The sequence below is a fragment of the Carettochelys insculpta genome, chromosome 24, assembly GCF_033958435.1.
Source record: "Carettochelys insculpta isolate YL-2023 chromosome 24, ASM3395843v1, whole genome shotgun sequence".
Taxonomy (NCBI): Eukaryota; Metazoa; Chordata; order Testudines; family Carettochelyidae; genus Carettochelys; species Carettochelys insculpta.
The window spans coordinates 1,548,810-1,620,181 of NC_134160.1; the positions used below are offsets into that span (position 1 = coordinate 1,548,810).

General features: G+C 49.4%; 1 protein-coding gene across 1 annotated transcript; it reads right to left on the reverse strand.

Annotated features, from left to right (window-relative positions):
* Positions 1-7,460: 7,460 nt before the first annotated feature.
* ZC3H12A (zinc finger CCCH-type containing 12A) lies at positions 7,461-24,109 on the reverse strand. Its single transcript, XM_074976510.1, has 6 exons — positions 23,856-24,109; positions 22,808-23,371; positions 12,904-13,043; positions 11,467-11,701; positions 10,606-10,712; positions 7,461-10,522 (listed from the first exon to the last, which is right to left on the reverse strand). The coding sequence occupies exons 2-6, from the start codon at positions 23,251-23,253 to the stop codon at positions 9,483-9,485; spliced, it is 1,968 nt and encodes a 655-aa protein (XP_074832611.1). The 5' UTR covers positions 23,254-23,371; positions 23,856-24,109; the 3' UTR covers positions 7,461-9,482.
* Positions 24,110-71,372: the final 47,263 nt, after the last annotated feature.

The following is a 71,372-nucleotide window of genomic DNA, read 5'->3' on the forward strand; positions in this document are numbered from 1 at the left end:
TGGGACATCAGAGAAACAGCACAGAGTCCTGTCTGCACTGCAGTTCAGCTGGGTAACACAACCACAGTCATGTTCGATGCAGCCTCCAGTGCGGCGCTGCACACAGCTCACCGACTTGACTGTAGATCTCTGTTAAACGGCAGGACGGAGGCAAGCAGTACTGAACTGTGCACCAACAGCCTCCCGTCCCCATCCTGCAACCTGCTCACCAGTTCGCTCTGCATTGGGCAAGAGTTGCTTGGCTGAGCATGTAAACCTTCCCCCAGGCCAAGGGCCAGGGAGAAAACAACATGCAAATTCACCTGCCATGTTGCTCAACCAGATGTGTTTGTGCAATGCAGGCCTTGGAGGGGCCCTCCACCCAGTGGGAGAACCTGCCCCTGAACCAGCTGTGGCTTCATTCTGCAGGTTTGATACTGACCTGGCCTCTGTCCCTTTGATCCCCGCCTGCCCGCCAGGGCTGTGGTGGAGGGCACAGGGAATGCTGCCCACTGTCCAAGATGGCAAGGTACGCCTCGGCCACCTTGGCGCAACTGCCCGTCCGAGGCAGGGGGCCTGGCGGGGGGCCAGGCTGCAGTGCCCAAGCCTGTCTACTAGCAGGGCTCCTGAGGGGGACAAAGGGGCAGCTGTGGGGAGCCCAGCTGTGGTATCCAGCTCTGGCTTCTGGCTGGGCTGTTTCAGGGGAGGAGGGGGTCAGCCCCAGCCATACCCTATGAGGGGCAGCCAAGGCTGAACAGGCCAAGCCCAGCGGTGCTCCTCAGGGAGGGTGGGAGGCCCAGGGCGCAGGAGGCTGTCAGGGCCTCCCCTATCCAATGCTGCAGCCATGAAGAAGGGGGTTTGGAGCAGGGATCCATTTACCTAGGCCACTGGGAGGCAACATGCAGAGCCCTGGCCCCAGCTTGCCATTGTCTTCCTCATGCAGCTGCTTCTCTGTGATCAGACTGCAGTACAACTGTCCCTCCTGTCAGCCCCTCCCTTTCTGTGGTGTAGAAAACAATCCCCGTCCAAGCACAGCCCCTTTTCCTGGCACAACCTGGCCTTGCTTTAGGTATATAAAGAAGCTGTGTACCTCATTCGGTGGTCCTAGCTCTTAGGAGTTCTTGAACAAAAACTCACAGCCAGATAGATGGACTAACAGACTGACCCACAACCACTCTAAAATATAGACAGGAGATAAAAGATAGTTAAGCTCTGGAACAGGCTTCCCAGGGAGGTTGTGGAATTGCTTTCATTGGCAGTGTTTAAGAGCAGGTTGGACAAATAACTGTTGGGAATGGTCTGGGTCTTCTTGGCCATGCCCCAGGGAAGGATTTGATAACTTCTTGATTTCCCTTCCAGCCCTAAAATTCTATAAAGCCTACAGACAGCTGGAGGGGCGGCATGGGGCCAGGCAGAGTTCCCCTAGATAGGTAGATCTTTGTTCTGGCCCTCACACACACTCCCCACCCCCTCCTCCTTTGTGTGGGTTTCTGCCCTTTGGCTGTACTCCTGCCTTTGTCCTAGTGCTAGGGTAACCATCTGTACTGGGCAGGATGGTCCTGTATTTGGGACACCAAAAAGGCATCCTGACTTACTTTTTAAAAGGAACTCAGTGTCCCGTATTGGGGCTGTCCCTCCCACCTTCACTTCCCTGAGCTTTGGGGAAGCAAGGGGAATGTAGGCAGCTGCTGCTTTCCTGGGGATGCTGGTGGCTGTCTCCTCCCCCACATATCTTCCTGTCCCAGATATGGGACAGGGAGATACGGTTGCCCTACCTCCTGCAATATTTACTTGGGTATGTTTTGCTTTTACAAGTCCTTCCTCCTGCACTTCACTGGGTGCCTTCACTCCCATCAAGCTACAGCAGTGGGGTTAGGGAGGAGAGGGCTGGGGCCTGGCAGTCTCTCCCAGCTCCCAGTCATGCCTTTGGCTTTGAAGCAGGGGCCCCCACTCCCTTAAGACAGAACTGCTCCCTCAGTGCATAATGTTGGTTAAGGTGCTTAAACCCTCAGGCTCCAGGCTCAGAGACCCCTACACAAAGGAGCTGGGGGAGGGGGAAACAACCACAGCTCAAAGAGCCCCAGCAGGCAAGCAGAAGCTCTATCCAGCACCCTGCTGACTCCTTACTAGCAAGTCCCACCCTGGCTGCCCTCCTTGTAGTAGAGAGTTGGGGAAGCTAGTTCTAAACTGGCCAATTCCTGGCTGCTGGGAAAGCCCCTAGGGGAACATGCTGGAGGCCCAGGAACCTTCACCACCATAGAAAAAGCATTGAGAACCTCAGCTCATAAAGCACAGTAATTAGTCCCACTCAACACCAGTTTATGGAAAATAGCAGGCTAGTTTGGCAGGATCTTTTTTGAGGAGATGACAAGTGTGGCTGACAAGGTAATGGCACTGATGTAATGTGCTCATGCTGCTGGAAGGTGGTGAACTTCACTGCACACTGCTGATGAAAACACTCAGAAAAGTCAAAATTAACTTGGCAGTCGCTAAATGAGCTGAAAGCAGCTAGCCAGGGCACCCGTAACCATAAAACCATCCCAGAGAGGGTATATCCTGCACGGTTCAGGGCTGGGCTCTACGTTTTTTAATTTGTCAATGACCTTGAAGAAAACATGAAAGCATCACTGCAAAAAGTTGCATATGACACAGAAATTAGGGCAGGGACAAAGAAAAAGGGCAGGTCACAGATTCAGACCAGCATGGAGCACTTGGTGTAAACAGGACCAAAGCAAATGCTGCCTTAAGGTGGCTGAAGGTACATGTACCCATCAAGGACCACAGGATGTCAGCTGTATTTACAGGATGGGGGACGTGGCCCAGGGAAAGACTGCAGGGTTGTGGTGGACAGACAGCTAAACATGAGCTCAACCCAAGGCCATCCTGGAACATGTAAACAGGGAAAAGGCCTATTATACCACTGTATTAGCACTGCTGCTGGAATCCTGTGGCCAGTTCTGGAGCTAAGGCATAAATGTTTAACAGCAAGAATAATTAAGCTCTGGAACAACTCCCTCAGTGGCAATTTTTCTAACTGCTCAGAATTACTAGTGGGAAGGTTCAGTCTCAAACCCTGCAGAGATCAGCCAAAGAATGACCACAAGTGGCCCTCTGGCCTTAGCATGTCTGCAGAGGGAAAGCAGACAAGGCCCTTAAGGACTAGTAAGTGCTGCTAGGGACCAGATGCAGGACTAGTGCAGCCACCTGCCAGGGACTTCCCTGCTTCTGAGAAACAGCAGGCTCATGGTTTACCCAGTCCTGTTAAACTGAAAGAGGCATGTTGTTGAGTCCCCTAATGCCCTGCCTTCCCCCCACCCCCGGATCATTGCAGCCCAAGAACCAAAAACTGACACCATTCCTGGAACCCTTCTGGGCTGTGCCGATCCTGTCTCTGCTTGGCACAGGCCTTGCCCCCCTCTTTCTGCTATCAAGATACTTTAAAATACGAGACTGGCTGAAGTGGGAACTCCTCTCTCCCTCCCCTCCCAGCTGATGTTCAACAAGAACTGATCAGTAAAGGGGTAGAGGCTGATGCTCAGGGTTAAGTGGAAGTAACCTCTTCCTACTGATCAGGCAGTAGCATGACTGAGCCAACCCAGCAGTAGCCTGGGACCTGGGCTTGTTCCTGGCTCTGCAGCTGGCCTCCTAGATGATGTTGGACAGATCACCCCACCTCTCTGATGCCTCAGTTTCCCTACCTGTGAAATGGAACTATGACACTGGCCTCCCTTCGTGAAGCACTTTGCAATTTACTGTACCCGAGCTGGGGATCAGCAGGGCAGAACACACAGCACACAGGGCCTGCCAGCCCGGTCAGAGGTTTAAGATTCCTTCTCCAAGGTAGGTGTAAGAAACCCGGCTCAAAGCATTGCACTTGCCTGCAAGCAGTTTTCTTCCTGACCCCCAGAGGGATTGGTTTCTGCCCCAGACCAGGGAGGCATCTGTGTCTTCCAGCTAGAGTTTGTGCTATCCAGGAACAACTCTATTCCTGTTGGGAATCTTGCAGCACCCCAGGGACAGGGAGTTCTGCAACCCAACCTTGGATCCCATGATAAAGTATTGCCTTCTTCCCTGTTACATTAATCGCCTTGCTCCTGGATGGCTGCCCAAGCCCTCATCATAGAGGGAGATTAGCAGAGGGCCTGCAGTGCCTAGAGCTAGCAGCATGGGATTCCAGTGGTCATGCACATCTCTCAGTATTCATTATAAAATTTATTCTACCCACAGCTGAAAAAGTTAGAGGGAACATTGCCATCCATTATGCTGTGTACCTTTCCCAGAGGGCTGATCTATGGTGGACAGTCTCAGTGCTTTCTGTCTCGCTCCACAGGGGAGCTTGCCAAGGTCACTGATTGTCATCAGTCAGCTGTAACCCCCTCCATTTCTGCCCTGGCTTTCCCGAGACGTGCAGAAGCGTGCACAGCCCTCAGTGATTCACTGATTCTGTCCCCTCAGCAGCGGGACAGAGCGGGGAGCTTGCAGGCTAGGTCAGACTCCTTGTGCAGGGCTTACACTGCTTTGATCAGCTCTCTCTAGCCCCTGCTTCCAGGTAGAAAGTTACCTGGGGATGTCAAAGGAGCACCCCTGCTCTTGCACTGTACCTTGCTCACCTGGAGTCTCCCACCCTATGCACCTATGTGACTGAGCCTGCAACATTACAAGACTTCCCTTCCACTTCTTGCTCTATGGCCCCTACATCCCTCACATTTTCCCATGCACTATCATATTGGGCTGGACTGTCACTGAAGCCTGGGCTTGGGGGAGGGGTGCTGTATTTGAGGGGCTGAATCTCTGTTCACTTCCCTAGACAGGCCTCAGCCAGCCACATACCCAACAGAGGCACAACATGACTTTTATGAGCACATCTGGCTGACTGCTAACCGCCCCCTCTTTTTCAAAAAAAAAAAAAAAAAAAAAAAAAAAAGGCCACCACACCATAGAGCTGCACATTGCAAAAGAAGCTATAACCTACTTTGAGAGAAGAAACAAGCTGCAGCTGTACAGCAATCACAAGGGTCACACTGTGCTCCATCTACCCTGGAGTACCCCAGAGGAAGTGGTGAGCTACAGGACAGTTCTCAAAAATTCCAACAGTAGAACATGCTCAAGGCAGCACAGCAGGGGAAGAGGAGAAAATGGGACAGCTGGCTTCGAGTGGAGGCCTGAACACATGAACCAGGACAGGTGGCAATTAGGAGGGAAGAGTTCAGACCCAGCCAAGGTTTATACTTACAAGATCTGCTATGAAGCAGAGGTAAGACCAAGCTCAGTCAAGCAGAACACCTCCAGCTCCCTTTTCTGTCAAGTTATGGTCACGGATATACTGTGGTTGTGTCTACCACCGTGTCTGTAACATGGGTCAGATTTTGGCTTGATTCTAGTGTATAAATGGGAGTGACCTAGAAGGGGAAAGCTTTTATCTAGAGAAAAGAAGCATTTCATTTAAGCTTTTTAAGAATTCTCTCGAGAATGTAGTTCTGATGCCATAACTTTCAAGCAACACTGCACATGAATTTCAAGATTACCACTTGAGATTCTTTTTCCTCATTCAGACCATCACATAACAGAGGTAGACAAGAGGAACGTTTAATTTAGCCCCTAATCTTAACTGCAATTTTACATGTTTTGGGACTGCTCCATCTCACCTTTGAAACCCATACTGCTGTATTCACTATACCCAGGAGGAGCAGGGGGATTACTTCCAAAGGCAATCTCCCCTTGAAAGAGCTTCCCTGACCCAACCCCTAAAAGTCCTTTCATGCTGTATAGCTCAGAGGAAAACTGCCAATTGTCACTGTTTGCACTAATGTTTTCCCACCATATGCAGAATACATTGTTTGTGTGGCTCCCAGGCCCATGTCAATGTGTGCCACCCCTAGAAACAAAATCCAGCTGTGGGAACGCCACTAATTGTCTGGGCAGCGTTTCAATCTCTCCTGAGTGGCCACACAAGCGGACAGTTTCCAGGTAACACTGGCCACCATGTCCTACATGTGGGACTAGTACAATTCTTCCCAATCTGGCTGGCCCCAGTGGATGGTTTCGATTGAGGAAGAGTTTCTCTCTGCCTAGGTGCACTGCCTGACACTACTCCACAGCCAACCTACCAGAAAAGGGACAATGTCAGGTGACCTTAGACAAGGTCATTCAGCAGGTCAAGTTAAAGCTAGGACATGGAGGATGGATGGGCAGGAGATGGATGGCAGGAGATAAATCACTTGATCATTGTCTTCTGTTCTCCTTCTCTGGGGCACCTGGCATTGGCCACCGTCGGCAGATGGGATGCTGGGCTTGATGGACCTTTGGTCTGACCCAGTATGGCCATTCTTATGTTCTTATGACATAACCCAGACCTTCTTAGTCCCAGTCCTATCCCTGCCCTGATACTCCTCTTAGCTGCATTAGAGCACAGATGCACCTACACTGTCACTGCTTTTCCCTCCATTAAGGGATGGGCTGTATACCATGTGAGCAGGAAAGAGCTACCTGACCGTACTAAACCAATGAGCACTTTTTGAATAAATGAGCATGAAGTAATTTACCAAGTCACAGAAGAATATCCTGTTCTGCATTGTGGAGGGCGGGGTTCCGAGAGGAAGGAGTCCCCTGGAGAAATCTGAATGCTAAATTCTTATTAGACTTCCTCCTAAGCTCAGAAACCAAGGCCCATGTCAGAAGAGCCTTGCGTATAGAAACACGTTATGATATACCCTCATTGGTATGAATGATACTGTGCTAGACAGCACTTAATGTATGCCAGAGCTTACCCCCTGCAGGTTTGGTAGGTTACAGCCCAGCACCTCATGGCTTGCTGCTATGTTTATGAATGCTTTTTTTTTTTTTTAAATTGAGGGGCTGAGGCTCAAGCATTACAAATGAAGTCCTGGTATTAGAGGATATCGGCTCTCTGAGCAGCTGTTTACTGTCATCTCTTAGTGCAGATCACAAAGTAGCCAAGAGCCAGTGTGTGCATCTTTGCTTTCAATTACAAAGCAGACCAGCAAACAGGTTCTGGTTTTTAAATTCTGTCCAACACTTGAGGGGAGCAGATCAGCAGCCCTCAGGAGTCCACCAAACAATAAAAGCACGGCACAGCACTTTATCACTTTGCACATTTGCCACACACACACTGGCAGACTTCCCCACACAGCCTGGTTACAACCCCACAAGCCAACACAGTATCCCTTCCCCGGAACAGCACACTTGTTACCATGGTGTCACCACACACTTCCTCGGCCCCCAGCCTTACAACCACAAACAAGCATGCACACCCAGTCACGGAAGTCACATGCCCATTTCACAGGCATTAAAGTGATATTCCTTGAATATCCAAGAAGTCTGAGCCAGAGTTGGGAACTGAATCCAGAAATCCCACAACTCAGCCCATTGTCTTAACAGCACAACCACCTTGCCAGAAGTACTTTGTTTTACAGGTTGGCTGTGATTTTTTAGGATCACATGGCAGTCTTCCCAAAAGCCACAGAGACCTAAACAACCTAGCCATTTAGTCTAGCCATTTTTATTTGGATAATGTAAGCTCCCGCCTTGATAAAACATACAGACCCATACGGCTAGCTGATGGTTCAGAATCTAAGTGACACAGCAAGTTTCAATAAATGGCAACTTTAAATATAAAAAAAGTGTCTAAAGTATATATTGCTACTAACTCTTCCAGAAACCACCACATAACACATGGCTGAGTTAAGTACAGTACTAAGTAAAATACCATCGTCAAGTCAGTTTCTGGATAATACCATTAAAAACCATCTTTCCTGTAATTTACAAATATGCAAAGTTATCAGGTTACATAAGATTAAGAAGCATTTTGCTTACTAACATGAAACATTACAGGTTTGTAATGTATCATAATTAACCAGGTATACAGGGGTTCTGCGTCCCTGTGGTTTCCATGACACATGGTGCCAATTTGGCTAGGCCATCCATTGGAAAAATCTGAGTGTAAGAACCAGGAACAGAGTAGCCTCTACACCACCCCTTAGGAGTGGGGTACTTGGTCACTTCTGTGCTCTGTTCTCCCTCATGGTTTGCCTCTTAGAAAGACCTTTGTTTAAACCACAAGATGGACATAAAATTTTAAAAAATCACCACAGAGATACAATGTGTATCAACAAATCAACTGCTTCTGGCCAGCAAGGGCAAGAGTTTACTCTGCACCCTACAGAAATGCTGGAACCAGAATCAATTGCTACAGTATTTGTTTCTATATATCTTAAAATTTTAGTTACAGTATCTACAAGTCATAGGAGATACCCTTTTGATAAAGGGTAGAGGAGGGTCCACTTGTTATCATCATAAACCAAACCACAGTTCTGGTTATTTTGGAAATCTGAAGGGGTTGGGGAGAGAACAAGATAAGGAGCTATTAAGGAAAGGAGAGGGAAGAGAAAATACTGAACACTGCTAAGAATCTGGAGAAGCCTTCAGAACTGAAGCAGCAATGGGGCACAGACAACTGGCAAGCCCAAATGGGACCTTAGTCGTTTCCAGTGATCCCCACGGCAACAGGGTGGGGATGACAGAGCAGAAGGTATGTCACAGGTATCTCAGGTCTCCTGCACATATGATGCCATGACAGGGCTACAAGGGAGACTAATGTTTTAGAAGAGCAGCACAAGCCTGCTGCTCTTCTCTGAATTTTGGTACAGAATGTCCAATTTACAAGATTAGAGGCTGCAGAATCCAGAATGCAAAAGTCACACCGCTGTCTGGTGTGGCGCCAGGCCCTACCATGCAACAAAACGCCTCACTGGATAGTGGGAGCCCTCCAGCAGGTGAAACAGCCACCCTAGTCACAGGAGAGCGGCCAGCTTGTGAGGGACTGGCAGGGGACAGCCCTGAAAATGGCTGGGGTCAACACCTGGCTTTTTGCACACCGCAATAGAACCTGATGCTTCCTCACAAGGGCAGAATGAGGTAGACCAATGGGAGTTCCACGCAAGCTGCTCAGTTAGGAGCTAAGGAGCAGACCAGACAATGAGCACAGGCTGTAGCCTTTCCCAGATGCAGTAACAGACTTACCACAAAAGGCAGCATCTCTGTGTAACCCCACTGACCCCAATCATTCAAGTGTAACCGTTAGACCTTTCTCCTAAAGCCCCAGGCACCTGGCCACATGCTGTGCTGCCTCTGAATGCTGCAGGCTAATGGGAAGAACAAGGGTCTGACGTACCCAGCTGGCAAGTGCAGGAGCTCAATAGGCAGGACACACCCACCTGTGCCAACAGGGGAGTCCCTGCTCTGTACTCCAAGAAAGGCAAATCCACCCCCTGCCCCAGGTTCCTGGGGCTAGGCCCTGAGGGAGTATGGGCCAGCCTGCTCACACACAGTTTTATGATGGCACATTAGGACTGGCCGTGCCAGATTAGGCCATGGAGTCTGGCACCCTCATCACCTTGGGCCTGAGGCTTCAGAGGAAGGTGAAAACCCTCACTGAGTTCCCAGGAGAGACCCCCATGGCCTCCAGGACAGGATTGTGGTCAGTCTCACACCCCTGGGTTCTGAGACTTGTAAGTCAGTATTTCAGCAGCTAGTCTTTGGGGGTCCAGCAGGTGAGGGAAACGGCTCATAACAGCATCTACTAAATGGGGATGGAAGATCCCACACAGCTTCACGTGCACATTAGCCCGCTCCTCTGCAAAGCGGTCTGGCAGGGCCCACTGGCAGGGTTTGCTGTACACTGGACCAGCGGCTCTTGGCATTGGGGTAGGGTCTCTAACGTTGCTAGGCTGTGCAGGTGGGGGAGGCATTTGGTACGGCTCAGACCAGTATTCGCGAAGAGGAGATGCTGGAGTGTTGTACTCGCTGGGGACGCTGTAATGCCCAGCTCCTCCTGGATGAGCAGGCACGCCATAGCCTGGGAACGAGTGCGAGGACCGCGTATGAGAGATCTCTGGACTATATGACAAGAAACTACTACCAGAGGGTGATTTGCGAGAGCCAGGCTTATAGAGACCAAGGGTGTCCTGCTCTACAGTATGAGCGTGTTGGTAGACAGGTCTCTGCCTGCCACAGCTACACGCTGCCATCTGGTCAGGGTGGGAATGCTCACAGTGACTGGTTGATCTGCAAGGCCACATCTCAGACATTTGGTTCTCAAGGGATCCAATGCCTGAGTCAAGATGTTCCTGAGAGATGTAAGAGAGAGAATCCAAATGGGGAGAGGGGGGAGGGTGCTGGTACCGCTCAGAAGATCGATAGCTACCATTGATAGAGGGGACACTGCCCAAGGCACAACCCTGGATTAGGAGGGGACTGTCACTGGGTTTTGCTTTTTGAGCTGAACTTTTCCTCTCTGTGGGGACCTTTTGCACAGCGCCTTTGTCACCGTCTGCAGATGCAGAGCAGAGGAGCTCTGCCTGTGAAGGTCTCCGGCTCTTCTTCTCCTCTTTGGCCGTGCTGGTGGGGCTCCTGGTTGGGGACAGCCTTGCATTGGCCCGTAGCTCATCAGCTACAGAGCGCTGTGGCTGGTTGATCCTTTCGGGGTGATAGAATTTACACTTAATCCCATAAGTGCATTTCTTCCCTGAAAAGAAAAGGCAGAACATAGGGTGACCTGCTGCAACCCACTGGGCACCATGGCCCTCCAGCACACGAAGCTCGTCCTACCATAAGGGCACTGCTGTTTTTTGTGTTCTGGCACCACAGGTTTCTTTCTCAGGAAGTTTTCCAGGCTGGGGCCGTGCCGTCCCAACGGGTCATCTGGAGGCATAAACCTAAAGGAACAGAAGTCTCAGTCAGGAGCAGCCACCTTCTCGACCTGGGCTTCAGTCTCTCACAGTTACTCATACCTATGTACCCTCCTGCATTACACAATAAACAAGCCCTGGCGCAGCCAAAGGAGTCACTGATTCCAGAATTTCCCCTACTGGGAAGAGACATTTCCCTTTTAAAATCCTCTTTCAGCCCCCCATGGCCAGATGGCCAGTTCATCAGCCACACAGAGAAGGGCTGTGGCCCACCAAGACTGCTCCCCAGTAAACCAGAGAAGGATTTGTCCAAGATTGTTGCAAGAGGCTTCTTGCGCCAGGAGCAGAGCCGGCTGTCTCCAGAGTCAGTCTATGCTCCTCTGTCGACACGCTGGTCCAGCCGATCATTTCCCCATTTGAAACACAGAGGAAGCAAGCCCTTTGTGCCACTGACAGGCCCGGTTAAGAACATCAGCAGGGAGTTGCTCCTGGCTCCAAGCAAACCAAGTGCCATCAGAGCCACTCTTGGCCTTGTCCTTGCGCCCTCCCTGTGACTTGCCACGCACTGGGAGGAGACATTCCACACACGAAGCACTGAGTCACTTCCTCTCAGTTATCACCTGAAGTCATCAGCTTTACCCTGTCTGACACTCCCCTTTCTAGCCCCTGCACGTCAACTCCTCCTCACTAACACTGATCAGCAGAACGCCAAAGGTGCATGATATTATGGTCACTGAAAACAGATGTAGTGTTTTAAGTGACTGGGGAAACAGGCACATACTTGTCGTTAACGAAAGAGTACATAAGCAAGCGCTCCTCAATGAACTTCTTCCACTCTGGGCGCTCGTTCTGCAGGTCCCGGTAAGTGTCGTTGGACACCACGATGCCATCCGACTCATATGCCAGTTTCACAATGAAGCGGTCATCGTAACAGACAACGCGTTTGCCACCAACCCTCCTCGAAGGAGTGAAGACCAGAATTTTCTTCTTTTCAAGGTCACGGAGAATGTGCTGGTCTGGAAGAATACATAATGAAAACACAGCATGAACACACAGGCCCATACAGACGGGCCCCATTCCTGGGCAACAGATGCCAAGAAGACGAAAGTGTAAGGGTCGTGGGGGGAGGGAAACCTAGCTATGAACGTGAGGAGCCTTTTAAAGTTTGGAACCAACTAGTCTCTTCTAAGGGACTTCGTGTCAGGATCAAGGCCTGCACTGACTTTTCATTTACTCTGCGCCCTGCGCAGACTGCTACTGTTAACCCTTGTGAGTCACAGAAGTCCTTCAGTTTCTCCACTTAGCTCTCCTCTCCTAGTTTAAAGCAGGCACTGAAGCCAACAAAGTTTAACACCAACCGAGACCTACAATAGCCCGTCTTCTAGCTAAGAAACTGGCCTGGGACTCTGAAAACCTGGGCTCAACCCGTGGCAGAGGCAGGAAGACCCGCTATGATTCTGGGCAAGTAACCCTCTCTCTGTGCCTTCAGCCTTCTCTGTAAAATGGAGACAAATGACTTTTCCTTTTCTTGCACACTTTAGCTGTGCTGTCTGTGCACTTTGTAAGCTTTCTGAAACTTGGTGCTTGTATAGCACCTAGCTCTGCTGATTTCTGTTGGGACCTATAGATGCTGCTGTTGAGTTTTACTGTACAAGTCCCCATGTTTTCCTGCAACTATGACAAGTGGACCAATAAAGCATGGCCTTCAATTGAAGTGATTAGGCTGACTTTTTATAGGGCTCTGGATCATGCAGAGATTTCTTTTCAGAGCTGAAACGCTGACTTAGGGACCCCAAACTCCAGCTGTTTGGCCATTTGGGACAGCACTTAACAACCACCTAGATCCATCTGAGCAGATCCCCACCCCTACTATATTTTGCCAAGCTGCTTCTCCATTACCATTTCATGCAGGTGTGCTGTTTGGTCAGTTACAAGAGGGGACGATGAATTCTAGAGAACTTACATCACAAGTAAGCCTCAGGAATAAGGAAGTATTCTGCAATAAAGAATTATGTTCCTTGAACTCTGCTACCTTCCTGGAGCCAACGCTTGCTCAGACAAGAGGTTAGAAATGTGAAATACACCCCCAGACAGAAGCTTGGTTAAGTTCCCAGGGCTCTTACCTCGAAGCTGACTGGCCAAAGGCCCATTAGCAGACTTATTAAAATGCTACAGTTGGAGGCTTTAGAGACTTAGTTTTGGCTTTAGAGATCCACACCTGTGATGGGCATATCTGGTCGTGGCTGCTCCTTCCTCCAGGATGGCACAAAGACAGTGATATCTGGGTGTCCCCGGTCCCAAAACCAGTGCACTGCCAGCAGGATACCTCGGCAGGAGAACACTTCCTTACCTCCATGGCTGCATTGAAGAGGATTAAAGAAGACCTTGTTTTCAGCATTAAGATACAACATACTTACGCATATTCAAACAGCATACAACCCAATTCTAAGCAGAGGGCCAGTGACTTAGACATACTTTTCAAGATGGCACTTTGGCAGAAGCAGTATTCAGTTACCCTACAATAGCAATGAATGTACAAGTTCAGCAATACAAAGAGGCTGAGGGCACCAATAGTTTGGTCTTAAACTATTCTACAGCAGCGAACACCACAAAGCATCTAGAACTTTTAGTGACTTTGTGTCACCTCTGACACCAGACCCCTTTTATTTGCAACTTGGTACTCAAACCCCTATTTTGAACTCCCAGATTTAGAGATGGTTTTTCTTTACACCTATCTACACCAATGTGTTGCTGGCATAGCTATGTTAGAGCAGCAAAGTGGAAGTAGGAGGGTATTACACCCATAGTCAGAGCTCAGGGGGCAAACCCTGCTAGCATAAATGCAGTTAGGCTAGGAAAAGCAGCCATTTGCAGCATAGCTTTGTTTTGTTTGGAGAGCCAGGGTAGAGAGAACAAAAGAAAAACCTCTTGCCACCACACCTGCATTCAGACAAGGGGAGTGCACCAGTATAGCTGTACCAGTGAACAGCTGTAGCGTAGACCTGCCTCTTTTGTCTTTGCTTTACTCCATGCCAAAAAAGCATCATTCATCTTTGCAGATGATCTCTGGTGAAGGATAGAGCCTCTCCTCAAACAGAGCCCACTATGCGGGGAGACTGCTCGGATTGTGAAATGGTACAAGTTCCCAATAAGTCCTTGATATCCAGTTGGCCTGCTTGGGACAATACAGAGAAGGAAAAATTCTACCAGAAGAAAATGGCTGTCACAAGTATCAGAGGTTAGTTACTAGTACAACACAGTCCTGCCTACTCAATAGTCAATTAATCAGATCAACCAGTCTCTAGAGTTTTTATGTAGCAAATGGCTGGAGATAATTTCTTTGCAGGTTCCAGTACTCACAATAAGTACTCACCTGCATCTGACGAAGTGGGTCTTTGCCCACGAAAGCTTATGCTCATTACATTTCTGTTAGTCTATAAGGTGCCACAGGACCCCTCGTTGCTTTTGCAGATCCAGACTAACATGGCTACCCCTCTGATACTTGAGTACTCAAAATGTTATCAGTTCCTGCGCTGCACAATAACATCAACTGTTTCCAGACTACTAGATTCACAGTAGTGACAAATCAGGGGTATACATGGTATTTACTGAACAGTGACTTTCAGACAGCAGGCATGTTACACTGAAGAGCATGAATGGGGAGTCACTCTTCATGAGAATACATTTGCTGTCACTATCCACTTGCACAAAATATCAACAGCCACACTGCAAAATTAGATTATGGCCCATGCAAACTCAAGAATCCTTCAAGACTTCAAGGAACCTGTTATGTTTAAACAACCCTCTCTTCAGCAGAGGAAGGACACTCTGGAAGGCTATGGTCAGAGTCAAACGTTTCTGAAACATACGCTAACATTAAAGTACATTACCAGAGTAACAAAGAAAAGCAGTGCTAGATCACAGTACAAAAAAAACCTTATCTCCTGGATGGTGGATCACTGAGTGCACTTGAACCTAGTGCTTGGTGTTATAGGCTCTGTATGCTAATTGACCAGCTTTGACCAGGCGATCTTGTGATTGCAATCAAATAGATTCAGTGATCTGGGCCTCACATTCCCAAACACATGAAAGGCAACTTCTCACATTGGTATTTGCTCCGAAGAGCAATGATGTGACATCACTGTTCACAAGTACCAGGGCTGTAATTCTTGTATCCTTGCCAAATTCTAAATTAGGTAATTACATGGTGCCTACTCTAATTCCCCTCACAGTTTCAGAAGAAGGTTGTTTCCTGCCCTAAACTGCAATGTAACATTCATATGTGCCAATACAGAAACATCACCTTCCATGCCAAAGGCAGCTGCATTTCACTAATGAATATACTCCTGTTTCAAAACTGCTCGGGGAGGTTTCATAACAAAAAGGTGCTTTATAAATGCAAGAGAACACGAATATTAGTATTGTCTGTGAGTATCACCCGCAAAGTCTTATCACAATTTTCAAATTGTGATGTGTAACATCAATAGGAACCTATTCAGGATAAGTCACCTTATAGCCACCAGCAGAGGTTCAGAACAGCTTCTGACAATACAAGAGGTGCATAGCTCACAAGCTCCAGATCACGTTCACTGATTGTGCAGTCTGACTGAAACTGAGCTGGCAAACTCATGGCCAACCAAAGGAAGGAGTACAGAGTAAATCCCATTGCCTCCTCACAGCAAGCAGCATTTTCGTGTTGAGGCATAAAGCAAACTGTGCAGCGAGCCCCCTGATATACTGGGCTTTGGAAACAAGAGAGGCTGTCTGCCAGTCCCCACCCCCAATAAATGCCAGAGACTCACCAGTGCCATGGCTGGGGCTTGGAAGAGCTGCCAGACCAACTGGGGTCAGAGGAGCTGGGGGAGGTGGGGAGAGGGGGCTGCATCAGAGTGCAGGAGCTCTCCTTCCCCAGCCCCAGGTGCATGGAGCATGTTGGCGCGCAGCCACCGCTGCCTGCAATGGCGCTGAGCAGCAGCCATGCCATCAGAGGCTGCTGCCCACTGACAGGCCGGGTGCGGCCATGCTCTACCTTCACACGAGCAGCTCAGAGCTGGAGGCGGCGGAAGGAGCCAGGCTGGCATTCAGCTCCTCTCCTGGTAATTGGGAGAGGAAGATGGAGATGTGAGGGGAAGAATGGGGCAGGAGGGGGAACGGAAGAGATGGGGGCAGAGGACAGGAGCGAGTGATGGGGTCGGGAAGGTCAGTGCATCATCATACAGTACAACCATTTGGATACAAACAGACTTTTGGTATTAAGGGACACCCCTTCCTCCCATTAGTCCGTTAAACTGAAGGGTTACTGTATAGGTGAATGTAGTCAGAGGGCAGGTATACGCTACAGCTACAGGTCAAATTAAGGCATGCAATTTCAGCTACATCAATTACCTCGCTGGACCTTAAGTCAGGCTTCCACGCCATCTCCACTAAGTGATGTCAACAGGAGTTTGTGCTCCCGTCGACTTCCCTTACACCTAACGCGGGGCAGGGGAGGTAGGAGTACTGCAGTCGATGAGGTGCCCTGTAAGTTCGATTTAGCACGTCCCCACTAGGCATGCCAAAAAAAAAAAAAACACCAATCTTCCAGAGTTTGACCACATCAGAGTCTATCAGAGCTAACCAGAAAAGGCTGACGCACAGACATGAGAGGTCATCTTTTCTGGTGCAGGTGCACATAAAAAACATCCCCCACAAAAGAAGATGCTCTGTGGAAAAAGCTCTGGGAGCATCTGTTGGAGTAGCCAGTGCAGACTTGAGCTCTTTGGGTAACCATGTCAGACACGCCTACATTCAAAGAGACGGTGTCTGGAAAACAATTAAAGGCTAGAAACCTTCACACCAACATCAGCGAATCATAGGGAGAAAAACACAGCAAGTGGATGTTGGCCTCTGAATCCTCTGGGAGGTTCTTAAGGAGTGAGAGCAGAAGGCTTGTTATCCCAATTCTTACCTTTTTGTAAGCCAAGTGAGACAAGACACCTGTGCGTTTCCGCCCCTCCCCCCCCCCAAGAGCAGATGTTTAAAAATGGCAAGCAGCCCCTTAGAGCTCCTGTTACTGCTGAACTTGCCGCCAGGAGAGGGAATTACAAACCTGAAAACATGGCATCCTGCAGCTTTTGCCAGTTTCGTTGCTTTGATGCAATCTGACAGTGATTTTTTTAAAAACATCCCTATGAATTTGTGTGGGGGAAAAACCACCCCACCCACCCACTTTCACAATGAAACAACATCAGGCATATTATCTTCCCAGCTGCTACCACAGCAACAAAATCAGCTTCCACTTTGCCTGCTACAATACAGCAGAACAGGCTGGGGAACCAGCGGCCCATAGGCTGCATCCAGCCCGTGAGGCCCAGAGCTCCCTTCCCTCCCGCAGCAGCTTGAGCTGGCACTGGTGCTCCAGCCATGTGGGGCGTAACATTGCTGGAGCGCCAGCACAGGCAGGCTTGCGCCACAGCAGGTAGGGGAGTGGAGGAGCCCTGAGCCTTGTGGGCCAGATCCAGGCAAGCTGGTGACTGATCCAGCCTGTGGGCTCCGCCTGGCACAGAGCGAGTGGCTTTGAGAAGGACAAGGAAGCGTGCTATGAAGGCACCACCTCCTGTCACAGCCATTGCATAAATCAAAGCCACTGGGGGAAGCGGGGAGAGGTGCTGGCTGCTGACTTCCCTGCAGCATTTGGAGCTGTGCTGAGCATGTCCTCCACCCCTGAGCTGCACCAGGCAGGCACTTGCCCCCACCCCTGCCACGTCCTTTTCAGATGCCTCCACCCACTCCTGTACCCTCGCCTTCCCACCCAGACCCCACCCTCTGCCCACACCCCTTATCTCCAGGTCACTTCTATGCCCTGCACCTCTCGTCCACACCCCATAATCCTTTCCAGACCACTCCCCAGAAGCCCCCTCCCATGCACTGAACATCTGTTTTTGACACCACTCCAGAGCCCTGCCTCTCCCTGGCCACATCTGTAAGAGTGAGGTTTTGTTGGTTTTGCATCTCCCTTGCATGTGGCCCCTGACCGATTTTCCTGTGGGTCAGTGGGCCCCCCCCCACCTCAAAAGATGTTCCACTCCACTGCAATAGCTGGTCACTTTGTAGCCATGAGTTCTATCTGCATGCTTCATCTGGAAGTGGATGCACATAAGCAGGCCACAGAAGAGAGAATGAAAGGCAAACAGAGCACTGTGTTAAACATCAGCTTCTGAAAGAACAGCCATAAAGTTTTGTTCAGAGTTATGAACAACCTCTACTTGTCAGGTGTTTGTAGCCGAGCTTCTACTGCAGAAAATTTTAAAGAAATTCAACACCATCCAAAGCTCACTTCCTCACTGAGCCAAACCCAAGCCTAGAAATAATTTTTAAAGCTCCTGAAACAGACACTCTCAGCACACTACAATGATGGGAGTCATGGGAGTATCTGACTAAGCACAGCTTTCACTGCTGCAGGACCAAGAATTCCTGCTTTCCTGGAGCTGGAAGCCGAAATATATTTCGCAGATTATAGAACCCAAATCTGTTCTACAGGGACATAGCTAAAGTGGTATTTCCCTACTGTTATATGGAATTCTCTAGGTTAATTAAAATAGATCCTTCATTCTGCAGGACACAGACAAGATGGGGGGAGCAACTTCACTTTGAGAGACATGTAACTTTTGAGTTCCACACAGCTCTCCTTTCAGTCTGGGAAAGAGACCCAGAGCATCCCTGTTATAAAGAATTTGTACCTCCTTGTATGTAAGGAGCTAACTTGTTTTAAGAGACAATTCAAGGTGAAGTGAACAGTTAACTGTGGTAGGACAGGAAGAATCAGTGGGTTCAGAGTCACAAAAACAAGCAGTCCTATGGCACCTTAGAGAGACCGACAAATGTATTAGGCCATGAACTTTTGTGGGCAAAACCCACTTCTCCAAAAGTTCATAGTCTAATAAAACTGTCAGTCTCTAAGGTACCACAGGACTGCTTGTTATTATTGGAGCTACAGATTAAAATAACTACCCCCCTGGGTTTAGATTGTCATGATGAGTCATAAATCCAGAATCTTCACCGCGTCCATGATTTTTAGCATCTAGCAGTTACACCTTAAGCTCCAAGACTCACCTTTTGAAGGGGTTGTGCAGTTTTCCTTCAAGGATGAGGACTGAGAAGTCAGATATGGTGTCATTTTGTGACGAGTGCTCATCCAGGGGTGATTGTCTTATTTTTGTGTGTAGGCTCATTTGAGAGCCCAGTGATTGTCTGGTTTCACCCATTAAGTTTTATTTTGGGCACATGGTGCACTGCATGAGGTATGTCACATAGCTACTTATGGACCCTTGAAAGCTGTTTTGGGGGAAGGTCCTATGACTGCAGAAGTGTGAAGTGACCACTTGAATGGGCTCTTAACAATATTAATATCTTAAGCTAAGCACTCTGTTCCCCCTTGTATTTAGCTACAATTCTCTGGGTATGAGCACACAGCAAAATAAATCCAGGCTTGAGCTGAATTCTGCTTTGGTACACATACAAATCCTGGGACTCAGCCCTAGATTAACAGGATACCAAGGAATTGGAGAGTGTAAGCCCGAGTCAAGCCAGAACCCAGGTTCAAGCCCTATTGCAGATGCGGCTCTGCTGAAGTCATGCTCAGAGACTACCAGGAATACTTCTAGCAATCCCACAGGCCAACTTTATTTGCCCTCTGTAGAGTTAAGTATTCTCACATTGCAACATGAGCAAGTGCGAGAGCAGCTACATTTTGGGAGCATGGAGGAGAAAGGTGGTTGGACTCTGACCCATGCAATGCAGTGTATATGCCAGAGGCTAGGACCTAGGCAGGTTCAATAATTTGAGTCGGTGTAACTAATGACAACTGTACATTAGCCAACCCAGAGTCTGCTAACTCCAGTTTTATTAATCCTAGTCTTATGTCGCAGTGTCGACCTTTCCTTTGAGTACCCTTCCCAGACCAGAAGAACTGTATATAAGTTCTAAACCTTGTCTTGTTCACCAACAGAAGTTGATCCAATGAAAGATATTACCTCATCCATTTTTTCCTCTCTAATATCCCTCGGGCAAACATGACTACAACTACACTGCAAACCAAATTGAAAAGTTAGTTTTACTCCATGTATCAGGTTAAAGTGACCAACCAATCTGAGACTACTGTGAGGCCTATTTGGATACAGAGAAAACAGGAGGAATTGAACACCTACTTTCCTTTGTTTCCCTCCCATTGTTCAAAACAAAAGCAGACATTGACTGTGCTTCCAGGCAGCAGTGCTGTCCCTGTGGTAGTCTTTAAAACTTCACTGAGAAAGTTTTAAAATATTAAGCTTGCATAATTCAATTAGCTTACATCAGCAGCCACAAGAAACATACCCAAAAAGGGTTTTATAAAATCAACTGAGCTGAAAAATATCCAGACATTTACCACCATAGTCCCTACAGATTAAATGAAAGTCAGGCATTCAGGTTTCTGAAGTCCCACCTAACAAGTCAGAGTCTGTAATGAAAGTGGCCAAATGGGCTGATCTGATCTGGCAATTACTGAGAAATTCCCTTAGAAGGAAGTAGAAGCTGATTTCCACTGAGATTTGCATATTGCATTGAGCCTTGTACAGGGAGGCCTGCTGCACATTGTGTAACTGAATCAGCAGGGATCATCATACACCATTAACACAGGAAGTTTCAGAATGGAATTCCCCTACTGTTAAACTGATTACCACCACCACACACACACACACACACACACTCTCTCTCGATTGTTTTGCAAGCATTAAACTTTGTTCCAGCTACAATATTACTGCCTCTTCCTAGCAACTCAGGAGAATCATTCTTCCTTTAAATGGCAGTGGAAAGATCAAGGCTACAGGCACACAAAAGCAAAACCAAGACACATTTCTAGATGGCAGAGTCTGTCCTGCCAAGTTCTCCCAAATACATCACAACACAATATTCAGAAGAGCAGAATCAAGCAGTACTTGCTTTGGAATAGTTTACAGGGAAGTTTAATCATAACAAGTTGCACATTTCTAATGGGGGAGGAAAGCATTCCTTAACACAGAAAGGCAGGCACAAAACTGGGACATGTAAATTCTTCAGAAACTACAAGCACAATACTGAAAAAAAGAAAAACCAACCACCATATCATATTTTGCTTGCTGCCTCTGCCCAGCCCACCGTTGGACATGCTCCAATTCCTTCCCCAAACACAGCTCCCTAGCACAAATGGCCAAATCCCTCTGGTGATCTAGAAATCCCACCAGCTATGAAATAGAGAAGTGGGCCAATTCTTTTCTGCAGTTATTTCACATAATGCAAGTGCTAAGCAGATAGCCTTTCTCCCTAGTCACAAATCAAGGAGACCAGTCACTTCACACCTGGTCTGCTCATGACCACGCTGTTGCCTGAAGCAGCTTGATGGAACAGTATTCAGGGGTAAGAGACCGCTACAGCCTAATAAATGTATGCATCCAGACAGACAAAATGAAGAGTTAAATGGTTCTGAGGTAAGGATCAAACACTATCCTCTAGCGTCTCTCTTAAAATAAGGTCTTTTATCACAGGAGCACACTAGGTCTGGGAAAAGCACTTGTGTTGGAGAAACAATCATTCGTGGAAAGGGGTTAGTCTCCTGCATACCCACACTTCCAGGTTAAGCCCCCTCGCAAAGCTGGGTAAGTCAGAGTCCCTGTCAACGCAAACACAGTATTTTATCAAAACAAAAGAAGCAGTCACATAGTACTTGAAAGTACTACATGACTGCTTTGCTTGGATAGAACACGGACTAACACGACTCTCTTGCTGTGTCAGTAGTATGTTCCTAGTGGCTAAATTGAGCTTTGCCACTCACCGTCAGACAGCAGCATGTGGGCCTTCCTTCCTTCCTTCCGGCAAGTCTTACTCAGCCATATGGCCAGTTCTGACTGGGGGGGTGGGGGAGGGGAAGGGAACCACCCTAAGACAACCTCCAGAAAGGACTTTCTTCTGCCCTGGCTAAAACTTCTACAGTGGCTCTGTGCACACCATCTTCATTACACGAGATTAAGACCATCAAATAGAAACTAAAAGAAACATATCTGAACTATCTGTTCTGGTATGGCTATGGTCTGAAGAAGTGGGTTCGTCCCATGAAATCTCACCACCTAATAAGTTATCTTGTTAGTCTAAGTGCTAATGGACTGCTTTTTTGGTTTGATAGAATATAGACGAACATGGCTCTCTGTTACTATATCTGAACTAAAAGTAGTATACTTGACTTTAAACCTGATTACATGATCCTCTGGCTAACAGCTCCACCGGACTTTTTGTTTTTCAACCTAGAGGGAAGTACTCTGTCTGGGCAAGAAGAGTTTGCTACAGGGGAGCCTTCCTCATATTCCCCCCCCCCCACTTCTCTCTAAATAATCCTCTCCACCGTTCTTATGGGGCAAACAAGGCTGAGTACTTTTAAACCAGTCTGGGTCAGTGCTAAATTTGTCCAGTACGCTTAGTATGGAAAGAGGACTGGCTACCTCAACAGAAGGTAGGAGAGATTTGCAGGTGACTCATCTTACCTCCTGTTCTCAGCTGTCCATACTAGTGCACCAGTGTCATTCTAAATAGGAAACCTGTCCCTCTTTCCCTCCATCCAGTTCGCAGATTTGCCATGCGATTTAGTTATGGAAACCAAACTTAAGGTGTAACACTGAGTAAAGAGGGATCTTGTCTAGTTAACTCTGTGGAAAAAAAGTTACTTATTGAGCAACTTCCTGCTTTTGGTATTTACGTAACATAATTGGGTAACAGGACTACACATCACAGATTTCACTTCTGCCCACTAGTTTGAACAGAAGAACTTTAGCATTTCGTAGAAGATAAGTCTGAAACATCATTTGCAGACCTGTGGGAAATCAGCACATACACCAACAACTGAGCAGGCCACAAAAACAGATTTAACCTCACATTTGTAGATGTTCCCCTTCAGGGGAGGAAGCAGATATTAGCGAGGCCACTCTTACCAAAAGCAGGGAGAATCTAGTACCTTTCATAAGCACGATGCCCAAGAAACAAAAAAAGGCCTTAAGAAATGTAAAGAAACCCCTTCATCATGGAATCTGACGCCAACCATCCTAAAATAAAGTTGTCTCCGCTTAGGGATTGAAACTTACCTCATTGCCACATTGCTTCCATCAATAACGATGGGTTTTAAATTACCGCCCTCCTTCTCCTCCAGGGGTGGCATAGACGCAGGGGTTTTGTTGGCAGCTACTCCACGAGGCACCAAGGGGGCTTCTGTGGCCTCCTGCGGGGAATCCGCCGGCTCTCTGTCCGCGGCTGCGGCGCCGTGCTTCACAAGCTCCCCGAGGATGGCGTTGGTGTCAGCGTTCAGGCCCAGTTTTTGGAGCACGGCGGAGATCTCTTCCGACGAGTAGCCCAGTTTGCGGAAAAAGTCCACTTTCATTTGCATCTCAGCACCGCTCACGAGGTCCTGCCCGGGCACCCCGAGCCTCTCCCGGGCGCTGCGAGGCTCGCTCCCCGCGGGGCTCTGGCCTGGGGCGGGCAGCGCGCAGGGCGGGCGGAGGCGATGGGTTCCAGGCGGATCTCCGGCGCTCATGCTGCCCTCCCGCGGAGCCGCTCAGCGCCCGCCGCCGGGGAAGGCCGGGCAGGGCGGGAGGGCGGCGGGGCTCATGGCGCTCCTGGCGCCGGCTCCTCGTTCCATCCGCTCGCAGCAGCTGGGCAACAACAGGGAGCGTCACCCGCGGCGCGCCGCAGGGACAGGCAGGAACCGCGTTGCCGCGCGCGCTGCTTAAGCCCCCCCCGGGCCCGGGAAAGCCCTTCCCCGGCCAGGCCGCCCGCCCCGGGACCCGGGACCCGGGACCCCCCCGAGCGCGGCGCCGCAACGGGACAGAGCGGCTGGGCCCGGGGACGGGCCTCGGGCGGGCAGCGCCCGTCACTCACCTGGGCCGGGCCGGGCCGGGCCGGGCCGGGCCGCGGCAGAACGAGGAGCGAGCACCGCGGGCGGGGCCGGGCCGGGGGACCCACGTTTCCGGGCCTGGGCCTGGGCCTGGGCCGCGCCGCCCCGCGGCCTCCAGCTGTGGGAGTGGGAGTGGGACAGCCCCAGCCCCAGCCCCAGCGCCAGCGCCGCCGGGCCCCACCGCTCCCCTAGCGCCTGGGCCGGGCACCCGCCGGAGGGGAACCCCCGCCCGCCCCACTCACCGGCCTGCGCTGGTCCGGGCCTGCGCCGGGAGCGGGGCCGGGGCCGAGGCCGCCGCTTTATACCTGGGCCGGGCCTGGCAGGTGTCAACGCGGAAGCGGTGCGGGGAGGAGCCGCGGCCGCTTCCTCATCCGCCGGGCAGGGCCCGCCCCGAGAGCTGGGCCAGGCCGCGTGGTGCAGGCCGCGGGGGGCAGCGCCCGGCTCCCACTGCGGCGGGGGGCACGGCCCCGCCTTGTCCAGTAGCGGGGAGCACGGGGGTCCCCCCCCCGCACTGGGGTCGGAGCACGGGGGTCCCCATCTGCCCCCCCTCCACAGGGGTCAGAGTAAAGGGGTCCCTGTCCGCTCCCCCCCGGGGTCAGAGTAAAGGGGTCCCTATCTGCCACCCCCTACTGGGGTCAGAGCACGAGCCCCCTGTCTGCCCCCCCACCGGGGTCAGAGTGCAGGGGTCCCCAGCTGCCCCACCAGGATCAGAGTGCAGGGGCCCCCAGCTGCCCCCCCAAGTCAGAGTGCAGGGGTCCCCATCTGTCCCCCCAACATGGAGGTCAGAGTACAGGGGTCTCCACTCCCCCTACCACTGGGGTCAGAGTACAGGAGCCCCTGCTGTCCCTCCCCATGTACAAAGGGTCCTCTCCTCCCCTCATGCAGCAGGTTAGGGCTGGGCTGTGAGAATTGCTGGAGGGTGGGACTGACAGCCAGGTGCTGTGTGTCACCAAAGCCAGCGTTCCAGGGCAATGAGGCCACAAGTGCTGCAGCACCCCTGGCTTGAAGTAGTTTTCATGGTTCGGTTCAGTGGCTCTCAGCAGTGCTGCCAAGAGGTGCCCTAGGCCCCAGGGCAAGTGGGGGAGACTGCTCCAGAAGGGCATCTGCAACCACCTGTGCTGCCATGGCAATTTAAAGGGGTTGGGGGACAATTGCCCCCTACCCCAGCAGTGGGCCTGGCTCTCAGCACCCTACTGTACAAACTGTTCCAGCACTCCCATGAAGTGGGATGGCCTTGGCCCAGTCACTCACAAGCCCTGTTTTCCCCCCAATCAGGTCATGCGTTACTCCTTGTTGTGAGGGTTGCCCTAGTTTATATCTCCCACTATTTGGGCTGTATCTTAAAACCCCCTGCCTTTGGGAGATGTGAACTGCTGCAAGCTGCATTTATATGGGGGGGTGGGGGATGGTTGACTTCAAAGGACAGCATGGAAATGTGACCCATGTGCACTTCAAAAGCTCTGACAGCAGCAGGCCAAGTCATACCAATCCCTAGCATTAGTACTTTGGAAAGTTACTGGAGTTTAATAGTCTCAGGCTGGGTCTACACTTATTTTTAGTATCGCTGGCTGCTACGCAATTTTAGGGACACTAATTGCAAACCAAAAGTCGATTTTGCAGCCATTGATCTTTGTCCCGGTCCTCACTGCAGAATGCCGCTGGGAGCACTCCTCCCGTTGGCATTTCTTAATCCTTGTGGCTCCCAAGGAGTTTCGGGGTCGACATTGACCTAAGCATTTGATCTGCCTTAGCGAGTGAAGACCCAGCCTCAGAGGGGTAGCCATGTGAGTCTGTAGTGTCACAAAAAACAAGCATTCCTGTAGCACTTTGAAATCTAACAAATTGATTTATTAGGTAATGAGCTTTCATGGGTAAGACCCACTTCAGATTGGAGTCAATAATAAGAATCCAGGGTTTATATAGCAAGGGGGCAGGGGTGAAGGAAGGAGTACAAAAGGGGGTGGGAGGGTTACCTGTCATAAGGACCAGTGGAAGAAGTAAATTAAGTGGGATGTGTGCCAATCCTGCGAATATCAAGTGAGTCTTGTAATTTTTGAGTACTTTGTTTTGGTAACACAGGAAATCCCAGGAACTAAAGTGAGCAAGGGCTGCGGGACTCCAGGCCTTAAAAGGAGCTGACTAGGTCAGGTACCTCACTTTAGGCTACCATGTTTATGGAAAAGAGGCAGCAACATTTTCCAATCAGAGACAGCTTTCTGGTGAGGTGTGATCCTCCAGGGTTCTTTTTCCAGCAAGCTGGGTAGATTGAAATCCTGAAGTGACACTGATACATCCGTTGTGTTGGGATTTATCCTGCTATGTCCACATTAGACTTTCTTGGGCGCCATCATGTATTCCTCATTCTTCATCTGCACTTCAGCCATCATTACTTCAGGGTATTTGAGCATTCCCGCTAACATGGCTTTGTTGTGTTCATATTTGAGATAGCTCAAGTACATTTACATTTCTGTGCTGCCTCTCCTTTCCAGACCCTTTTCCCCTTTAGTCTGCATATTTATGTAGTTGTTATGCTGTTCCCACATGCGAGTCCACAACCAATGAGCCCGTGCAAACTCAAGACGTCATCGTCGGACATGACAGACTACCTACTACTACTATGCTGTTAGTCTCAGACTCTTGAGTCTCTTCCAAGTTTTCACATTTATGTAATATGGCACAGGTTCTGGAAGCCACTGACTTGAATATAGCCTGCTGAGCTGATGCTGTTACTTTTAGAGTACCATACAGCCACCTGTTGAAAACCGCAATCATGACGGAAGACATCCCAGAGTAGATGCTTTAGTTCCACACGTTCATTTAGAAATGAGAGCAAAAGAAGAAAGGAGGCCATTTCATGGTCTATCGCCATCATGATAGCTCATAAAATTCCATTTTAGCAACAATAAAAAGCCAATGCATTGCAAAACAAGTGCACTGTACTCTGTAGATTCGTTACATTTTAAAACTTGTATTAGGAATTAGTTGATTTTGTGTATTTGATGTGTAGCTGTACATATATCAGAGAGGGAGCTGCATTAGTCTGTATCTTAGAGAACAACAAGAAGTCCTGTGGCACCTTATAGACTAACAGATATTTTGGAGCATAAGCTTTCATGGGCAAAGACCTGCTTCATCAGATGCATCTGATGAAGTGGGTCTTTGCCCACAAAAGTTTATGCTCCAAAATATCTGTTAGTTTATAAGGTGTCACAGGACTTCTTGTTGTTCTGTATATAAGTGTGATTTTTGGAGGGTGGAAAGAAGGGAGGAAGTGTGAATTTTGTTTAAGAAAGAGTCAATATATTTACTTGATATTTTCCTTTTTTACAGCTTTGTTCTTTTTTCATAATCTTGCTAAGGTGCTTATTTGCTGAATAAGCACAGTGGAGTTTTTTTCTGAGAGCACCTGGTTTTTATGCAAATCAATTTACAATAAGGAAGATTTGCCTCAACAAGTTATTTGTTAGCCAGAGTAACTTCTTCCTGGTGTCCCGTAAGGACAGCCTTTGCTCTGGATTTTGCTATCTGGATGCCCTTACTATTTTTTTCTGGCTGCTTTTGTGTTAGGTGTGGCTAGAAATAGCAAAAGCCATTGCTGACAATATAGTAGGGGAATTTGGTAGGGCTGTGTAGCCAATGATTTTAGTACTCACAATAGTTTAATCCATATTACAAAATTCACTTTAAATAAAGGGCTACAGTTGAGAAAGCCCTTTTCTCTGGTAATTCTCAGACACGTGGCCAGTTGATAACATTCTGAGTTTAAACGACTTAGGGAAGTAAATTTTTAGAAGGGCTACAAGCCTTCCAGTTTGCAAATTAGAGCACATTATTACTCTTTGATACACAAAAGTTTGCCAGGCACTTCTCAAAATAGAAAGGGCATACTTTTTCAGACCTTCTTTATGTATATAAAAAGAGCAAAATAACATTAAAAAGTCCACTTCCTCTCCTCCTGGTATAGTAAACTCTTTCATATCCAGCAGCCCTGGGACAGGGAGGTTGCCAGATATTTAAATATGCCAAATAAAGTTAAGCTGTCCCTGCCCCAAGCGCTGGCTTATGCTGAACCACTGCTCCATTACCTTGTTGGCGGGGAGCCGCTTGGAGGGCTTGGGCGTGGCTGTGCCACTTGAGAGCTGCTTTGCGCAGCAGGCACTGGGCAGGAGAGCAGAGGAGCCACAGAGTAAGAAGGGGATGGCTGGGGCAGGATGGAATGCCAGTTAATTGAGAATTACCGTTGTTTGACTACAGGATGCAATAGTTTACTGTAGTAGGTAAACTAATGCTTATTGCATAGATCTGGTGCTGGGTCAGACTATCTTAAGGAAGCTGATCAGATAGCACCCCCTGCTGGCAAACAGAAAAGGAGAACAAGCCCAGAGAGTATCATTTTTTTTGTGGTCATTGTTTCTTGCAAGTATTTGTTTTTCAGACACTTCCCAGAGTTAGATGATAAACTGAGGGAGAGAGAAAAGAGGGCAAAGCTTTTTCTTTTGTGAAATTTGGAACAAGATGGACAGGTCATGAATCATGAGGAGGCCACAAGCCTCCTCCACAGGGCATGAGCTGCAAGAAAGAAAGCTCTTGATCCACAATGCTGAGATTGTGCAGAGGACACTAAGAGGGGAGAAGGATAAGAGTCCATGAGCTTCTTGGCTGGTTGGGCTTGGACGGTTTTAAGACTGAAGCCAATCGTGAAATGAATAGGAAGTCATTGAAAAAAAGGTCAGTATTTCAGCAGGAGCATGTGAACTAGCACAACTTCATTCAGCTGTGTGTAATCAGAGAGCTCAGGACACAGTGGGGATCTGAATGACCTGACTGGAGGCCTATGAGTGGCCTCCCAAGCACAGGGATAAGGAACCGCAGACAGGACATCCAGCTCTAAGTACCTTTCATCTAAAATGTCCTGAACCTGAAAAAAAGCAGGAGCCCCTAATGTCACCAGGGGAGGCAAGGTTGGAACTCAGGTTAGACTGTAAGGAAATGGATGAAATCTGGATTGCATAACAGTATTTGTCCCTGATGCAGAATTCACGTTTGTGTTTTTGCTCCCATACAGAAGCTTCTCACGTTAAGATGTATGGTGTTAGGAAGTGAGATTCCTAGAGGACAGCCATTGTTAGTAGTTTCATTCAGCAGAGCTGAAGCTCATGACTCAGGCAGAACCGTGGGGGCTGCATGTATGCACACCTGTGTGTTGGTTGAGGAACAAGCTAAAAGAGTTCTCAACTTCCTGTCCCTGTCCTGGACTGTTTGCAGTCAGTCCTTGCATGTTGGTGAGGCAGAATGCACATTGCCTCTGTGCCACAGCAGGGCACTCTCCCATCTTCTTTCAGGCTGTGTGCACACCTCTAGCCTCTTGTCTTTGAGTAAATTGCATCCAGGACAGTTGCATGTTAATCAGGCCTGGCTTCTAGTTCCCATCTTTGCATATTTACATACACAAGAAAGGATGTAGGGAAATCCCCACTGCCGACATCACATGTACAGGCCTTTCCTGATCAGCAGCTTCCTGTGAGAGATGGGAGGGGAAGGGAACTAAGTAGCAAGACACCAAACCACAGTTTATTAAGACGACTCTACTCTGAAAGGCTGCAGTAGCTAGCCACACGTTTCTTCCCTAGTTCACCTCTGGCAATAACACGATAGATTATGCTCTCCACAAGCACTGAGTAACACCTTTCCCAGGAAGGCCTCATCTAGTACTCTTACGAAGTGGTGGTTTTATTTCAGCATGAAGTCACTATTATTCATATCGGAAGCTAGGGCAGACTAGCTCTAATGGAAGAGCTTATTCTACTGTAGCAACACCAGTTATTTTTGCTGGTTATGCAAAACCTTAGATGCACAACACAGCATAGCAGACTTGGGGCCTGTGAATGACCAGTGCAAAAGTGCTGATTTACTGCCTCAGATCCACAGTGCTTTCAGTTATACTCGCTGTTTCAACTGCACTTGCTTGGCAGAATCAAGCCATCACCTCATAGGTCTTTTTAATCCTTAGAATTGCAGGCTGTTGTTGAAGGCTAACAGGGATGCAGAATATAAACCCTAGGATCAGTCAGACCCTGTTGTTTAGAGCAGCAGTTTTGAGCATGTGAACAAATAGTAGATTGTTTAAACAAGATCTTCTAATAAATCACACAATATTTTGAGCCACTCAGTGTAACTGGAGGAAGTGGAAACTGAGTTTTGGGAAAAAGAATATGCAGCACACCTGAAATAATTGACGAAAGGAGATAATCATGGATGAGTGTTGCTGCCTCTGTCAATATAGGCCCTCAGAGGACTTTTGCCCCAAGATGATTGGATTTTCTTTATGGGCCTGTCAACCAGCAGGCCCTAGGAGAAAGCTCTCGCGTTGTGGAGACAAGTCACCTGCCCTGTCACTCACTGGGGAGGTAGGAGGCCGCTCTGCTCAGAGGGGCAGATAGTGGGCAAAGTGTTCTGCAGAGCTCCTGAGCCGCACATACACCCTGCCTGGAATAGGACGGTTTGCATGAGTAAGTGCTGCAGGGACGGAGAAGGAGACACTGCTCCAGGTGTGTACACTGAGTGCAGAGGGAGTGGAAAAAAGAGCATTGTCTCTCACCGAGTTACTCACTGGCAGACATGTTTCTGGGGTGTCTAGAAACATGCGCCAAGTACCTGAAGTGTATGTAGAATTTTGTCTAAGCAAACAAACACTCAGCCCTATGCTGCTTGCCTTGTGGTTTGCTTGGTTAGGTTTCCAGCCCGGAGAGCAGGAACTCTGGTGGGTGAGTCACCAAGACATGCTTTCTCTGGTAATTTGTGACAGATTCTTTCCCCTCTTCCTGGGCCCTGTCACCTAATGCTTGATTCATGAGTGACAGCATAACGAGGGAAGCAGTAAATGTGCAACCGAGCTGGGAAATGCAAAGACACCTATACCTTAGAATGTCCTGTGTGGGGCAGGTTTTCTTCATGGCTTAGACCTCATCCCTGTTCTCATACCAGGGCTGGGTAATATCACTTAAGAGGGACAATCATCTCACGGGTAGCTGGGTTAGTCTATAGCATCACAAAAAAGGCAGTCCTGTAGCACCCTGAAGACGAACAATTTTATTTATTAGGTCATGAGCTTTTGTGGGTCTTACCCATGAAAGCTCATTACCTAATAGTTAGTCTTTAAGGTGCTACAAGACAGCTTGTTTTGTTTTAAACAGAATGGACGAGTAAATTCCTCCATTGCAGGAGTCATGATCTGTGCTATGCTGGAGCTCAGACTGGTCCTGGGAGGCCATAAAGGCTGTCACTCGCTTGTGCACATTGCTAAAAACAAATGCAGTGAAGGTAACACCCAACACAGTCATTTGGACAGAAGTGCACTGGTTGGAACATTCAAACGGGGCAGTATCAGCAGACTGGGTGGCTAATAGCAGCAGGGAGGCTCTCTCACGCCTAAGGGCTGTTGTGGCAGCAAAGAGAAGCAGAAGAGTAGCAGGAGTTCAGTGGGAGCGAGTTACTAGAGGCAGGACAGGCACACCACCAAGCACCAATCAGTGGAGCCGTCACGTCCTGCGATGCACATGGAAAAAGATGTGTCTGCTTGCTGTCCCACTTGGTGTCAGCTGGCACCAGGAGGAAAAACATCTTCCAAATTCCATCAGAAGCTGAGGGGCAGCCAGTTCCTGGCCAACACTGATGTACATGGGACAGCTAGCTAGAGAATGTGAATCCCCCCAAACATCCCTGCAGTGCTGAAGTCTCCTACTGAAACTCCACTTATGGAGGGAATGCCTCCCTGTCAACCCCAAACGCCTTCCCCTGGCGCAGAGCTGTGCTGGAGGTTCAAAAAGTCTCGATTCCTTCTCAGCACAACGCTTGTCGGCATCAGCGGCCACTGAGCTAAGCAGACAACTGCAGGTGGAATGTTGCGTTACGGCTGCCCCCTGAGCCCAGAGCCTCCCAAAAACCAGATGTGCATCTCCGGGGAAGAGAAGTGAAATACGGTAACCAGGTCCTCCCTGCCACATCCTGTTGTCAGAGGCAGACCTAGGTGGGGCAGGCAGCATTATCTGACCTGACTCAGTCTGTGTCAGCACACCAGTGCCCAGCGCTGGCATGCAGTCACCACACACCCACCGCCTGTCTTCTCATGCTGCAGGCAGAGTAGATGCTAATCAGACCCAATTCTGTGTGGCTTTGCTAATTCCTAGGGTTTGTCAGGCGGCAACATCTTTATCGTCACCCATGGCCCCAGTGGTAGACAGCAGAGACACTGAGTGGGATCACACAGCACCCTTCCACAGAGCTGGGCTCCCCCTCTGCCGGGCCAGATTCTTTCTTCCCTTCTCCATCTCTAGACAGATTTCTGGTGGGGGAGTCCCATGTGGTGGGGGAATCCGCAGCTGGCACAGAGGTGCAGTATCCACTGTGCTTCAGCTGTTCTCAGCTGGTGCCTGGCCAGGGGGCCTTTACTAGCAGGCACATTCAGCAGCCCCTAAACTAGAACCAGATATGTCATCACAGAGCTGCTGTTGGATTCTTTGTGCCACATCTGCAACATGCTTGCACCCAGTGGCTACTGAGCAGAGCATCAGGCCTGCCCACCCCAAGTGCTCTGAACAGACTCCTAGTTTCCAGCAATGTCAGAAGACAACAGGACCCCAAGAGCATTTCCCTGCTGTACAGTGAGTCGATGAAAGCCTGGCTGTTGTCAGATGTCACTTGCAAAGTGTCAGGGTGCCCCAAAGGCCTGAGAACTTAAACACTGGGTGATAATAAATGAATCCAGTGCTGATCAAACTTTGAGATAATCTGAACCGAAAGAGCTCCCCACTGTGCTTGTAGTTGTTTCCATTGCTTTATGCTCTCCGAACTTTGAGGCTTTGGGGTGATGCACAAAATGGCAGTCATGAAATATTGCTCTGTAGATGCACCAGAGCAGCAGGGTGTTCATTTCAATGTGTGGGGCAGGACAGGAAAGTGACGAGAGACAGCTACCAGCAAGCAGGAGATGATAAATTTAGTCATGACCAAAACACCAAGCACAGCTCAGTGACCATCTATCAGAGATGACTTCAGGGTCAGACCTGGCAAACCTTCTACAGATCCCTCCTGATGCAAAGGGCAACGATTTGACTCCCCAGTGAGAAGTGATGGGACGGGTGGACCTAGCTACACTGGCCCTTTGAGAAGCACAAACACCTTAAGTTCCTGCTACCAGGTTTCCAATAAGCTGATGTCTGAGCACAGCCTTCCACCTAGTGGACTCTACAAGGTGTTGCAATTTGCACAAAGTTTTCTGATCAGGTTCGTGACTTCTACATGGAGGTGGAAAAAGATACACACTGGACAATCCATTGCTGCTAGCCTGATGCCTAGTTAATTCCACCTCACAGCTGCTGTTCAGGTAATACACATTTTACACATTTCCAGGTGCTCCCACTCTTGATCAAGGGTGTGCAGAAAAGGAAACCTCCGCTTTGAACTGTGTCACTTTTGCGCCCTTCATATAAAAACCCAATAGCTTCCAGTTAGTAACCAACCCTTTCATGGCCTGTCCACACTCCTGTTCAGGTAAATACATTATCCATCTGAATTCTCTCCTCAGGTTCATTGGACAGAGGAGTTCATGGGCCATTATTCTGAGCTGTAAAAAAGCAGCTACTTTCCAGCCCACCGATGGCTGTATTTCAATGGGGGAATTACTACATTAGTTTGTAAATGGGCCTGATTCTGCAGCTGCCCTGCACACTGATCTGTCCTTGAAGTGTGTGGAAATCACATGTGTGAAGCAGCTGCTGAGTCACCACCGAAGCATGTTCAAGTGCCTGGAGACTGGTTAGCAGGGAAGAGTCTATAAAAAGAAGTCAGTAGAAGGGTTCTTGTAACAGAGTTAACTGCTATTAGGACTGGATTTACTCTTTTGGGGGCCCAGGGCTATTAGATTTTGTGGGGCTCTCTAGACTCCAGGATGGGGCCAAAAATAAGGGGTTCAGAACGAGGGAGGGGGCTGTGGGTTGAGGTGGGGGTGAGTGTAGGAGGGGCAACTGGCTCCAACTCAGGGTGTGTCCTTTGCAGTGAGGCCGGACTGAGACGCTGGCGTGCAGGAGGCTGTTCACAGAATCACAGGGCTGGAAGGGACCTCGGGAGGTCATCTAGTCCAGCCCCCTGCTTCAAGCAGGATCAACCCCCACTAAGTCATCCCAGCCAGGACCTTGTCCAGCCGGGACTTGAAAACCTCAAGGGATGGAGAATCCACCACCTCTCTAGGCAACGCATTCCAGTACTTCACCACCCACCTGGTGAAGTAGTTTTTCCTAATATCTAACCTACACCTCTCCCTCTTCAACTTCAGACCATCACTCCTTGTTCTGCCATCTGACACCACTGAGAACAATTTCTCACCCTCATTTTTAGAGCTCCCCTTCAGGAAGTTGAAGGCTGCTATTAAATCACCTCTAAGTCTTCTCTTCTGTAAACTAAACAAGCCCAGATCCCTCAGCCTATCCTCATAGGTCTTGTGCTCCAGCCCCTTAATCATTTTTGTTGCCCTCCACTGAACCTGCTCTAGCAAATCCACATCCTTTTTATACTGGGGGGGCCCAAAACTGGACACAATATTCAAGATGTGGTCTCACCAGTGCTGAATAGAGGGGAATAACTACTTCTCTAGATCTGCTCAAAATGCTCCTCCTAATGCACCCTAGTATGCCGTTAGTCTTCTTGGCTACAAGGGCACACTAGTTACTCATATCCAGCCTTTCATCCACCATAACCCCTAGGTCCCTTTCCATTGTACTGCTACTGAACCAGTCGGTCCCTAGCTTGTAACAATGCTTGGGATTCTTCTGCCCCAGGTGCAGGACTCTACACTTCTTGTTGAACAGCATCAGATTTCTTTTGGCCCAGTCCTCCAATTTATCCAGGTCACTCTGGATTCTCTCTCTACCCTCCAACGTATCTACCTCTCCCCCTAGTTTTGTGTCATCCGCAAACTTGCTGAGGGTGCAACCCAGTCCCTCATCCAGGTCATTAATAAAGATGTTGAACACCACCAGCCCCAGAACCGAGCCTTGCGGCACTCCGCTTGAAACCGACCACCATCCAGATATTGAGCCATTGACCGCTACCCATTGGGCCCGACCATCAAGCCAGCTTTCTATCCATCGTATAGTCCAAAGCTCCAATCCATATTTCCTTAACTTATCAACAAGAATGTTGTGGGAGACCATATCAAAAGCCTTGCTGAAGTCAAGGTATATCACATCTACTGACTTCCCCATGTCCACAGAGCTTGTTACCTCGTCATAGAAGCCAATCAGATTGGTCAGGCAGGACTTGCCCTTGGTGAATACATGTTGGCCATTTTTGATCACTTTCCCCTCTTCCAAGTGCTCCAAAATGGATTCCTTGAGGATTCCCTCCATTATTTTCCCAGTGATTGAGGTAAGGCTGATGGGTCTATAGTTCCCTGGATTGTCGTCCTTTCCTTTTTTAAAGATGGGCACTACATTTGCCTTTTTCCAGTTATCCAGGATCTCTCCTGATCTCCAAGAGCCTTCAAGGATAATGGCCAAAGGTTCAGCAATGACCTCTGCCAATTCCCAAACTACCCTTGGGTGCATTAAATCCAGACCCATCGACTTGTGAACATCTAGTTTTTCTAGATAGCTCAGAACTTGTTCCTCCCCCACAGATGGCTGCCCTCCACCTTCCCATACTGCATCGTCTAGGATAGTCACGTGGGAGTTGCCTTTGTCCATGAAGACTAAGGCAAAAAAAGCACTGAGTACGTCAGCTTTTCCTGCATCATCTGTCACTAGGTTACCTCCCTCATCCAGTAACAGCCCCACACCTTCTCTGATAACCTGTTTATTGTTCGCACGCCTGTAAAAAGCCTTCTTGTTACCCTTCACATCCCTTGCCAGCTGCAGTTCCCCCATTGTTCTGGGGGGCCCACAGGGGTTGAGTGCAGGAGGGAGTTAAGGTGCATGACGGTGCTCGTGGCTGGAAGAAGTGGGGGTCTGGGTGGGAATTAGGTGGCAGGAAGGGGCTAAGGATGTTTACCCAGGGCAGCTCCCCTTGGTGGTGGGGGGGAGCAAGTGGCTCAGCATGGCCCATAGGGCACTAAACTGTCCTGCAGGCACCTCCTCCCACTGCTCTCTTAGGCTGCTATTCTGAGCCCAGGGGACTGAGCCTGCAGATGAGGGCAGCACAGGAATTGAGCTTCCCCACTGCTGATGTGCTCCAGCCCAGTGGAGGGGACAGCAGTGCGTGTGGCTGCTTCTCCCTCCCGCACATGGGGGCAGAGCCAGGTAACACACATGGGTTTTACTGGGCTAAGGGGCCCCACAAACATATCCCCAGGCCTCCAAGGCTGCGTCTACACGTGCACGCTACTTCGAAGTAGCGGCAGTAACTTCGAAATAGCGCCCGTCACGTCTACACGTGTTGGGCGCTATTTCGAAGTTGAAATCGACGTTAGGCGGCGAGACGTCGAAGTCGCTAACCCCATGAGGGGATGGGAATAGCGCCCTACTTCGACGTTCAACATCGAAGTAGGGACGTGTAGACGATCTGCGTCCCGCAACATCGAAATAGCGGGGTCCTCCATGGCGGCCATCAGCTGGGGGGTTGAGAGATACTCTCTCTCCAGCCCTTGCGGGGCTCTGTGGTCACCGTGGGCAGCAGCCCTTAGCCCAGGGCTTCTGGCTGCTGCTGCTGCAGCTGGGGGTCCCTGCTGCATATACAGGGTCTGCAACTAGTTGTTGGCTCTGTGTATCTTGCACAGTTTAATGAAAGTGTGTCTGGGAGGGGCCCTTTAAGGGAGCGACTTGCTTTTGAGTCCGCCCCGTGACCCTGTCTGCAGCTGTGCCTGGCTCCCTTATTTCGATGTGTGCTACTTTGGCGTGTAGACGTTCCCTCGCTGTGCCTATTTCGATGTTGGGCTGAGCAACGTCGAAGTTGAACATCGACGTTGCCAGCCCTGAAGGACGTGTAGACGTTATTCATCGAAATAGCCTATTTCGATGTCGCAACATCGAAATAAGCTATTTCGAAGTTGGGTGCATGTGTAGACGTAGCCCAAAAGTGCAGCTCTGACTGCTGGGCCTCCTGCTCATGGCAGGCTGAGCTCCTCTCTCAGCCAAAACTCCCCTTTGCAGCTTCCTGCCAGGGCTTCTTGTGCTGGAGTCCTGGGATTCTGCCCAGGTAAGGCTCATCTGGGCATCAGGGCTGGTTTAGCCCCAGTTCTGGAGCCATGTAAGGTCCATTGTTACAATCCAGAGGCCCGATCTCACTCCAGAAAACCCCATTTGCCGTTGCTGGCAGGGCCCAACTTGGGATGTGCAACGGTCTCCAACCCTCTGCTTGGTGCACCCCAATTCCTCTTCGGTCTTACTGCGGGTTGGCACCGGCATAGCCGGTCTTGGGGAAGCCTCCAGAACACCAAAGTAACTGGGTGTTAGCTGTGACTTTGTGTGGTGGAACATGTAGAGATGAGGCCTTCAAATGTGGCAACAGAAAAAGGCCTTATCTGCAGCTAGAGTCATTAGCTGAGAAGCAGGAAGTCCCACCCTCTCCTCTCATCCCCTCTAAGTTGCATTAAAATAGTGTGTTCAGGAGACCCTGTCCTGATGGTCCCAGTGTCACCACCAAAGACAGAGCTTCTCATAGTTGCAGAAACCAGTTTGACAACATTTCATCTGGCATGAAACTACTTATCAATAGTTGGAATTGTGAAGTCCTCATTCGTCTGCAGTTCTGTTATTGTGGTCCTATTGTTTAGCTGTATTAGCTGTCTGGTTTTTAATTGTTTGTCTGCTGGATCATTAGCTTTGCTCAGTGTAGATCAGTTAAGGGGTTGGGGTAGGATTGGTTAATATTGTTTCGCAGTGTTAGGACTGGTCAGTAATACACTTGACTACAGTCTAGCTAAGCAGGACGGATGTTTCACTGTATTAACTGAGGCCCAAAAGGGAATTTTTTTTTTTTTTTGAGAACCCGCTCCAGGACAGCTCCTAGAACCTGCTGCCCCCCAGATGGGCCTGATCCTGACTGGCCCTCAAGAAGCGTCCTGTCTTACCGGGAGTGGTGAGGGCTGTATGGGCTCTGTGGGCATATTCCGTTTCGGTGATTGTTAACAGAGCTTAGGTCAGCTGTACTGTGTAAAGCTCTGTGACTTGGAAAAGATCCCGCAGAGTGAGAGGCTACGTCTGAGCTGACAGCAGGACGAGGGCGTGCACCTCTACTGAGTGGCGCTCTCTCTCCTAGGAGGCAGGGTGGCCTGACGCAAAGGGCCTCAAAGGGGAACGATAAGACCCCTGCTGTGCGCAGCGTAACTGTCGACACGTTTGCCCCAGGACATGAGACACAAGGGGGCTGCGGCGATAGCTTTGATTGGACCCACACTCAGCCAACAGTCTTGAAGGGAAGACAAGGACCAGGAGAGCTGACGAACACAGACTGCTCTGACCAACAGAGACAGGCCCTGGAGAACCCCGTATAGGGTGGGAAGTGCTTTGTTCTCACAGGCCTAAGCACGGCTGTGCCAAAGCACCTGCTCCTGACTGGATGCAAAACAGAGCTCCCCTCTCCCATTGCCAGCCCTCAGCACAACAGCTCCTATGGTCTGTTCTCCCACCTGCCCAGTCACCAGCTGCCTCACGCTGATTTTGGGGCTAAGAGCCTCACACTGCCAAAGCTCTTGCTTTGTCCAGGAAGCTGCTTTTTATGGAGCTTTTAGAAAGGGGAACACAAGCAAATGAACAGATGGGGAAAGTGGAAACTGTCTTATCTGTGACCCTCCGTGGCTGGTTAGCAGTTTGTCCCTGTGCAAAAGGGGATTAACACACCGGTTGAGAATTCTCCACTCGCTCAGCCTGGTGCATGCCACTTGCATGCCTTCTGCTCTGGTGCAAATGATTCACAAGGTGCCAGGCGGGGCAGAGCCATGACCTGGATGCCCGAGTTTAAATTCACAGTGGTGGAAGCTGAAATGGGTGCCTGGGAGGACAGCCGGCCTCTGGGAACTAGTGATGCCCCTAGTCAGGCACTGGGTGTCTCTGCTGCTCCACAGACAGCTCAGCCTCTTCCAGCTAAGCAGAGCGGGAGAGGGGTTGGGGAGATAGCAGAGCTGGTCAACGAGCTCACTTGGTGTTTAAGGAGAATTTGAGATAGTCACATGCAATTTCTTTCCTGTTTACTAAGAGGTCCCACTACTAGAAGGCTCCCAGGACCTTTGGAGGGCTTAGTCCTCAGTCGCTTCCCCCCCCCTGCCCCGAGAGATTCTGACACCTAAAACAAACCCTCCTAGGCCACCTGATCCAGGCAGAGTCCTTGTGAACTGCCCCAGTGACTCACCACAATGCCACCCTCACTCCCCTCAGGCTGGTACAGTGCTGCCCACCTGCCTCTTAGCTCCCTCCCTGGTCCAGGCGTGTGTGGCATCCAGTGGACCCAGGTGCTCACCATACTTCCCCAGGGCACGGCCCTTCCTTCCCAGGGCACCAGATCCTTGGGGATCATTTGTGCCTGGACTGTGCTCTTGTGCCCTGCAGCCCTGGGGCCTCCTGAAGCAGCAGAGTCCAAGCTCTGCACTAATGGCAGCAGGGGCTGTGTCTAGGTTAGCACTGCATCACCTGTCCTAGGACATTGTTCATAACACTTCTGACTGTCCCCCCCAGCTGCTCAGCTCCCTGCCTCTGCACCACAGCCCCCAGCACTGCAGCCTCTGGTGGGGAGGGGTGAGGAAAGGTGCTTCCTCGTGCACAGGAGGTGCCAGTGCATGCCCTGGGGTGCCACCCTGGTAGGAAGCAGCCAGCCAGCTGGGGTGCTCCACTGTGGGTGGCAGCTGGATACACTCCCAGCTGGCTCTTCCAGGGTGCTGCACCATGCACAGGAAAGAGGCCAGCTGGGGTCACTCCCCCCCGCACTGCTTCTGGGACTGACCCAGCCCTGGGCTTTCTGCTCCCCAACGGCCATTGAGTGAGGGTGTATGCGTGTGTGTGGTGGGGGTTTGAAGCTTGCCCCACCCCCAGATGCATTGCTTGCTCTTCTCCGTATCCCTGTCAGGGAGCGAGGGGGCAGGGCAGTCTGCTGCGCTGCCCACCAACGCGGAGGGCAGAGGCAGGTGAGCTGGCACAGCTCTCTCCCCCCTTGACGGACAGGAATGAGAAGAGCAAGTGCCCTGGTACAACTCTTGGGGTGGCCTCCCTGCATCCCCGCTTCACCAATCCCAGACCCCTGCCCTGAACCCCCAGCTCAGACTCCTGTGCCCCTGGTGCCCCAGCCCTGAGCTTCCCACACTCCTGCACCCCCACCCCTTCGCTGAGCCCCTCACATGCCGACACTCCCCACCCCCTGCCTTGCGCCCCGCAACTGTACCCGGCACTTAAGTTCCTTGCAGGGTACTTTTGTATCATAACCCTCTTCCAGCACCATCCCCCAGCCTTTAGAGGCCCAGCCCGGGGGGCTTGTGATACCACCGTGCCTGTAAGACATTTAAGTTACTGTTACCCTTGCAGGAAGCAGAACTCTGAGGCAGGAAGTTGCATTAGCTCCAGCGGTATCTAGCCTGGGCAGCCCAGCCACTTCTTTGCTGACAGCAGAGCCAGGTTTCAGTCTTCAGCAGCAACTGGCTGTGTCACGCTGTGCTGTTCCAGGCATAGTAAATTAGACTAAAGCCCTTAATCCAAGGGCATTACTGAAAATTACTAGCCATTTGAACAGCTGCAAAGGCTGAGTGGGTTTAATGGGTGGATGGGGCAAGGCAGGGAGCAAGGTGGAGCTGGGAATAAACTCCCAGCCTGAGGAGGGCGGGAACCTTGGAGACCTAAAGCAGCTGCTCCAAGTGAATGTCAAAGCAAAGTTTGGGGCTAGCTCCAGGTTCCAGGTGTGAGCACCCAGACACTGACACACGCAGGTGCCCTGTGGGGGAAGCGACGAGTCACACACTCAACCCATCAGGTTATTTCTGCAGCTTCCTGCTTCGCTTGGGATGCACAATTTTAACACTTGCCTCTGGCCTGGGAGCAAACCAGAGCTGTGGAGAGAGAAGAGCAGAACTGTTGCAAGCTGAAGGTAGACAGGTCTGATTTTTGGCTCCTGAGTGCACTGGGGAGCCTGGTGAACCACTGGTCCCCTGCAGAAGTGCTCCAAACCCGCCTGCCACAGCAGCCCCAGCCAGCTGGAAAAAGTCTCTGATCTATCTGGAAAGAACAGCAAGAGCCAGGCTGGAAATCAAAGAAAAGATGCCCCCTGCCTCTCTGAGGAAAGCATCCCAGAGCTCTCAGATCTCCTGGAAATGAAATCTCTTGTTTGCTAGGGCTCACACAAGGGACCTGACTCTCTGTTGCTGGGTACTTTTACCTGTACATGGTGGAGGTAAAACAACGGGCCCAGGATCTCCCTCAGCGGAGTGTTTCACCTCCTTCACTGCAGCAGAAGTGATGATGCAGCGACAGGGCATCCTGCCTCCACCTTCATCCATAGGTCACTTCATTTCACTAATGGGCAGAGGGGGCACACGCCATGGTTAGCCTGCCTCTTGCAGCCGATTGGACAGGGCAAGGCTGGGAAGTGACACAGGAGCAGCTGCTGCAGCTGCAACCTCTGAGGCCCAGATAACAGGGTGAGGCCCACCCGCAAAGTGAAAATAATCAGGCACTCAGCAGCCTGACATCTTCCCAAGGAGCAGGAGCCTGGCCCTGCAGGACCTGTGCTCTGCATCGAGCCAGGGCTATTTTTTAAGTGACTCCCCTGAGGGGCTCCATTGATTTCAAGGCCAGAATGTGGCGTAGTTTGGCCTCCTGGCTAACACAGGCCAAAAAACTTCCTCATGACTGTTCCCAGAAGATCTTTTAGAACAGATCCTGTCTGGATATAAAATTGCCAATGATGCAGAATCCTCCATGAACACTGCTCAGTTGTTCCAGTGGTTCCTTTCCCTCACTTAGAAATGGGCCTTATTTCCAGGCTGGATTTTTATAGCTTCAGCTCCCAGCCCTTGAATGGTGTTAGACTAGAGGCAGGCAAAAGATCACCTGTGGCTGGATCCAGCCTTCCAATTCCAGCCCCCCACCGTCCCACGGCTCAGCAGGCACCTCTGGTGGGCTCCCTGCCTGCTGCACCCCCACACAACACTCAAAGTGGCTGGCTGGGGGGCGGGGGCCACACGCTCACTGCACACTGGTGCCCTGGGGGTGGCGGGCAGTCCCTGCTCCCAGCACAATCTCTCAGCTCCCATTGGCTGGAAGCCATCCATCCATCACACACTTCTGCACAAGCATCACCTTCCACGCTCAGCTTCAACAAGGGAACCCTGCAGGCAACTATACACCAGAGACCCTCTGATCACCAAAGCTACCTTCGTTGAACCAGGAACCAACCCAAACACACCAAGAAATGGGTTATCTGCAGACAGGCTCTCAGATAGCACAGAATATGTCACAAGAAAATCCAGGGTATACAACTTACCCTCCTTAAAGGCACCTTCCCCACCAGCGAAGTGGATCACATCACAGAACTGGCCACTCAAATACCCTGAGGGAACCTGCTTCAATACCAAAATAAAACCTGCTCTGTCACCTCCACCACTTTCCTAACCCCACTGCAGGGCATAATTAAACAAAGTAGTACAGCCCATGCTCAATGGCACCTCATCCCGACAGAGACAGTTCCTGGAATCCCTTGTAGTGGTGCACAGACTCACCACTGCAGTGCCCCATTCAGGTCATGCTGGAAATTATTCAGTTCATGGAGTGTGTGGCCATCTGGTCAGTGTTTCACCTGTCATCCACTCTCCCATCTCCACCCTCTGGCTCTAGGCCTGCAGCTCTCCCTCGGTCCGTGGCATCCACTTCAGGGTGCTGCCCTCTGGCCATAGCCCCATTATCCCATCTTCTGGAGGGACAGGAAGTCCTCAGTCCAGGTGCCTGTCACTGTGGCCAGTTGCAATCCCAAAGTCTAGGCCTTTGCCTTGGGGCAAGTGGCAGTCTGCACAGCCAGGTACAGTACCTGGGTGGAGAGGGGACCCAGGCTCACGTACCTCACGGGGTCCCAAACCAGGGACTCTCTGGCAGCAGCCATGTCCTGATCTCTTCTCCCACCTCTACAGCTCAATCTCTGGGTCCCTTCTACAGGACCCCTACACTCAGTCAGCTCCTCACACAAGGCCTACAGCGGTTAGCCAGAATTCACCCTGCCATGGCCCTCCTTCTCTAACAGACTGATCCTTCTTCCTTCCTCACCAGTGCAAAAGGCAGCACCTTGCAGCCCTGCAGCCTTTTAAAGGCCCAGTCTGACACTGATTGGTTGACCTCTCCCTTCCTCTGATTGGCTAGGTTTGCTGCCACCCCTTCTGTACTATGTTTAACCCTTTCCCTGCCAGAGTAGGGCAGCTGCCCCACTTCACCTCTCTTCTGGCCTTCAAACAACCCCTCAAACTCTCCAAGCTCATTGTCAGAACATCACACAGCAGCTCCAGCTGGCACCAGACCCTGCTAGAACAACAGGTGCAAAGACAATGATGAATACCCTCTCAGCACACCTTTTAAAGACCCCATCCAGGGCACTGTGGGTCCCAGTGAAAACCATGGCAGCAAAACAAGACATTCACTACAGTCTCCCATGATCTTACACAGAAACATGACAAAAGACAGAAAGACCCTATCACCTGTGCAGAGACCTGTCTAATTTTCTTCCATCTCTTGATGGGATAAATTTTATTATGTGCATGGGGACGTGCAGATGTGCGCCACCCATAGACACACATGGTACTGGCTGTGGGTGGCTGTGGGCGTTCTGCTAATCAGCTGAGCGGCACCTGAATTTCTCCTGTGCAGCCATCCAAGCGCTCAGCTTAGAGAGGACACTGCCTGTGGGTGAGCACTTTTCACTAAGTAATCACTCCATAGCCAACATCTCAGTCCTCAGCCTCAAAGGAAATGTACACGATGCCCTCAGACTAGCTTGGGTTTCTTAGACTCTAAAAGTCATGGTCTCAAGAAAGGCACTCAGTTTATGCCTTATTACTACAGTCCTCTGACAACAGGTGTGTTAACAGGCCACTTTACCTTGAATAATTTCTTAGGATGTGTTAACTGACCTGTTCCATCTTATACTCAGTTGTGACACTCCCTGTACCTTTTCCTGCTCTGTACAGCAAGAAAGCTTTTCTCTGACACCCACGGAAGTTAGTCCAATAAAAGATATTCCCTCATCCTCCTTCTCTCTGAGTGACAAACACTGTTCTTTTCAAATAAGCACTGATACGTCTATGAAGCTTTAGCCGTGGAATGACACAAGCATTGCTAAAACCCCTTTAAGCCTCGCTTAGTGCATAGTAGAGAATATTAATCCATTTAACTTGGCTATATTAAAAAATCCCTGCCTAATAACCTGTTGCGGCTTAAGGCATTTAGACAATTTTCAATCTTTCTGTAATTCTTTGTAATAATAATTAAATGACCTTTTAAATGGCAGTGAGTGGAAAAAGCTCAGCAAAGCTGAATAGCAATTCAGTGGCTGGAGCAGCATATTGAAAATCAACAGCAAAAAAGAGACACTTTGATGTTCATAAGAAGACAAAAAAGAAATGAAGCTGTCAAGAGTTGGGCTGAAAGTTTGTTTTACATGTTCACAGGATGATTGAGCCACTCTGTTTTTTGGACTCTATTTTGCACACTGAACTCTGAAGTGGTTGAACCATGTAATATCTAATCACACAGGAATCGCTTGGCTGGCTCAGACCGGTGTCCATTTTGACCAGTAGTCTGTCTCTGGTAGTAGCTAGAGCCTGCTGCTTCAGAGACGGGAAATAACAGTTGGCTGAAGTACAGGAGTTCCTTCCTGACTCCTGTTCATGAGCAGCTGGTCAGACCCTGAAGGAGGAGGGCTTAGCGCTGTTCTTGCTAATGAGAACATGGGTGTTCACCAGGTATATTAATCGATCAAACGTGTGGGTGCAGTTCCCTGCAGAAGGTGCCATTGAGTGAGGGGAGTGGAACCAGAGGATGGACGGGGAAACAGATTCCCAGGTTTATGTGGAGTTTTTAAGCGCACACATATGGACGCACACACAGGTGGAAAGCAATTATACAGGAGGAAACAAGTCACTGTCAGGCTGCTGGCAAAGGGGTTGCCACGTGGGACTAGTCATTGCTATGATTGTCCTTCTTTAGTAGGCTTAGCTGGAGACACCTTAAGGGCTCTAAGTGGTCAGATAACACCGAGCACCATGTTCTGAAAATGAGGCCACTCTCAGGTGGCTCCAGCTGGGCTCCCAGAATGGGAGAACCTAAAATCAGTTCTCACCTGGGCAAGCCTGAACCTGCCTCTGCTTTTGCCCAAGACTAACACAATCATTTATTAGAAGAATAGTAACAGAGAGAAAGCCAATGTTAATGACTTAAGAGTTTGCGTGTCACTGAAGAGCAATTTTCACAACACCCTTCAAAGAGAGGCTGCTGAACTCTCTTTCACATTCAAATTCGACACATTAACATGTGGTTTGAACCGAGATTGGAATTTTTTGGGTCACTATAGGGGCTCGTTTGCATACTTGGCTTAATCTAATTCTTGTCTTCCCCCGCCCCCTTTCTGCCCCTCTACTCTCTGATTTGCTCACCCTGATAATTTTTTTTCTGATTTGTCCACCTTGATTACTGTTTTTGGTTTTCCGTGCCTTAAATATTGAGTCTATTCTGGTATGGCTATGGTCTGAAGAAGTGGGTCTGTCCCACGAAAGCTCATCTCCTAATAAATTAGTTTGTTGGTCTTTAAAGCGCTACTTGACTGCTTTTTTATTTATTAGGTGATGAGCTTTCATGGTGCAGACCCACATCTTCAGATCTGGAAATAGCGCTGAAAGTGAACTGGCACGATGAATATACAACAGAGAGAGAGGGAAAAAAAAAGAAATGAAAAATGACAAATCAGCTGTGGGGAGTGAAAGCTGCAGATGAGGGGAAGAAAATTACTTCCTGCAAGTGTCTCTTAAGTGACTTGCCTGAGATCACTATGAATATCGGAGATGGGGAAGCTGTTTTTGTAATGCGAAAGGTAATTGCTATTTCTATTAAGACCGAGTCCTGAAGTGTCGAATTGGAGAATAAATTCCAGTTCAGATGTCTCCCTTTGTAATCTGGTGTCAAAGTCTCTGATGTGGGATGCAGATTCCCACCTTAGCAGCTAACCCTCACTCTGTCATGGTTGGCATCAATGCTGCCAGCCCAGTTGCCAGCTGGCGAGACCCACAGTTACTAGCAGCAGAGGCTGAATGTTTTCCTGGCCATGGACAGGGCTGCCCAGGCCTGGTGAATGATTCCCAAGAACGGCACTAGACAAAACAGTGCTCTCAACTTCCGTACCCTGGCAGTGCAGGAGCTGGGGAGGGGGAACACCTTAACACCTTACCTCCTATGCTGGCCTGGCAGGTCAGAGGAACAGCCAGGCCACAGTTACTTCTAAAGATGTAGCAGCCTTTGTGGCTTTTTTGTGGCCTGTGCCTGAGGTCCCTCAGGCTTTGCTCCCTTGGCTCCATGCTTCAGAGCCGTCGGGTCTTGTTCTGCACCTTCTGACAGGCTCCCAGGGTCTCTAGGGCCTCCTTTCCTGGCCTTCACCCCCCGTGGACCTTATTCCTCACTCTCCAGGCTCCTCAGCAGTGTTCCAGGTAAGCTGAGTGCTTGGGCAGCGGCCCAGGAGAAACTGAAGTGATTAGCTGATTAGCAGAGCCCCCACAGCCTCTCCCAGCCGCAGCACATGTGTCTACTGGCGGTGCACATCCTCACAGGCCTCAGTGCAGATAACAACATTTATTTCACCCATGGATGGGAAAGAATTAGAGTGAATGCTGCCCCCCCAGCCCTGGTGCCAGGTTCCCCAGGGTTTAGCCAGTGTTTTCTAAATGATGGATGTCCAGGAGCAATGGGCCAGTGCAAGGCAGAACAGTTATTTAATGAGGCTCTTAGTGTAAAAGCTGCCTCAGTCATGGGAGCAGTTGCAGACGGATGTTCAAAAAGCCTCTGTTCTGGCGTCTGATTGGCAGCCCAGCTTTCCCTCCAATATCATTGCTCTCCAGAAGCTCAGCACTGGGTTTGATCCCTCACCATTCATGGGATTTACCACGGCCACTTTCATGTGCCTTTAAAAGCCCACCACTTTTTTATCTCATTTCTGCTGCTTTTTAAGAGCACAAAGAGGTTCTTAATGAAACGAGATTGCGCCTGTTTCCACAGGCTGGATCAGCCAGCATGAGTAATTTCAATATAAAACAAACAAGGCGGCTTTCAGAATGAAAATTTTATGTGTGGTGTTTTCACATTTAATGGAATGCACAAAGCCAGGCAAAGCCAATTAACAGGAGGTTGAGACGCAGCGCTTGGCAGAATTAAACACCAGGCCGCTGTGCGAGGAGTGATTTGTTCAAAGAGAGCCGGAGCAAGAGATTGAGGTTGCTATTCAGAGGTGCCAGTTCTGAAAACAAACAAACCAACCCACACACCACCTTGCCGCTCTTAGCAGTACTTTTGAATGAGGCAGATTAACCGTGGGAGGGGATGGGGGGAGGGACAAGAGAAATTCTTCAGTGAGGTCTTTAGGCCCCCGAGGAAATGGGAGAAATCGACTTTCTGAAAGACGGTCGGGTTTGCCCACTGAATGGCCCTGCAGTGGAGCAGCTGGAATGGCCACTGCAATTAACTAGAGCCAGGAGCCCTCCACCAGCCACGGCCCTAAAATCTCCCAGCCTGTCTCTCCCTGGAGCAGCACCACCATGCGTAGCAACCGCAGTGATGCTGGCCTAGCCTGGACACTGGCATTTCCCTACCCCTGCTTTGAGCAAGGCAGGTGGTAGAAGGACTTGCAGCTACAACTGCCACCTTTGTTGCCACAGGGATCAAAGGCTAGTGAAGACAAAGCCATAACATAAAAGAGACCCCCTTTCCTCTCCCACCCCACTGCCTCCCCTGTGTCCTAGCCCCTGGGATGCACTACTCAGAAATACCAGGGTCACTGGAAGGTTTTCTGATAAACAGAAGATTGCAAACAAGGTTTGCTGCAAGGCAAGGTAGAGTCATAGAATATGCTGGTAAACTACAGTGCAGAGCATGAAACTGGGAGTCAGGACTTGTGTCTGCTCCTCCCTGATCATGGGCAAGTCTCAGGATCTCCATCTGCGAACCTGAGCTTTGTGCTTCTGCCATGCCTCTCAGTGGGCTGTATTTGGGAGGTGCTCTGAGCTCCTCAGAGAAGTTAGTTAGTTAGTTAAAGCCTGTCATGCCTGCTGGCATGCAGTGTGTCCCAGTTGTAGAAAATAGCCAAAGCAGACAGACGTGGAGGGCAGGTTGTAATTATCTTTCCCAGATGGTGAACAATCACAGAGAGGAAGCCGTGCTAGTCTGTATCGCCACAAAACAAACAAGCCGTTCTGTAGCACTTTAAAGACAAACAGAATAACTTATTGGGTGATGAACTTTCATGGGATAGACCTAATTTTCCAGACCCGAAGAAGTGGGTCTGTCCCACAAAAGCTCATCGCTTAATAAATTGTTTTTTTACTCTTTAAAAAGCTACAGGATTGCTTGTTTCTTTTATCCAGGTGGGAGCCACTTTTGCTTATGGACTCCTGACAAAGGCAGCAGCTCAGATATGCAGCAGGGTGGGCTGGAAACGGTGAGCAGATCACAGAATCGTTGGGGTGGAAGAGACAACAGGAGGGATCACTGAGCCCAGCCCCCTGTCCAAAGCAGGACCAACCCCAACTAAATCATCCCAGCCAGGACTTTGTCAAACCTGGCCCTAGAAACTCTGATGGAGATTCTCCCACCTCCCTAGGTAACCCATTCCAGTGCTGCACCACCCTCCTGGTGAAAGAGCTTTTTCTTAATATCCAACCTACACCTCCCCATTGCACCTTGAGAGTGTTGCTCCTCTTTCTGTCATGTAACATCACAGAGGCCAGCCTGGCCCCATCCTTTCTGGAACCTCCTTCAGGTAGTTAAAGGCTGTTATCAAGTCTGTTCTCCGACAGAGGAAATCAGCCAAGTTTGCTGTGAGACAGCCTGGCTCAGTGACTAGAGAGCTGGCCTGAGACATGTGAAGCTCAGCCTATTTGTGCTCTGCCCTTAACTTGACAGGTGAATTTGGGCAATTTTGTCTCACGCCTCCGTGCCTCAGTTTCCCAGTTGGTGCAATGGAGACAAGGCTCCTGACCTTTCTGTGAGCCCATTGGATGGAAATCGCTGCCTAAGGATTATTGTCATCTAAGCCAAGCAGCCAGTGAGAGGGGATTGGCTGAGGACAATGCTGGAGCTGCTACTGCTGCAGCCGGGAGTAGAGGGCTTTACCACTTTTCTCCTTTAGGTCCTGCCTGGGAGGGGGTTCTCAGCTGGGAAACACTGCATGCTTCTCCCCACATTTATCAGACCTAGTCAGCAGAGAGGACAAGGTCCTCCCCAGTGTGACTTGGCTGCACTCCCACCCATGGCCTGGTCCAAAGCCCACTGAAGTCCATGCAAGAATCCCCTGGATTTCAATGGATGTTTGACCCAGACCCAGGTAAGTGCCTGGCTGGCAGCACAGCACAGAGACAAGAAAACACAGCATCGTTGAAAAGCCCGCCAAGCTTCCTTAGAGAGGCTCCTGCAGGAGAGGGTCTCAGGCTGGCCTTGCCTCGCTTTGATCCTTTTTTTCTTCCCCCTCTTTGCACAGTGAGCGTCTGTTCCTCTCTTAAATATTTGCTCTACTGGCTTTTGAGTCCAGTCTCTTTTTTACTGATTGAAAAATGAAGCAGAGGCAGGTCAAATCGACCCTAACTTGGAAGCAATAAAGGGACGGAGATGGAGCAGGGCTGGCTAGCAGGGCAGCTGGTAAGCAAAAGGCTGGTGAAGGTCTCTGGGCGCCCACTTCATTGCGATGGAACCGGGGTGCCCTAGCAACTTGGGGAGCAACTGAGCAGCTGTGATTAGATGATGCATTTAGCATCCCTGTGGGGGATTTAGTCTGAGCCCTTGAAAATTAGAGCAAGAGGTGGAATCAAGGCCAATCAATCTCATTATCTGCCTGGAGGCTATTCCTGCTGAGCTGCAGATTTATAGCCCCAGAGAGCAAGTCAGAGCTGGGTTCTGATTGCAGCAATCACTGTAAAATGGGGCCAGAATTTATTTGGTTGTTTTGCAGGTGTGGAGCAAACCACTGTATCTTTTCAGGAGGCAAAGCGAGTGACCCTGTCACTTCCCTGTCCCCCCAGACAGGCTCTGGAGGTAGTTACCGCAGGCAAGGTGTGGATGAGGGCTCCAGAACCTTTCATGGGTGTTATAAAGTGTCATCCCCCCGGCTAAGACCATGGTAGTGATCCCGAGTTGGGTTGTGGGTGGTCATGTCTCTTTGGTCACAGTTATATTGCTGCGGGCCTTTGCTTTGCACTGTTTTCCCCAGGGAGCTGGTAGGAACCATGCCTAGATGGTCTGTGTTCAGTGTCACCTGCCTGGATGAGTGGCCAGGAGATGCGCCGGCTGCTCCCTGCTGGGTTTTGCTTTGTGCAGAGAACAGACAGAGGAAGGATGGTGTTGAGGAGTGGCTGTGGGGTTGAGCTGGTAGGGTCAGATGCCCAGCAGAATGTGCTGCATAGCCAGTTCTGCAAGCCTCAGCGGTGGCTCAGCACGTGACAAAGCAGTCCAAGTGCTGGGAGAATGTCTGGGTTCTCAAACCTCCGTGCATCCAATGATGAGAAAATTTACTGCATGGCCCTGCAATGCAGGACTGAAGCCCAAGCCCACCTGAGCCCCATGGTCTGGGCTTGGGGTTGGGGGGAGTGAAGCCCAAGGGGCCTATAACCTTAGCCCTGGGCAGTAGAGCTTCGGCTTCAGACTTGCTGAGGTCCAGGACAACAACAGCCTCGGTGTCCCCTCAAAATGGGGTCGGAACCAGTGATCCCTCTACTTTTTCCCACGCACAGTGGAAGGAGTTTTCTTATGTGCGCCAATGTGGAGGTTATGTGTGACACAGCAGGGGTGTGTGATGCCAAGGGGATGTGCGACACAGAAGGGGTGTGCAATGCAGGGGGACGTGCGACACAGAGAGGATATGCAACACGGAGGGGACGTGTGACATGGAGTGGATGTGTGACACAGAAGTGATGTGCGATGTGGAGGTTATGTGTGACACAGAGGGAATGTGTGACACAGCAGGGGTGTGCGATGCAGGAGGGATGTGTGACATGGATGGGACATGCGACAGAGGGGACGTGTGACACAGAAGTGATGTGCGATGTGGAGGGGACGTGCAACATGGAGGGGACGTGTGACACAGAAGTGATGTGTGAAGTGGAGTTATGTGTGACAAAAAGGGCATGTGTGCATGATGCAGGGGTGTGCGATGCAGGGGGGGACGTGTGACACAGAGGGGATGTGCAACACAGAAGTGAGGTGAGATGTGGAGTGGATGCGTGACACAGAGGGGACGTGTGACACGGAGGGATGTGTGACGGAGGGGACACATGACACAGAAGTGATGTGAGATGTGGAGGGGACGTGTGACACGGAGGGGACATGTGACACAGAAGTGATGTGAGATGTGGAGGGGACGTGTGACACGGAAGGGACATGTGACACAGAAGTGATGTGAGATGTGGAGGGGACGTGTGACACGGAAGGGACATGTGACACAGAAGTGACGTGAGATGTGGAGGGGATGTGTGACATGGAGGGGATGTGTGACACGGAAGGGACATGTGACACAGAAGTGACGTGAGATGTGGAGGGGATGTGCAACACGGAGGGGACGTACGACACGGAGGGGACGTGTGACACAGAAGTGATGTGAGATGTGTAGGGGACGTGTGACACGGAAGGGACATGTGACACAGAAGTGATGTGAGATGTGGAGGGGATGTGTGACACGGAGGGGATGTGTGACATGGAAGGGACATGTGACACAGAAGTGATGTGAGATGTGTAGGGGACGTGTGACACGGAAGGGATATGTGACACAGAAGTGACGTGAGATGTGGAGGGGATGTGTGACACGGAGGGGACATGTGACACAGAAGTGACGTGAGATGTGGAGGGGATGTGCGACACATTACCTTCTTGTTGGTGCAAGTAACGAAGTTCACAGGGTGGGCGTGGGGCCCAGTGTCTGCATGTGGTGGGGGCTCAGGCCTGGGCCAGAGGTTGGTGCACAGTGTGAGGGCTCTGTCTGGGGTTGCAGCCTCTAGCATAGGGCTGGGGATGAGGGGCACAAGGCTGGGGCCCAGGGTTGGAATGCTGAGGCTCTGGCTGGGGTTTTCTCTCCCCACACAGGGGCCCTGGATCATGTGGCCCTCAACAGCCAGGCCTGCCTGGAACAAACATGGGAGGGTGGGACTGAGGCGGCAACTGGGGCCCTGCATGGAAACCTTGGCTGGTGGCCATGGAGAGTGGAGGTGGGGGACACTCCAGCTAGCACCACAGCATCCTGCCACCTCTTAGCTCTGATTCACCCCACAGGCCCCTCCCCGTGGCGAGCAGGTGAGGATGAGCTCAGGGTGCCGTACACACAAGGCCTGTCAGATTTCAGTGCATCCCCTGCCACCACCGGGACCTGCCAGGCACCATATGTTGCACAGCCCTGGGAGCGAGCACAGTGAGAAAAGGCAGGGTGTGAGGGCAGGGGATGTGTGAGAGGGCCTGTGCCTCACGCCAAGATCGCACACCCATCCTGCCGTCCTGCCTGGGGTGCTGCTCACTCCCTTTCCTGAGGGTAGTTGCCTGGCCTGGGACAGGCCTGAGGCTGGGCTGCTGCTGCACAGCCCAGGCTCACTCAGTCCCGTGGGGTGGGCAGGCTGTTCCTGGTATCCAGCAATCTGAAAACCCTCCTGGTGCTCAGGTCCAGCAGGAACTGGAAGGGGAACCCAGGCCCATGCACTCCACTGGGCTCCAACTCAGGTACCTCACACTGGAGAATCAGGACTAGGGCTCACAGACTCTGCCAGTGCCCGGAGCTCCGTCTCACCATCCCTGGGTCTCCACAGGCTCTCCAGCCTATTGGTCTTGTCTGACTCTCCCTCGGGGTTGTTCCTGAGTGACAGCCTCACAGTTTGCTGACAGGAGTTCCCTCCTGCAGCCCGTTATTTCCTCTGGCAATGCCTCTTGTCTCTTCTTTCCAGCATCTTCCCCTGGCTGTTGTGCCTGTTTTAACCCTGTGGTAGTGGGGCCAGTGTGGGATACATGCAGGCCATGACAGGCTTCATGTTGTTGTGTGCTGTTAAATGACTGCTGCAAGAGGTGGCTGCATTTAGTGGCTGGTGAGCTGGCTTCTTGGCTTGGGCTTTTTCCTGTTTAGCTGTGCAGGCTGTGTGGGATGTGGAGGGCTACGCAGCGGAACCTGCTGTTGTTATTTCAACTGGCATTCATTTCCCTTGCTATCTTTTTGCTGCATGAAGATCAGCTGTAATGTAGCAGCACAAATACTTTCCAGGTTCACAGCCTTGTGCAAACTTTTATGTCAAGTACAAATGTTGACTTTATGTCAAGGCTCACAGGAAATCACTTTCAATTGAAACCAGCTTCTTTCTTGGGGGAAAAAAAACCCTCCAGGCACTCCAGCTGCTTCAAACTAGTACAGAAAAACCCTTCCCTGGGGAGACACTGTAGGGCTGCGTCTACACGTGCACGCTACTTCGAAGTAGCGGCAGTAACTTCGAAATAGCGCCCGTCACGTCTACACGTGTTGGGCGCTATTTCGAAGTTGAAATCGACGTTAGGCGGCGAGACGTCGAAGTCGCTAACCCCATGAGGGGATGGGAATAGCGCCCTACTTCGACGTTCAACATCGAAGTAGGGACGTGTAGACGATCCGCGTCCCGCAACATCGAAATAGCGGGGTCCTCCATGGCGGCCATCAGCTGGGGGGTTGAGAGATACTCTCTCTCCAGCCCTTGCGGGGCTCTGTGGTCACCGTGGGCAGCAGCCCTTAGCCCAGGGCTTCTGGCTGCTGCTGCTGCAGCTGGGGGTCCGTGCTGCATATACAGGGTCTGCAACTAGTTGTTGGCTCTGTGTATCTTGCACTGTTTAATGAAAGTGTGTCTGGGAGGGGCCCTTTAAGGGAGCGACTTGCTGTTGAGTCCGCCCCGTGACCCTGTCTGCAGCTGTGCCTGGCTCCCTTATTTCGATGTGTGCTACTTTGGCGTGTAGACGTTCCCTCGCTGTGCCTATTTCGATGTTGGGCTGAGCAACGTCGAAGTTGAACATCGACGTTGCCAGCCCTGGAGGACGTGTAGACGTTATTCATCGAAATAGCCTATTTCGATGTCGCAACATCGAAATAAGCTATTTCGAAGTTGGGTGCACGTGTAGACGTAGCCTAGGAGTCACTGGTGTCACCCCAGTGGGGAGACTGACTCCTAGAACTAAGAGGATGATTCTGATAAGCCCTTCACAGCTCAATGGGATGTGGATGGTGCCTGACTTTGAATCCCCAGCAGGGTCACTATGCTCTGTAAGACATGTGGTTGCAGAGGATGTGTGTGTCTGTGTGACTGATTGGCTTGGAGTTGTGTTATTTGACATCATTTGCTGAGAATTCCGCCTCTCTGTCAAACCCTAATCAGCCCTGCCCAGGATGTCCCAGGAGCTGTGACCAAGGCCTCTGTTGAGCTCAGAGCCCTCTGATCCCAGGCCCAGCTTTCTGTGCAGGGCACAGTCACATATTCTCCCAGGTGAAACCCAGTAAGTTTCAGCAACTGGCTGGGTGCACATCCCCCTTGGGGGCCTGTGCAGTGAGCACCCACGGGGTGAAGTTAATAAGTAGATCTAATCCTTTGAGAAGAGAGGGCAGAGAATGCAGCAGGGTGCCTGTAGGGATCTACTGGGAGATGACAAAGGCAGTGCTGTGAGTTTTTGCCTGGAACTGGGCAGAGCCATCAGTGCAACTTTTAGCATGTGTCCCTGTGTGCTCTGTTACCTCAATAGCCAACCACAAAGGAATACAGACGTGGTGTGTAGGGCTTGCCAAAGAAAAAGCTGCATGCTTGGGCGCGCAATAGGTAAGGGACTTTGGGACCTCAGGGTCCTCATCCCAAACGCTATCGCTGCCTTCTGACTTAGTCAGGGATGGCTGCATTATGCAGATGTGGATAGAAAGTGAAGTCATGTCACACTCCTTGCCCCAGGTAGGAAGAAGTATCTGGTGGGTGAAATAAATGGGAGGAAATTTCTTTAACACTGGAAGTCAAAGGAAATTTGAAGCCAAGGGAGTGACTCAATTGGTGTCAGTGAACTCTAGCTGTGGCCTAGGGAGCAGGAGTTTTAAAGGCAGCCAGTCATTTGGGGAAGTCTTCATTTCCTGATGGAGGGGCTGACTTTTAGCAAGTCAGCACCCATGTCTTTCTGGAGGGTAGGCTGCTTCTGGTCCCAAGTCATTCATCATTTTCCAACAACTTTTCAGTTAAAGGCCACAAGGTTCCTTCTGGGTGGGGAAGATGAGGTGATGGCTACCCTAGCTACCCATCTACCCATCCATCCCTGTAACAGTTGAGCCTCAGGGAGCCGGCCAGAGATGGGAACACACAGCATGATCCGGATCCCACTAAAGTCAATGGGCAAACTCCTACTGTCTCCAGTGCTAAAAGCCTGAGTCCATACTCCATGTCTCCTGATTCCACCACCTCATGCTCAAGCTGCTAGGTGATACAACCTTGCTGTGGTCCTCACAGATCAAACAGAAATGCTGGGACCTTGGCAGATCAGCCAATCTCACTAATTAATGCTGGTGACTCATGGAGCCATTGTTTCCAGGCCTCAGGCCAATCGACATTCAGCACCGCGGACAAGGCACAAGCAATCTCCTTGAGCTACAGGGGCAAGAGAGTGATGCGGTTGAAATTGGTGGAAAGGAAAAGCAGTTGGCTGTCTGAGTCTCCCTGTAGCACTCAGGGATAGGAGGTGCAGTATGCCATGGGACACCAATATCTAAAGCCTGGGAGGGGCTGGGAGCCACTAACATGGTCTTCTGCTGCAGCCTAGCACTTTTCTCTGAAACAAGAAGAGCTGCTTTTCTGGTCAGGTCTTCCCAAAGCCACCTGTCTGGGCCATGGGGTCTAGTCCAGACCTCAGGACCAGAGGTGCATTCCCTGTCATGTCCTGTCCTGGTACATAAAGGAGTCAGTGACCTAGCAGCAAAATATCCAGCACCCTCCTGGTTTGAAGTGTGAGGTGTGCTAATGGAAAGCCAGATAGACTGGCAGACAGACAGCTGCCCATGTCCACAGCACTAATTATAATGCATGTTGCATCATACTAGTCACAGCCACAAATGTCAGCAGGCGTCCGCCTCTGTAATGTTCCCTCACCCTCTTCTTGCCCTGCATCCCACCCCATCATGCCCAGTTCTGGGCTGCTTGGAGTGGCAGGGTCCTTAGGACAGTGCCAGCTGACAAGGGAGATGCTTTTTGAGATATGCTCCAGCATTGCTGAATTGCTGCAGCAAGTGGTGAATAATGCACAAGAGTGGAAAAAATATCCACCTTCCCCTTGCCCAGACTTGAGGGAGCATGTTCACCTGCTGTCCTCCCAGGCACACACAGGATGCAGGGAGATGAGCAGCAAAGCTCTCAAGGGATCTGTCGTCTCTTCAGCCTGCAACCTGGAGTGTCCTTTGTCCCCTCAGGTGTCTCCCATCCATCAACAGCCTGTGACCTGGGCCTGTTCTCAAGACAACCTCTCCCCAGGCCCAACCCAAGGCCTGTGATAGCTAAAGGGAGTTTTTATGCTGAGTTTTGTGGATTTTGGACAATGTCCGTAGCCAGCTTCAACCCCTGCCTCAAAACAGTTACATGATTTTAAATGGTAATAACAATGAGCTATAAATATTTGTCTCCACACCCCAGATACCCAACGTTGCAGGTACCGTGGTGTCTGCCTCCCAGTGGTGGGCAGAAAGGACAAGCACACCGAGGAGGGTGGAACCAGTTCAGGGTGGGCCAGCATTTTTAAAAAAATGTGAAATTTCAATGAAATTTTGGTCAATATTTCAAATTTTGAGACTCCCCACCAAACAAAAATCAAAACCAACTAACCAACCAAAAAAAAAAATCAACCAATCAACATCAAAACATTTTCCTTGAAGTTTTCACTCAGTTTTAATCCTGTATTTGGCCAGCATTAGGGCTCTTTGACACATTTCAAAATTTTGATGTGAATTTTCATCAGCTTTGGCATTTGGATGAATGAGTGGAAAAATTGTAAGTTTCAGTAGGATTCCCCCTCTTGTTTTGCAACTAGCCCAATAAAGTGAAGACAGAGAGAGCTGTACAGAGGGGATGAGCTATTAGGAGAGAATATGTCTTACTTATGGATGAGTATCAAATTCCTAGAATCTCTGGCACTGCAACCTCCAAACTTCCATCCCTTCTATGATCTACATCTATCCCTGAGCAGAAAGAAGCTCTGTTGTCACATGAGCATTCGCTGCAGAGTTAATTAATCCTATTATTGTGGATTAAATCTCCCCATGATATCAGCACTAGGCTGCGAAGTCCAGCGGGAATGACTTTGTGTCCACTTTAAAGGAGGTTTCTGCTTGCAAACCCCAGTGCTCATCTACGCTGCACTTCTCTTTAGAAAACATACCATTCAAGCATGTGTCCTGTGTCCATCTTGTTTAATATGAACATACATGAGTTCTCTTAGGGAACATCCAGGGACAGACAACTCTCAGCATTCAACAGGGCATGGTTTCAGCATCGGAGGAAATTACACACTCTGCCTTTGCCTACTTTCTAGTTAAATCCCTTCTGGAGAACTTTCCATAGAGAATTTCCAGGACTTTGATCTGTGTATCTGAAGGTCAGGAGGATATTTTCATGCAGGGAGGGAAACATGAAAACATATCACTTTTATAACACAGATACATTTAATCTGCATATCTTAAACCTTATTTTATTTGTTCATGTCTTTTAACTTCCTTTTTTTCCCTTTTCTCTGACAAAGAGTCCGTTTTCAAAGGCCCCTGTGCACAGAATACAGAAGCTGCAGTCAGCCACCAGGGAGGGAAAGGCACTTTAGTACAAGGAGTTTGGGATGGGACTAAAATGATAATTTTAAACAATCAGCAGTCTACTGTGTATATTTCATCGTTCTATTCTGCTGTGTGGTGGGAAATCACCCAGCCTCCACTCCCCTAGGAGGGAAATAGAGGCTGGAAAACACTCGGTTCTGCTGGGAAGGCACAGGCTGCTAACAGGGCTAAAACGTTTGTCAGGAGATGACTGAAATCTTGAATACGCTGGCAATGGGAAATCTGCTCTTTGGGGAATGGCTGGTGTTCATGGGAGCAGAGACTTGTGGCCTGGAATAGGGCTATGCAAATTAGACAAGTGAGATCCTTCTGGCAACATTACAACAAGTTTCAGCCCATGAGCGGTGACCTCTCGGGGTGTGTGGGAGGAACTGGAGCTGCAGCACACAAGAGGAAGCAGAGAGAAGAGGGCTCAGCGTTTCTGCCCACTCAGTGAGTAGAAATTATTTTAAGTGGACCATTTGTCTCTGTTTTCTTCAGAACAAGGGCAGCATTGCAGCTCCCTGGGGATGGAGGTCCAAGCCAGTGGGTGGGGAGGGGAACGGGCAGGAGATGACGAAAGCAGCTGCCTGCTGACTAGTACTTGCCTCACAAAGAAATGGATTAAATAAATCCAGAGACTTGAAAAACCTGCTCTTCGCTGTCCTCTGGCGAAGGGGGATGGATCTGCTGGGTTCATCTGCTGTTTGCAATTTGCCTGTGTTCCTGAAGTTCACCACTTCACTGTGCACTCGTTGCTGCAGGAAGGACTCCCCTTCATGTGTAGAGATCAGCATGCTGGGGAGTCGGCAGCACATTTCAGAGGACTAGAGGCCATCTGAAGGAAAGCGACATGTTGGGGAGAAAGGCCAGGCCTGGGTCACACAGCAGAGCGGAAATTAGAACCTAGCTGTCCCTACCCTCAGTGGACCATGCTGCTTCCTTTACAGACATCAGCAGAAAGTTGCTTTGCTGAGAAAAGTTCCCCTGTCTGAACTAATTTGCATATTTCCAAGATCAGCTGATTTTTGTTGATCAGCCCCTGGCCTGCCCAGCCAGATTGTAGCTTAGCATTGCTTTGCTTCCTGAGACAGGGCTTTGCTCTTCTCTCAAGTGAAGAGAGAATAACGTGCAGGCTGGAGAGGACAGAGCTGTCCTCAGAGCTCGCAGACAGCCCCATTCCTAGCCCTGGTGCTGGAGAGACCCTCTCCAAACTGGCAGATGCAGATTCTGTGAGGGGCACATTCAAGCGGAGAGTCTACATTGAAACCCAGAGCAGTTCTGAGCAGGTACATAAGCTCCATAAGCTCTGGGGCTGACTGCAGCTCATGAGTTTGGCCCATATCGTTACATGGTTTGTGTGGAAGTCCTGCAAATAGTAACAAAGCTCAATACATGTGCTAATGACCCAATGACATTTAACTTTTTGGTGGGAGTATTGTTTCCTTTCAGACAGAGTGGTTATCCCCCTGCATAGTGCAATCAATAAACTAATAACAGCTCAATGCAAATGATATTCATAAACTTGCAGAATCAAAGTTACATTTTTATGTTTCTCCTCATTAGCAGTGTTAGGCATGTACAAATCCCACGGAGCAATGACAGCAATCAGACTAATGAGAATGCTGCCTAAACCTTGCCCTTGTAGAGCTAGTCTTTGCCCCAAATGGAAGTGGGGAGTAGCACCTCTGTGTGGCAAACAGATAGGTAAGGAAAAGGAACACATCAACCTCAGTGTCCGCTGAACTCCATCTAGGTCTCAGGGTTTTAAAAACACTTGGGCAACCTCTTTACTTCCCTTGGTTGGGCTCTTTGCTAGGTCCAGAGGGGTTTCTCAGTTCTACATGCTAATCCTAGCTGGGGATCCTTGTATGGGCCATAAAACAATTTGTCCTAATGTCTTACTTGCTTTTGGTCCCTTTAAAAAAAAAGAAAGGTTTACAAACATTGAACCCTTAGGGCTGCCAAAATGGATCACACAGGGTCTGTGGAGTCTGGCTTACAAGAATGGCCACTATCAACTGTTTCCGAGAAAGGTGCAAGGAACCTGCAGAAGGCAGTTCTGGTATAGCTTGTGCCCAGGATAAGGGTCCAGTGTCCATCAAATTGCTGTGTAGGTCCAGAAAGAAACATACTCTGAGCTGCCAGATGCCTTGATGGTGAGACAGTGAAGTATATCCTTTACTGGACATCCTATGAACTGACATCACAGGCTATAGACAGGTTGCTCTATACTTTGGGAAGTCATTGTCATCTGGAGGAGTTGCAAAACCAGGTGCAGGTTGCGTGACATGTTTCTCAAGCCTGGCGGTGTTAGCCTGCTGTTCTGGCAAAATTATTCTCAGCCTCTGAATTCCCCTGGCAGTCCCAACTGTGTGCAGCATTCTTCACTCCTGTTACCGTGCTGTCAAATAGCTGCCATAGCCAGTGACAGAGGTGGCTGTACAGGGGTGAAGGTGAAATGAGACAGACAGGTAGATATAGCTTGCCAAGTGCTCTGGGGCACCAAAGGTTACATCAGCGAAGACTATTATTATACAGCAGGGAGAACTATAAGTACATGAAGAAATAAAAGCCCAGGCTGTATTACGAGTGGAGAATGCACAGGATCACCACTCCAGAAACACTGAGGTTAGATGATGTCAGGTCTGCATGTGAGCTCCCAGGAAAAATAATAGGACACACTTATTGAATCACAGCATTACATGACAACTGTATCCATTACTGTCATCATTAACATGATGCAGCTCTGAGTCTGTGACAGTCATTTGGATGGAAAACACAAATAAACAATTTTTTACATCTCCTCTGGGCTTTTTACTTCCAGGAAACGGATTGTACCATTTCCCATCCCTCATCCCCTAACTGCACGGTTGACCTTTGGCTGTCTAGAGCCACATACATTCTAAGTGTTTTCTAAGGGAAACCCCAAAGACCCTCTTCCCTGGCAGGCTTGGCCTTGTGCACTTCTTCCTCACTTTCCTTTGCGATGCACACGGCACGTTGCGTGCTACGTCTGTTTTCAACTGTTCAAAAGAGAAGAAACAAACTTTTCAGTCTATTATCTTGGGCTGTTTTGCATCTGTTGCCCCCAATGGGTGGAATCCCAATGCTAGAAGCACCATATGGCTTGCATTGTTATTAGGAAAAAGCACATGCACAAACAAAGAGCAGCAGGACTGAAAAATATGGTCCATAATTAAATACTCACATTGCTTTTAACTGCAGACTGAATGAGTGAACCTGTGGGAATGGAGATATCACTGCTTTGGGTAGGAAGGTATTTATTCCTCTGGTGGAAAGAACACTGAAATTTATCTAAGCTTCTGTCCAATTCAAAAACTTGGGGTTCACTTCCACCACTAATGTACTGTGCATAGTAAGTCCCATGATTGCTTATTAGAGATGTGCATAAGTGAAGATGGGAAAATAGGCCCTGTAATAATATTTAAATATTTCATAAGTAGAGAAAATACGAGTGACCTGGCAGAAGCTGCTTCTGCTACGTGCTGGCAGAGTGGAAATAATTTATACTTAGACCGTAAATTCCTTGGGGAAGAAGCTGCCTTTTTATTCTATGTTTGTACATCACCTAACATCATAGGTTCCAGGTCCCTGACTTCAGCTCCTATATGCTATCGTCATACAAATTAATAACCATCCTAGAAAGGTGGGACTGGGGAAGGACTTCGATAGGTCATCAAGTCCAGTCACCTGCCCTCATGGTAGGACTGAGAACCATCTAGGCCATCCCTGACAGGTGTTTGTCTAACCTGCTCTTAAATATCCCCAGTGATAGAGATCCCACAACCTGCCTAGCTAGTTTCTTCCAGTGCTTAACCTCCCTGACAGTTAGGAGGTTTTTCCTCACATCCAGCCAAAATCTCCCTTGCTGCAGTTTAAGCCCATTGCTTCTTGTCCCATCCTCAGTGGTTAAGGGGAACAATTTATCACCTGCCTCTTCATAACAGCCTTTTACATACTTGAAGACTGTTATCATTTTCTCCCTCAGTCTTATCTTCTTCAGACCAATCAAGCCTTTTATTGGTCTGTCTTTGCTTGTAGGCCATGTTTCCTAGACCACTAATCATTTTTATTTCTCTCCTCTGGACTTTCTCCAGTTTGTTCCATATTCTCAAACCATGGTGCCCAGAACTGGATACAGTACTTTAGCTGAGGTTTTAGTTGAGTGCTGATTAGAGTGAATGAATTACTTCTTGTGTCCTACTTAAACACTCTTGTTCATACAGCCCAGAATAATATATGCCTTTTTTTTTTTTGCACCATTACATTGTTAACTCTTATTTAGTATCAGAGGGGTAGCCGTGTTAGTCTGGATCTGTAACAGTGACGAAGGGTCCTGTGGCACCTTATAGTCTGTGCTCACGAAACCTCATGCTCAAAACTTTTCTGTTAGTCTATAAGGTGCCACAGGACCCTTCGTAACTCTTATTTAGCTTGTGATCCACTCTAGCCCCCCGATTCTTTTCTGCAGTATTCCTAGGTGATCATTTCCCATTTTGTATTTGTGCAATTGAGTTTTCCTTCCTAGGTAGAATTCTTTACATTTGTCCTTACTGAATTTCAACCTGTTTATTTCAGAACTTTTCTCCAGTTTGTCAAAATCATTTTGAATTTTAATCTTGTCCTCCAAAGCACTTGAAACCCCTCCCAGCTCCGAACTGTCTGCAGACTTTGTAAGTGTAGTCTCTGTGCCATTATCCAAACCATGATGAACATATTGAATAGACCTGGACCCAGGACAGATCCATGTAAGACCCTACTCAGTATGCTTTTCCAGCTTCACTGTGAAACCTCAATGACTTATTTCCAGCTAGTTAATAAGTAATAAAAATGTGTGTCCAGCTTCTGTGCTTTCTCTGTGGCCTGACATATTTTTGTAAATAGCACAAGTTTCCTGTGTGGAGGTCTCTGGTGTGAGACTCCAGCTGTCTGTTCCCATGAGTTCTCAGGAGGGAGGGCTCTGTTATGGCAGGCCTCGGGTGCAGATCTCAGTAGAGAAGTGTTCTGTGAGGACCACTGTATTCCTAATGCCCTGGTGTTTATGCTCTAGTGCGGAGGACAAATCACAATGGCGTGGGGCTCTGCTGGGTTTTTGATGGCATGAGCCCTTGGGCTGCAGTCGACTTTGCAGGTAGAAATACCTGAATATCTACAAGAAAACATGTGATTCCATGATTCTATTACGCGATGGCATCTCAGAGGTGGCCAAACCAAGTATTTCCACCTCCACTTGCTGTGAGAGCTCTGGAACCATGAGGTTTTGGTCTAAATGTAGGTATGTAGCCCACTCTGCCAATGCTCACCCACCACCACACTTGAATACCATGTGTGAAAGGGACCAAGGCCCAAATAACTGACATCCTCACCAACAGTGACAACTGGTCCATGCCTTCTTTGGGCTTTGGGGACATGCGTGGTGCAGCCTGTTCCCTAGTAATCATAAACTCCCCTCTCGGCATTCACTATGCACCAATCAGGGGGACAAAAGAGGGAAAGAGAGAAGGGAACAAAGGAAGAAAAGGTTTTTGCCTTCAAACAACCCTGCTCATTTTCGTTCAATTCAGTGGCTACCAATTGCCAGTTGCTCAACAGTGAGAGAGCAGACAGCTGGCTGCTGACAAACAGAGCTCAGCATATGCTCATGTAAAAAAGAATAACACCCAAGCCTCTGTTCTGCGAGGTAATTGCATCTCTCTGGCCCAGCCTGTCCAAGATGCTTTTGGCTTCCCTCACCTCCTTTGTGTGCAGAATACACGTTTCTCGTTCCTCCTGGTTGAATCCTTGAGCAGAGCGGGGTTTGAAGACCAGAAGGCATCAGTTGGAGATGCAGACTGCTAATGAGATCTCGGAGGGTTTCTACCTTCACCTTTCTCCCTTCTCTTCTCTTATTTATAATGGCAGTTTCCGTGGTATCACCACAGATCAGGGTCTGTCAGTATTTCCTGCTACCAGGCTGCATGTTCAGCCAATGGTAAGGGGAAGTTAGCCGCGGACCCTGGTTTCAGAGCTGAAACTGGGCATAACTGCCCCCCCGCCTGGTTAGTTTGATTTTATTATAGAGAATCAAACCAGTTTGGCTGTTTCTGAGCCACTGTAGGGTGACCCCTCTAAAGTCAGAGACAGGGAAGCCTCGCTTAATGCGCAGCATGAGCTCAACTACTGAGTTCTCCCCAGCGACGATACACATCCTAGGGGCTGTCTCTGCTCTCCACTTCGTTGGTCTTCCCCAGTAACCTTTTCACTCTCCTCAACCTCCAGGTCCCCACAGACTCTCCCTCCTTCCTATGGTAGATGCCCTGGTGTAAACGGGACAACATCTCACTGCATTGATCCCTTCTTCCTAAATCTAAACCACCAGGGTCACCCTGAAACCGAACCTGTCTCCCACAGGCCTCTCCTGGGACTTGTAGCCTGATTTGAGGAAGGTAAATGTGGGTTGGAGGCTTACCGGTTGTACTAATCAGAAGATACTAAGCTTCTTGTCCCGCTATCAGGCTGAACAGAATATCCCACGGACCTTTGGGGGGTATGACAGGATTTCACACTGAGACTATATTAGTTGTAAACTTTATTAAAATATATGAAATTAAAATCAGATCACAATCTGAGTAGTAAATCTATCAGGGTTACAAATGCAATATTATTAATCTAAGATGCATATGGCATTAGTTCTATAAACGCTGATTAATATATGCACACCTAATCCTGATAACCTGGTGATAAGAGATGAAGGATGTGCCTTGCCTCTGGCAGAGACGTTCAGGTACAGGTTTCTCGGTTCTCTACTGAGAGGTGTAAAGGCTAATGCTCACAGCTTATTAAAGCTAACTTAGCTTACCTAACTGACTGACCTACATCTCAGTTAAACTAACGGCTAGCAGTCCTGTAGCACCTAAAAGGCTAACAAATATATTTATTAGGTAATGAGCTTTGGCTGGTAAGTCCCACTTCTTCAGATTTTCAGATGTACATGTTTGTTTTTTGTGAAGCTGCTGACTAACCCACCGCCCCCGCTGAGTCGATTAAACTAAGAGAATATTAAAAAAATGCAGGTGAAAAGACAAAGTTAATCTCAACTCCTATCTCCTCCTGCCCTTTGCTTTTCTCTCTTTCCCTGTTGTCTTCTCTCGCCTTCTCTTTTCTCCTTCCTTCCCTTTTCCTTCCTTCTCTTCTCTTCTCCAATTCAAACATTCCAAGCACCCTGCTTTATAAACACAGGAGCCCGCTCCTGCTTTCTCTGCCAAAATTTAACTTCCTCACCGACCAACTATTGGGGTGCACTTACTCCCCAGACTGTACACATGATTTAACACGTTTGCACATACTGACGGCATATATTATGATATTAGCTCATTCTTGCCTATGTTATTACCTCTGTTAGTTCTATGTTAGTTTTGTTCTTTGTATGCTGTATTTATTAACTTGGGGGTATTCTTGGAAGCCCCCATGCCATGAAAAGTTCCTCCATCCTATCACCAGCTAGCCGGGTGAAAGGCCCCAGACATATACAAGCTAACAGTGTTATGTGGGTGAAAGGGGCCAGACAAAAATACTATAACTTGCCTTAGCTTAGCCAACAGGATTTGGCCTGTAGGTCTCTTTCGTATAAACCTATAAACTATAATAAGACAAATGATAACACCATAAGGAGAATAGTAACAGAGAGATAGCTGTGTTAGTCTTTATTCTATGAAAACAAAACAGCAGCAGCAAAACAGCAGTCATGTAGCACTTTAAAGACTAACAAAATAATCTATTAGGTGATGAGCTTTTGTGGGACAGACCCAAATTTAACTTCATGGGACTGTCCCATGAGAGCTCATCACCTAAGAAATTATTTCATTAGTCTTTAATGTGCTACATGACTGCATTTTTGTTTTACCATAAGGAGAGCTATAGATATCTTTAGGCGAGGGAGCAGGTTAGCCTTATAGGCTACATATTGCAGGAGGCAGAACACATCACAGCCGAGAGGGAACCAAAGGAGAAAGGCAGAAGTGCCACACAAAAGCAGTGTTATGTTCTGTCATAACAACAATTTTCTTTGAGGCTAGAACAGCACCAAGACATTGAAACAACTGCTTCCTCCTGCTCCCTCTCCTCTTTGGAGGGAAGAATTATCCAATTGAAATTCTCCAGGGTAACTCCATTTGCATGGTTGTTTGTGACACAAATCTTTTGGTGGTACAGCTGCCAATAATGCACACAGCCCGAAATGGAAGCTATTTTATTCATGAACTGCTGTGACACCTTTATTCATTCCTCCCTTCCCTCCAAGAGAACATCAATCTCCTTCCTCCCCCATTCTTTTGACAGCAAACAAAAAGAAATTGCTCCTAATTGCATCAAGAGCCTTGGGTTCCCCACTGCCACCTGGCAGATTTTCACAGTAGGGTGTATCAGAAGGAGAGGATTTTGCTGATGACCTGTACCATGGCATTGATGGTACTTAGAGGTGGGTTGGAAAAGGGCCCAGGTGCTGCACTGTTGGTGGGAAACCCGGACACCTACACACTGCTGTGCCATTGGTGAGTTAGTTGCATATCTCCATCCAGAGAGCAGCCACAATGTTCGCAAGGCAGTGGAGATTTCACACTGGAAAGCAGAGTTCTTTGTGCAGTCCCTGGCCCGCTGCGCGCATGGGTGACTTTGCAGAGCTCTGTGGTTAGATCTCCTCCCAGCTCAGCAACTCCTTCTGCGGAAGTGAGAACATCCAGCACCTTGGAGGGGCACTGCTCAGCACCCCAGGGGGCCACGTGGGGCATTGCTCAGCACCCCAGGGGGCACAGCTCAGCCTACCAACAAGGGTCGCCATGCCCATGTTGTCGCCATGTGTCTGCCAGCTCATTTCCCATAGCACACAAACAAATGCCAAACAAATGGCTTGGGGTACCTCTGGCGGAGTGCTCCAGCCCGCAGCATCAGCCCCTTGGAGCTCCTCCGTGTCTTTCTCCACCAAGGAGTTGGAGAGGCTGAAATCCCTTTTCCCTAATGCAAGTGAACAGACAGGGTCATGGCCAGTCTGTGCTCCTCTCACTTGGTTCGCTGTCTCTGATTCCTGGTGCTGCACAGAAGAGCCCTGGGGCCACACCTACCCCAGCTTTGGGCCATGTGACTGCCTCAGTTTCCTCTTTGCAGTAAATCAGACTCTTTACTGTGGGTGTTTCCTCAGGGGCCCTCCCCTCTCGGGAGCCTCGTTCATTAACAAGAAGTTCAAAGCAACACAAATCTCTCCCCAACCCCAAACTCTTCTCAGCTGGCCCTCAGTCCCCAGTGCTGGGTCCTTGGTCTTACCAAGCAGCGTCAGCCTGCTCAGACCTGGGACACTCTGCAGTCTGCAAGCTCCTGCTCCCTTGGCTGTTCAGCAGTGGGGCAGCCATTTGAATCTGGTGAGATCCCAAATATCAGAGCCCATCAAAGTTCTCTGAATAATTTTACCTGGAGAGGGAAGGTCTCATTGCGCGTGAAAAGTGGACGGAGAGCTTGTTTCATCGGCAGGAAATGCAGTGAGCCAAACTCCTCACTTTGTTTTATTGGGCTCCAGGGCCCCTTTGGAATCATTTCCAGCCCCTTCTGCAGCCATTGCAGAGCTTTTTAACCAGCCTCCCCCCATCTCCTGGATATCATGCCTGGGTGAAAGTGGTTTTGCTCATTTATTTAAGCACAACTTGGACCTTCCTGGCAGCACACAGACACAGGACTGAGACAGTCCAGGGCTGGAAGTGAACTTCTGGGACTGTCAAGATGCTGCAGAATGAACAAAGCCTGAATGTAAATCATGGGGTCAAAGTGCCTTAGTGGGGCTGAAGCAGCCTCTCGGCCTTGTGTGGCTCTGTGCACCAGGTCGCATTTATATTTGCTGGTGTATAGAGGCCACATGGGTAACAGGCTGAGCTTGAGCAGCGCTGACACTGCTCGGAGTCTGGCTCTGCCTCTCGCTCCTCCTCCTTCCTGGGGGCTAGCAATGAATGGCAGTGCTGGCCTGCAAATTCCTACCCCCAGCACCATGCCAGCCACTATGGCCAAACACGTGCCTCCAGCCAAGTCTCCACCATCCCCTGGGCGCCTGCTGAGGGTGGGGAGTCAGCGGGTGACCATCTCTGCCAGATTCTGGGCACAAGATCTGAGGTGCAAGGGAAGTCCCTGTCCCTGCTCACCCTCCGCCCTGTGTGGACGTGACCAGGGACGGGGGACCCCTCCAACAGCATCATAACACCAATCATTGTGGGCTTACGTACCCACATTCTGCATCGAGCACTACGGGGGCAAACATACAGCAGACCAGAAGTGAAATTATGCAGAAGCACAGGTGTAATGAGCTGAGAGCCTACCACTGCTGCGTGAAGACAACGGACCCTTGGTGCCCTGTGATGACTTATGCAGCTTTAAGGAGGCAGGAAATGGAAGGAAAGTTTTCCAAGGCACCAGGGGCCACTGCCACCTAAGAATGGAAGTGAAAATGTGACAAACGTTTCAAGGGCAGTTTCACATGCACCTCCCTTTTCTACTGTTTGGTCAGGCAAACAGCAGCATTCATGAGGCCAGCTTGCATTTGGCTTCAGGCTTAGGAGTTTGGGGGTTTTCGGAGGTCACTTCACAGCCCATGCAATGCCCCAGGTGCTGGCCATCCTGACAGCTTGGGCAATTATGACGTTACAGTGTGGACGGACAATGCCTCTGCTGGACAGCTATGGGCAGCTCAAGGGAGCGCGGCCTACAAGGGTATTGCAGCTCCTCGTGCCTGCTCTTGGGGGTACCACAGGGAGGAATGGCAAGTGTAATTGCAGCTGGGGGGGCCGTCTAGATTGTATGGTGCCCCACTGGCTATGCCAACTTTTGTAATTACCGCAGAGTCCTGGAGAGGCACCAAAAGACACAGGAGTCGGGGCACCTCCCAGGGTCCTGGAGACAGAGTAAAGAGAAAGAAGAACTAACCTGCCAGAATCACTCAACTTGCCATTTGTTAGGAGGAGGGTTGGGACAATGGCCGAGGAGAGACAAAGGGGGTGTCTCCCCAGGAATTCAGCTTACAAAGAACACTGGACCCAGGCTGTACCTGGGCTCCACCCGCCCGCGGGCGCCCGGTCAGCAAATGCAGAGTACAGCGTAAAGGCGAACCCAAAATTTCCTGGAGATCCTTGTGCTGGTGTTTAGATACGTGTGAATTAGCTGTGATTAAGCTAATTTCAAGGTAATTAACTCGGAAGGATATCCTCCACTTTTTAAAATTCTAAGTGGCTGTTCATTAGGAGGAAGCAAATGAGGGAGCTGTGTGCCATTTTAGAAAGCTGCGTAATTAAAGTACGAGGAGCTAAATGCAGAACGAATGGCAGAATCATTAATGAAATATGAATATTCTTTACCTAATTAAATGCCACAATTAATGGGGACATGCTCAGAACATTGAGGTGGGGAGGAGGGCCCCATCGAAGCGGGTAGAAGCAGCATCAGGGGAGCACTGTTGTTTGTCCCCGGTTGGGACAGGGCGGTGCATGTGCCTCTGCGTTGGAGTCAGTTCAGGAGACCGAAGTCAGTTCAGGAGACAGAAGCACGAATTGTTGGGCAAAAGTCAGCATGGTTTCTGCAGAGGGAAGTCGTGTCTAACTAATCTATTAGAATTCTTTGTAGGGGTTAATAAACATGCGGACAAGGGGCACCCAGTGGACATAATATACCTAGATTTCCAGAAAGCCTTTGACACGGTCCCACACCAAAGGCTTTTATGTAAATTAGGTGGTCATGGGATAGGAGGAAAGATCCTTTCATGGATCGGGAATTGGTTAAAAGACAGAAAACAAAGGGTGGGAATAAATGGTAAATTTTCGCAATGGAGGAGGGTAACTAGTGGTGTTCCCCAGGGGTCAGTCCTGGGACCGATCCTGTTCAACTTGTTCATCAATGATCTAGAAAATGAGGTAAGCAGTGAGGTGGCAAAGTTTGCAGATGACACCAAGTTGTTCAGGACAGTCAAAACCAAAACAGATTGTGAAGAACTACAAAAAGATCTCAGCAAACTGAGTGATTGGGCAGCAAAATGGCAAATGAAATTTAATGTGGGTAAGTGTAAGGTAATGCATGTTGGAAAAAATAACCCAAATTACACGTACAACATGATGGGGTCAAATTTAGCTACGACAGATCAGGAAAGGGATCTTGGAGTTATAGTGGATAGTTCTCTGAAGACATCCACGCAGTGTGCAGCGGCAGTTAGTAAGGCAAATAGGATGTTAGAAATTATTAAAAAAGGGATCGATAATAAGACAAAAGATATCATACTTCCCCTATATAAAACTATGGTACGCCCACATCTTGAGTACTGCGTGCAGATGTGGTCTCCTCACCTCAAAAAAGATATATTGGCATTACAAAAGGTTCAGAAAAGGGCGACTAAGATGATTAGGGGCTTGGAACGGGTCCCATATGGGGAGAGGCTAGAGAGACTGGGACTTTTCAGTTTGGAAAAGAGGCGATTGAGGGGCGATATGATAGAGGTATATAAAATCATGAATGGTGTGGAGAAAGTGAATATAGAAAAATTATTTACCTTTTCCCATAATACAAGAACTAGGGGACACCAAATGAAATTGATGGGTAGTAGGTTCAGAACTAATAAAAGGAAATTTTTCTTCACACAGCGCACAGTCAACCTGTGGAACTCCTTGCCCGAGGAGGCTGTGAAGGCCAGGACTCTATTAGGGTTTAAAAAAGAGCTTGATAAATTTTTGCAGGTTAGGTCCATAAATGGCTATTAGCCAGGGATAAAGTATGGTGCCCTAGCCTTCAGAACAAGGGCAGGAGATGGATGGCAGGAGATAAATCACTTGATCATTGTCTTCTGTTCTCCTTCTCTGGGGCACCTGGCATTGGCCACCGTCGGCAGATGGGATGCTGGGCTGGATGGACCTTTGGTCTGACCCAGTATGGCCATTCTTATGTTCTTATGTTCTTATGTTCTCATTTCTCCAGGCAGCAAGCCCAGCCCAGGGACTGGCCTGCAGCTCCCGGCTCCCCTGCCAGCCCCAGGAAGGAACATGGTGTAGTCGAAGAGAGAAGGTGGAGCTGTCAGAATGAGGGGGACCTCAGGCCTGGATTCCTGTCTCCTGAGTTCCTGAACTGGCTGCACCAGTGAAAGGTGCAACCCTTAATTCCCACAACAAATATTCTGCTCCAAACAGCCTAAAGAGCAGAGCAAAGGGGCATAATGGCTATTTTGGGTTGTTGGGGAAAAAATCATTTCAAGCCCTATCAGCAAAATAATTCTCTAATCGTTTGGTGATTGACCAATTTTAAAAAATAGTTTGGGATGAATAAAACATTTTCTAGGCTTTTTTTATGGTTGAAAGTTATTTTAAAGAAAAAAATAAATGAAATTTCTAAATGAAAACTTACCGTGAATGGAAAAAATTGAAACACAATGTCAAATCAAATCATCTTAATTATTTCAGTTCTCCACAAAAACAGCCCATCTGACTGTGGTGGCAGGATAGACCACACAGTACGGAAGCCCTGACACTGCTCTAGGCTGGACCAGACCTGGGAACTCTGGGAACTGAGGGAGGGGACAGAAAGGTAACTCTGTCCCAGGAGAGGATCTGCACTTGTGTCACTGAGCTGGGTTAGGTAATGCAGCGTTAAGGGTCATGGACCCTTTGTCTGTACTAGGGCCAAGATATTCAAAAGCCGAGTCCTCAGCTTCCTGGGACTCATGTGAGACACCTCACAAAGGA

Excerpts from the sequence above, each read along its gene's own strand:
- ZC3H12A (XM_074976510.1), bottom strand. The coding sequence starts at position 23,253 with ATGAGCGCCGGAGATCCGCCTGGAACCCATCGCCTCCGCCCGCCCTGC. Across the intron at positions 10,713-11,466 it reads TACTCTTTCGTTAACGACAA|GTTTATGCCTCCAGATGACC; the intron begins GTATGTGCCTGT and ends CTGTTCCTTTAG. Across the intron at positions 10,523-10,605 it reads AAAACAGCAGTGCCCTTATG|GGAAGAAATGCACTTATGGG; the intron begins GTAGGACGAGCT and ends TTTTCTTTTCAG.